General features: G+C 48.9%; 2 protein-coding genes across 2 annotated transcripts; one reads left to right on the top strand and one right to left on the bottom strand.

Annotated features, from left to right (window-relative positions):
* Positions 1-2,935: 2,935 nt before the first annotated feature.
* Positions 2,936-30,854, top strand: LOC142290055 (odorant receptor 131-2-like). The gene is made up of 2 exons (XM_075334000.1): positions 2,936-3,275; positions 29,908-30,854. The coding sequence occupies exons 1-2, from the start codon at positions 2,936-2,938 to the stop codon at positions 30,852-30,854; spliced, it is 1,287 nt and encodes a 428-aa protein (XP_075190115.1).
* Positions 30,855-44,664: 13,810 nt separating this feature from the next.
* LOC142290056 (odorant receptor 131-2-like) lies at positions 44,665-45,588 on the bottom strand. The gene has a single exon (XM_075334001.1). The coding sequence runs from the start codon at positions 45,586-45,588 to the stop codon at positions 44,665-44,667; it is 924 nt and encodes a 307-aa protein (XP_075190116.1).
* Positions 45,589-72,089: the final 26,501 nt, after the last annotated feature.

Genomic DNA, 72,089 nt, shown 5'->3' on the forward strand with positions numbered 1-72,089 from the left:
TCGCACTGTGTTTAGGGGAGATGTGAGGGCTGCATATAGGTTAGTCAGGATCCATAATACTGTGTGTAGAACAGCTGTTGGCCAATTATACTGTGTATAGGGGAGCTTTGAGAACATCACCCTGTGTATAGAGGAGCTGTGGGCCCATCATACTGTGTATAGGGGAGTTGTAGGCCCATAATACTGTGTGCAGAGGAGCTATGAGACCATTATATTGTGTACAGGGGAGCTGTGGGGTCATCATACTGTGTATAGGGAGCTGTGGGGGCATGATACTGTGTATAGGGAGCTGTGGGGTCATGATACTGTGTATAGGGGAGCTGTTGGCTCATTGTAGGGGAGATGTGAGGGCGGTTTATAGGTTAGCTGTGGGTCCATCATACTGTGTATAGTGGAATTTTTGGCCCATTACACTTTGTATACGGGAGCTGTGGGCCAATTATGCTGTGTATAGATGATATATAGGTCATGTTGGTGACCTAGCTTCCTAAGAGAGCAGATATGTCTGTCTGCTCTCTGCTGGATGAAGACAATAAGGCGCCGTGCTAGTGGCAGCCCATTGCAGCAGCAATTAATTTGGAATTATTTTGTTTTGTTTGAACCTTTTCTTTCTGAACCTCAATTTTGGAACTTCTAAGGAATTTTCTCCAGTACCTTTTTGCTTCTGAACCTTGGATCCTCTGGAATGTTTCCCTTGGATGTATGCTACTACCCACAGCTATCTGTGTATATGTATATATATATTATATATCTGAGCTCACCATTGTAACCTAGGACTGGTATTATATGCACCTACTGCCAGGCGGCCACTACCTGACTGGGAATTGGTACAGCCATCTATGTCTGGAGACGAACACTGTATGCCATCTACTACGGACGGGCTTGGTGCGACAAACATGGACAAGGATTTGATTGATGTCTCAAAGTCTGTTCCTAAACGTGTTGTTTATTCAAGGGGCCGACTTCTGGATCTGCGCAGGCTAATGTCTTCTCCTGCAGTGGGTAGACCACGTGTCCCATGTGAGGTAAGGAGACCTTTCAGAGGTTGCAGAGCTGGCAAAAAACTTAAGGCAAGGCGAAGACGGTTTAAACCTGTGGTCCCGTCCATCATCATGGGGAATGTTCAATCACTGGGAAATAAGTCGGATGAACTGCTGGCACTAATTCGGACCCAGAGGGAGTACAAGGAATGCAGCTTGATGTATTTTACTGAAACTTGGTTACATGGAGAGATCCCTGACTCAAGTGTTTCAGTACCAGGATTTCACATGGTCCGGGCTGATAGAGACATTATGAAGAGTGGCAAATAAAGGGTGGAGGAGTTATACTCTACATAAACAACGGATGGTGTAATCAGGGGCATGTGACAGTAAGGGAGCACCATTGTTGTCCGAACATTGAACTGCTAGCCGTTGGCCTCAGACCTTACTATATTCCTAGAGAAGTCTCCCTCGTAATTGCAATAGTGTTGTACATACAACCATCAGCAAACCATGAGGCTGCAGGAGAAGTGCTGTCAAGAGTCATTGCTCGGCTCCAGATGAAACACCCCAACTCACTGTAATCTATGGGGATTTTAATCGGGCTAAAATTTCAACTGCTTTACCTAAATTCTATCAATTTGTTAAATGTACAACACGTGACAAAATTATTTTAGATTTACTTTATGCTAATGTCAAGAATACTTAGGGTACCTTCACACTTAGCGATGCAGCAGCGATCCGACCAGCGATCTGACCTGGTCAGGATCGCTGCTGCATCGCTACATGGTCGCTGGTGAGCTGTCAAACAGGCAGATCTCACCAGCGACCAGTGAACAGCCCCCAGCCAGCAGCGACGTGCAAGCGACGCTGCGCTTGCACGGAGCCGCCGTCTGGAAGCTGCGGAGACTGGTAACTAAGGTAAACATCGGGTATGGTTACCCGATGTTTACATTAGTTACCAGTGTGAGCAGGGAGCAGGGAGCCGCGCACACTGAGCGCTGGCTCCTTGCTCTCCTAGCTACAGTACACATCGGGTTAATTAACCCGATGTGTAATGCAGCTACATGTGCAGAGAGCAGGGAGCCGCGCACACTGCTTAGCGCTGGCTCCTTGCTCTCCTAGCTGCTGTACACATCGTGTTAATTAACCCGATGTGTACAGCAGCTACATGTGCAGAGAGCCGGAGCCGGCAGCACAGGCAGCGTGAGAGCTGCAGAGGCTCGTAACTAAGGTAAATATCGGGTAACCACCTTGGTTACCCGATGTTTATCTTGGATACAGCTTACCTCAGCTGTCAGACGCCGGCTCCTGCTCCCTGCTTGCTTCATTTGTCGCTCTCTTGCTGTCACACACAGCGATCTGTGTGTCACAGCAGGAGAGCGGCTTTGAAGAAAACGAACCAGGGCTGTGTGTAACGAGCAGCGATCTCGCAGCAGGGGCCAGATCGCTGCTCATTGTCACACACAGCGAGATCGCTAATGAGGTCACTGCTGCGTCACAAAAAGCGTGACTCAGCAGCGATCTCGGCAGCGAGCTCGCTGTGTGTGAAGCACCCCTTATGCATCGTCTGCCCTGCTGCCCTTGGGGAAATCCGATCACAATCTTATACTATTGTCACCAGTTTACCAACCTGTTGTTAGTAAACAACCTGCTACAATTAAAACAATTAGGAAGCGGAATCCAACAAATGAAAAGGCTCTACAGGATTGCTTTCATCTTACAGACTGGGATGTGTTGCTAGGGACAATGGACGAGTATACAAATGTTAATTAAGTTGTTGGTAGAGTGACTGACTACATTAACGTCTGCATTGATATGTTGGTGCCTGTTAAAAAGATTAGGTGTTTTGCAAATAACAAATATAACAAAATAATATAATAACAAAATAATTGAAGCATTTGCTCAACAGGAAAAAAAAGGCATTTAAATTAGGTGACAAAGAGGAAATTAAAATGATACAGTATGAATTGAAGTATAAAATAAAAGAGGTCCAGGAAGTTTTCAGAATTAAACTTGAAAAGAAACTGTCCCACAATAATTCCAGGGAGTTTTGGTCAGGAATGAAATTACTGACTGGGTTTAAGGTGAGGTCTGAGCATGGGGGTGGAGAAATGGACAAGGCTAATGAGATGAATGAGTATTTCAATAGATTTAGCAATACATGTGTAATGCCAACAGACAGAGGATATGGATCTGGTGCAAATTCTGCAACATTGATATTGGAGGATGAGCAGACTAATTTCAGAGTCTCCGAAAATGATGTGAGGAGGCAGTTTAAGTCACTTAACATTGGTAAAGCTGCAGGGCCAGATGGACTCAGTCCACGTGTCCTTAAAGTGTGTGCAGACCAGCTGTGTATGGTCTTTACACACCTATTTAACCGGAGTCTACAAACACAGAGGGTACCAGTGTTATGGAAAATGTCCTGTCTGGTTCCGGTACCCAAGACTACTTCTCCTGCAACCCTAAATGACTATCGTCCTGTAGCCTTAACATCTCATGCTATGAAGGCCTTGGAAAGATTAGTGCTTGCTCACTTGAGTCCGAGGGAGAAGGTTTTTATTGATCCCCTACAGTTTGCTTACCGGCATAGATTGGGGGTGGACGATGCTATTCTTTCTCTGTTACATACTGTACATTCATTTTTGGAGAATGATGGAACCACTGTGCGAGCGATGTTCTTCGATTTCTCGAGTGCATTTAACACCCTGCAGCCACTTTTACTGCACAAAAAGATGACTGATATGAAGGTGGAGGAGGGGATGAGAAATTGGATAACTGACTACCTATCAGATCGGCCACAGTGTGTACAGATGGGAGTGGTTGTGTCTAGCAGATTATTGAGCAGTGTAGGTGCTCCTCAGGGAATGTGTTAGGGCCAGGTGGACGGGCAGACCCAGGAGGTGGATCCACTGGGCTGAACACCTCACCGAGGGCAAGGTGCCCGGTAGCCGGAGCACTAGCAGGACAGTCCGTTTAGAGGAGTGGAGTAAAGAAGTCCCTGGGACCACGGGGTCTCTGATGGTAGTCCGGGTGACGGAGCTCAGGTTCGGAGGCCGAGATGTCGTCAGGCAGAGTCCGGAACCAATGGAGCGAGAAGACGGGTCACCACAGGGATCGGAGATGGCAGGAACTGACGGGATAGCAGGCCGTCACCGTTCGGGGTTCGGGTATCGTCAGGACCGGTTGGCGAGGCAGGAGCGGCTCTACGAGAGAGATAGGTGAGTATATCACAGACACAAGGAGACCTGACTCCTAGCTTAGAAAACAGAACAGGCCCCGCCCACTTGGAAAGGATCCCCCTATATACCCAGTACCTGATCCTTCAATATCCTGTTGGAGGACACTGGCCCTTTAAGAAAGGGTCAATGACCGCGCGCGCGCCCTAATGCGCATGCGCGAGGCCCGGGTGCCAGAAGCCAGGGCAGGGAGCGGTGAACAGGAGGCAGGGGAGCCGGCCTGGAGCAGAGCTGCCGACGGGCGCCGGGAGCGGGGACCGAGCCGCCTGGGGACCGCAGGTGATGGGGGCTGGAGGCTGTGGAGCGGGGGACGCCTGACAGAGGAGTTCCACGGCCGGGGCCGCGGTTGTTTGGTTTGGATTTTAAGTTCGTGACGCCACCCACGGGTAGTGGTGAATAGATTGACACCACCGCTGCCGTTGCCTCCCGGGGACGGTGTTGCGCAGCTTGGTGTTGACCCCTCCGTGGGTAGGAGAATGATGGTCCCGGGGGCCCGAGGGAGGTGCGTGCTGGCGGAAGAGCGTGTTGGACGCTGGTGCGGTGCGGCACGGTGCGCGGCTCGAAGGCACTGGTGTACTCACTCTGACACAATACACTGGAGTTTCTGGTAAACCAAACGGAGTGATGATCGGGGCCTGCATCCGGCTGCAGCTTCTCCCAGAATAGGTTGGTGGTTTCTGCCTTTCTCCTGCACCTCTGTGTGTAAATGTTTGACTCCTATGCCTAGACACCGGTAGTCCGCTCCCCGACTTGTATATGCCGTAGGAGCCCGTTTGCCCCCAGACGCTGGCCCTTTGGGTCTCTATGCCTTGGCGGTGGCTTTACCCTGTATGGTTGGGCTGTTGTCTTCTAATGGAGCTTGTGTGGGATAGGTCCTTAAGTCCAGTCCTCAATCAGTTGATTTGACTCAGCCCTGTCGGTTCAGGGCTTTGTCCGGGTTTGAGTACCCCTCCTGGTGCTCCGGTTTCCAATCGGTTCCCCGGTTCGGTACCGGTGGGTCACCGCCCGACCCCGGTCCCTACGGTTCCACCGGCTGTAATCCCAGCTCCTGCAGGCGGCCACCACCGTCTGTCTCCTTGCCAATGGCTATTATAAATGCAAACAGTGGCACACTGAAAAAGCCAAAAATGTACTAGGGAAAATATGGCACTTCATTACTGCAAAAGAGAGATATTTAGTTTATGTATTGGCCAATGCATGTAAGCCTGGAAACCAAACGGCAAGGTATATCTCTGTATTCCGGGAACCTAACTTAAATGCCACTATGTAGGTTAAAAACATCCATATCTGGGAAAAATGCCACTATTTGGACTACAAACCTCCATGTATGGGCAGCTAGGCTCCTGCTATAATGGTTATGAACAGCCAGGTCTTAGGGTGGAGTGCCCAGTCAGAAAGAGACTCACTAGAAATATCGAAAAACTGACCCGCACATCCAACAAATGTGAACAGGTACTAACTGAAAAAACATGTTTCTTCATAAGTGGAGTTTTTCCTGCCTTGACCCTGGAATTGTAGATTCCGGCCAAAATTAAGCATACACACCCCTTTTTTCAATTCCCCCTTATCCGCTAATAACCACTCAGACACCAATTTAACTTTTGGATAATTTTGGCCATAGCAGCCATTTATTAAACAAATACATAAGATGTAAAAATTTGCATTGTGGTAAGGTCCTTGAAGCTAAAACCCTGGTGATTCCCATAACCAAGCCATATAGCCAAATTTCTCCCAGCCGTTACCCACACTGGCTCAGGAGCACCAAAGAAGGGTTATTCCTTCATTAACCACCAAAAACACCCACGGGGGCCCCGACATACCCCGTCGGGATCCCCCAAAAATCACCAGGTGACCAACCATTCTGCCAATGAGGGGATCCATACTCGGATGGGTTCCCCGAACCAATTTAAAACCAACTTCAAGGACCCGCCAATAAACCTGCCACCAGGCCACTACGACCCGATAAACTTCAATACCGCCTCCCACAAGACTTGCAGCCCATTGCGAACTCAAAATCTTTAGGGAGGGCGGGTGGGACTTTCACTGGTGTCCCAGAGCGAGAAAAGTGCTGCTCCTCCCCCAGCTTCACCTTTTAACTGTACCCTAACTTACTCCCCCTCCCCCACCTGTGACATCATGACCTCCACTTCAATCAGTGTCATGCTGGCCTCCACACATGCCCGGGGGGAGGGGGGTCAGTGCTCCGGCCATTCTGTAAAGTTGTTCCTGCTCTTCTTCTCCTGCTGTGGATGTAAAGCTGTGCGGACTCCATCTTCCTGCTGCCCCTCAGCTCTGTCCCCCTCTCTTGCTGTGAATGTGGAGCTGTGCAGCCTCCATCTTCCTTCCGCCCCTCAGCCCTGCCCTTCTCTCCTGCAGGAATCAGCTCCACAGACACAACTTTAGGAATCAGATCCTCTTTGGCTACGGCCTCCGTCCTCTCTTGAGTGGTGGGTCCCGACATCTTCTCCCTTGCCCTATTAGCCGGGGGAGGGGCAGAGTGTCCTGCAGAGCACTGAGCAGAGCTGAGAGCTGCAGGGAAGCATAGCATGGGTCTTATGCTGGGTCCAGGGCCCATCGACAGAGATGTCGAGTGCAAGCACAGGGGGAGCATGAGGAATGATTTAGTTATCGCTATGCTCCATCCTTCATCATTGCTGTGTGCAATGACCGGCGAGAGGGGCCCAATGCCGCCTCTGACACTGGGCCGCCCTGACTCACGGGGCCCCATAGCGACCGCGTAGTCTGCCACTGAACAGCATAGCTCCCCTCTCACAGAGAGGAGTCGGCTGTTTCTCTGCAGGGTGAGCGCCAGGCCCCTAACCCTGCTGGGACCGGTCACAGTCGCGATTTTTGCGACCACAGACGTTACGCCCATGGTAGTGGTAAAAGAAGCAGTAGTGAGGACGTATATGAAAAACAAATATATGGAAAATAAATTAAGCAGCACAATTGAACAAGAAGGGTCTGGGGCCGACCCCCGATAACAGCCCAGAGACTCCGCCATCATCTGTACAGCAAGCACAATGCAGTCAGGGGGTAATGTCCTCCATTAACCAAACGCATCGGACATAGTGCAGTGCGATCCGTCAATGCACAGAACACATCTCCTCCAGAGTCCGATGGTGGCGGCTTTACACCTCTCCATCCAATGCTCTGCATTGTGCTTGCTGATATACAGCTCGGCATTGTGCCTGGTGATGTACGATTCGGCATTGTGCCTGGTGATGTACGATTCGGCATTGTACTTGGTAATGTATGGCTCGGCATTGTGCTTGGTGATGTCTGGCTCGGCATTGTGCTTGGTGATGTACGGCTCAGCATTGTGCTTGGTGATGTACGGCTCGGCATTGTGCTTGGTGATGTATGGCTCAGCATTGTGCTTGGTGATGTACGGCTCGGCATTGTGCTTGGTGATGTATGGCTCAGCATTGTGCTTGGTGATGTATGGCTCGGCATTGTGCTTGGTGATGTACGGCTCGGCATTGTGCTTGGTGATGTATGGCTCAGCATTGTGCTTGGTAATGTATGGCTCGGCATTGTGCTTGGTGATGTACGGCTCAGCATTGTGCTTGGTGATGTACGGCTCGGCACTGTGCTTGGTGATGTACGGCTCAGCATTGTGCTTGGTGATGTACGGCTCAGCGTTGTGCTTGGTGATGTACGGCTCAGCATTGTGCTTGGTGATGTCTGGCTCGGCATTGTGCTTGGTGATGTACGGCTCAGCATTGTGCTTGGTGATGTATGGTTCGGCATTGTGCTTGGTGATGTACGGCTCAGCATTATGCTTGGTGATGTACGGCTCGGCATTGTGCTTGGTGATGTATAGCTTGGCATTGTGCTTGGTGATGTACGGCTCGGCATTGTGCTTGGTGATGTATGGCTCGCCATTGTGCTTGGTGATGTACGGCTCAGCATTGTGCTTGGTGATGTATGGCTCAGCATTGTGCTTGGTGATGTATGGCTCAGCATTGTGCTTGGTGATGTATTGCTCGGCATTGTGCTTGGTGATGTACGGCTGCAGCTGCTCATGTGACGCCCTGGACTAGCCAGGTAGTCACAGATAGCGCCCCACACAACACCTGTCCCCCTAATAAGGTGTCACCAGCCAACCAGTAAAACCCTAGCCACCCCTCTCAGGGCTTGATTTCACACCAGGGAGCGGAGCCAGGCGGTTGGCCACACCCACCGAGGAGTTCAGAGAGCCTGAGGCGGGAAAAGTAGTCAGTTGCTAGTTGTTGTGAGTGAGTGGAGGTGTAGGAGAGTAGAAGCAGGCCTGTGCCCAGGTCTGCAGAAATCTGACAGGTGCCAGGGTTGGAGCCCGGGCACCTTTGGCTAGAAGGCAAGCGGTAGCCTCAGCCGGCAGGAGCCGGGAAGACGGCTCGATGGAACCGTGGTGGAATGGGACAGGGTAGTGGCCCGCCGGTACCGACCAGGGGAACCGACTCGGAAACCGGAGCACAAAGGGGGGTACTCAGACCCAAACGAGGTCCAGAAGCCACTGGACCGAGTTAATTAACTGATTGCGGTCTGGACTATAGGTCCTTTCCCACCCAAAGTTTCGACTGAAGACAACAGCCCAACGAGGGGGATAGAAAGCCACCGCACAGGCAGAGAGATCCCACAGGCCAGCGTCTGCGGGCAAAAGGGCTCTCCCGACATTCCCAAAGCCAGGGAGCGGACTCCCGTCGCTGAAGCGCAGGCAGTCCACAGATACACAACACGGTGCAGGAAAAAGGCAGAGACCACCAACCGGGTGGGGGACCCGACGCACCTGGCTGCGGGCACCGACCACCATCAACTTGGTTTACCAGAGACTTGTGTGTGTTAGTAATCGTGAGTACAACAGTGCCCTCCGGCCGCGCACCTCCCTGCACCGCCCAACGAAACAACACACCCAATGGGTCCCGGGGCCATCATCCCTACCCACGGAGGGGGTAACATCTTGCTGCGCAACATCTCCCCCGGGTGCCCAGTAAACGCAGCGCTGGTGTCCACCTTCACCACAACCCATGAGTGGTGTCACGAACTCAAACACGGCTCCGGCCGTATACCTACGTCCCCCTAAAAACGCCAGCCCCCCCTTTCAGATCGAAGTGGACCACAGGGCCCCCGGGTCCAGAGACGCTTGAGCCACCACCCGAGCGGCTCGGTTGCCGCCGAGTACGGGACGGTACACTTTGTCATGAAGCCCCCGGCGGATGCAGTGTTTATTCTGATATTACCAGAGGAGGTCTGGACTCTGAAGTTCTTGGGTCAACAGAGGATTGGTGACTTTTCTGCCCTCTGCTACTCAGCACTCAGCTCTTTGTAATGTTATGGGATCTCCATTTCTATTTGCTGCAGTTCCTTCCACTTCTAATAATATCAATCACAGGAATGGGGAAGATTCTAGAGGAAAAAATGTCATGGACGGACTTGTTACCCTGGTGGCTCCTATTACAGGACATGCTGGTATCAGTGAGATCTGCACCACCGGCCGTTCTGTCACGTGTTAGTGAAGGTAGACGGTATTGTCGCGGGCAGAGGAGGGGACGCTGCGCTCTCCCACTGCTCGGGTCCGGCCACTGCTGCTGCGGCTGCCGCTACTGCTCAGTGGTGGCTCGAGCGGTGGGCTGGATCCCGGGGACTCGAGCAGCGCTTCTCGCCCGTGATTGAAAAGGGACTGGGGATTGTATGGTGGGGATTTGGTGATTGTCCGTGACGCCACCCACGGTTGTGGTGAAGTTGGTGACACCACCTCTGCTCTAGGGGATCCCGGGAGCGGTGACAGGGAGCAGCTTTGATGTTAGTTCTCCCCTCCGTCGGTAGGGGGTTGGTTGTCCCGGGGCCCGGTGATGGGGTAGGGATGGATGGCAGGCGGGTTACGGGGCCTGGTGAGGTGCAGGGTCGCGGGGGCAGCGCTGTGCCGCACGGCACGGTGGTACTCACTCAGCCAATGATGAGGACACAGTTCTCGGTAAAACACACGGCTGGATGGACGGGTCCCACAGATGGCTGCGGTGTTGTTTCTCCCGGCGGGTTGATGGTGACTGCCTTTCCCTGCACCTATGTACTGTAAACGGTTCCAATGGGTTCCCACCGATAACCCGCTCCCCAGCTTGGATGGGAGCTGAAGGAGCCCCTTTTGCCCGCAGGCGCTGGCCCTGGGAATGGTAGCCTTGGCGGTGGCTGTGTTTTCCTCTCACTGTTGGACTGTTGCCTTCTGTCGGGACTTGGCTGCTGGGAAACCCAGGAGGTTCCCTTCGCTAACGGATTTGGCAAATTCACGGTGACTCCTAGCCTTGTCGGGGTCCGTAAGCCCCTGCCAAATGGTGCTGACTTCTCTTTGTGTACCGGTCCGGTATCGCCGGGCCACCGCCCGTCCACGGTCCTTACGGTAGACTCCGATAGGCCACTCCTGCAGACGGTCACCACCGTCTGCCAACCTTGCTGATCCGTCCGGGCCACACACCCGGACCAACTTCAGGCTTCTCTACCACTTTCCTTCCTCTCACTTTCCACTCTCAAACTGAACTGCCTGGTTTTCCCGCCTCCAGGACTGTGAACTCCTTGGTGGGCGGGGCCAACCGCCTGGCCCACCCCCCTGGTGTGGACATCAGCCCCTGGAGGAAGGCAACAAGGGTTTGTGTCTGACTTTGATGTGCCTGACCGGGAGTGTGGGGTGTGTAGGTGTTGTTCTCTGTGGCCCCTGGTTTGTCCAGGGCGCCACATTCCCCCTTAGTAAAATGCAGACCGTCCGCGGGCTGCCCGTCCATCACTGGTTTTATTTTCACAACTAAAAAGATAAACGGTAAAACAGGGATTTCAATTAAAATAACATCTTCCCACTTCGGGAGGTATTCTTACTTTAACGTTGCAAAACGGTTACGGCTTCCGCTCTCTCCCACCCAAGCAACCTGGCCCTGATGCTGCCCCTAAGCAAACAGGCAGCACCCCTTGACCCCAGTCCAGCACAAGTTGCCCGAGCGGGTTCTGTCCTTTTCAGGGGACCCACGTCCATGGGGAACCCCTGAAACCCCCAGAGGATCGTCACCGGTTCTGGTGGTGGCTGGGCCCCAGCCTGCTCCACTGCGGGCCCTTCCTCCAATCTGCCTCTCCGTAGGCGGCAACGGTGAAAGCCACAAAACAACATTTTTATTTACAAGCCACAAGTTTGTGGTTGCCTTGCAAGTTCTCAGGCTTGTCCATAAGGAGTCCCTTATGTGAAACTTGGAAACAATCCCCACGGGGACAACGGTGCCGGCAACGACCGGTTTCAATCACAGTTAGTCAATCAGGTAACTTTCTTTATGTTAATTGGCTTATCATTCTTTCAAACGGTACTTTTTTAACACACACACAGACACAATTTTTCCCCCTTTAAAGAGTAGTTTCCCTGTACCTAAGTGGGGGTCTACCTAGGTTGGGACGTGTGGACCTTTGAGGTCCGGTGTCAGTGGTGGCAGGCAGTGGGGCAGAGAAAACCATCAGTTCCTCTTCCCTACTATCGTGTGGGGCAGGCGGAGGCATAGGGGAGCTGGGTACAGGTTCATCCCTGGGCACTGGCTCATGGTTGACCACTTCCATTACTTCTTCATCCACGGGTTGTGGGAACAGTATCACTGGAAGAATCACCGCGCCATTCTGTGTAGGCCAGTCTGCTGGAAAGTCACCCATCACGGTGTGGATTACCTCTTTTGCCTTCTCCGCCTGTCTAGGAACCGGAGCTTCAGCCACTGCCCTCAATGCTAGTGGGCACCTCTGTAGATGGTCCCGGGAAACCGTGGCCAAAGTGCCCCCTTGGTCACGACTGACCTGGTAGGCCTTCCCATCTTCCCATCCTGTGGGCTGTATGACATATGGGGTCTGCTCCCATTGATCATCCAGCTTGTGGGTCCTCCTCTTCCGCTTCAGCACTACATCTCCAGGCTGGAAAGGGCCAGCAGACGCCTTCTGGTTGAAGCACTGCTCCTGTTGTTCCCGACTCCGACTCAAGTTCTTCTCAACATACTCCTGAATTTGTCGATACTGCACCCTCCGCCGAGTGTCCCATTCAGCTGTCGAAGGGAGTGCTTCTGGGGCTTCCAATCCCATGTCCAGATCCACCGGTAGCCGGCCGGGGCGTGCCCTCATCAGGTATGCTGGGGTGCATTTCGTTGAACTGGAAGGGATATTGTTGTACATATCGACAGTCAGGTAGCTTCTCCGGCCACAGGTTCCGCTCTTCTAGCGGCAACGTCTTGAGGAGGCCCAGGACCAGATGGTTCATCTTCTCACACATGTCGTTGGTTTGGGCATGGTAAGGCGTGGTCCGAATTTTCTTGCAGCCGTACAACTGACAAAATTCATAGAATACCTCCGCCTCAAAGGCCGGGCCTTGGTCAGTAAGCACCTTCTCAGGGTATCCATGTGGTCGGCAGAAATAAGCCTGGAACGCTCTAGCGGCGGTACGGCCAGTTAGGTCTTTGACTGGGACAACCACCATGAACCTTGAATAGTGGTCTACAATGGTTAGAGTGTAGGTGTACCCACTTCAGCTGGGGGTGAGCTTTACATGGTCCAGGGCAATCAACTCCAGCGGTTGATGTATAACGATCGGGTGTAGGGGCGCCTTCTGGCTGGCCTCATCCTTCCTTCTCAGCGTGCAAGGGCCACACTCTCGGCACCAGGCCTCTACAGATTCCCGCATTCCACTCCAATAGAACCGCTCTCTCAACAGCATCTCTAGTTTCTTCCATCCGAAGTGTCCAGCACCATCATGGTATGCTTGCAGGACGGTGGGCACGTTAGCTTGGGGAATCACCAACTGGCGGATCTTCGCATGGTCTTTGGGTTAATCAGCTCACGGTACAACTTCCCCTGGTGCAGATACAGCCGGGTCTGTTCCCGCCACAGGCGTTGGGCTTCAGCTGGGGCGGCAGGGTCTATCCCAGCAGCGCCCTGTTTCACCAGGATCTTGACTAGGCGGACAGCGGGTGCCTGGTCCTGGGCTTCTTGCCACTCCTGGCTGGGCAGGTTTACCCATTGTTGATGGACATGCACCTTCTCAGTTGGTGGCTGATGAAATGCGGGCAACTCAATCTCCTCGAGGTCATCATCCTCGGGCCCTTCTTCCAACAGGTGGGGCATCCGAGAGAGTGCATCGGCGTTAACGTTGGCACGGCCGGCCCTGTACTTGATGGTGAAATCGTAGTTGGCTAGCCTGGCCACCCACCGCTGTTCCAGCGCTCCCAGCTTGGCTGTGTCCAGGTGGGTCAGCGGGTTATTATCCGTGAAAGCGGTAAACTTAGCTGCTGCCAGGTAATGGCGAAACCGCTCGGTGATAGCCCACACCAGTGCCAAGAGTTCAAGCTTGAAAGAGCTGTAGTTCTCAGGGTTCCTCTCAGTTGGTCGGAGCTTCCGGCTGGCATAGGCAATCACTTTTTCTTTTCCGTCTTGGACCTGGGATAGGACTGCCCCTAAGCCTACATTGCTGGCATCGGTGTAAAGGATGAAGGGGTGGTTGTAATCAGGGTATGCTAGGATTTCCTCTCCGGTCAGGGCCGCTCTCAGCTGACGGAAGGATTCCTCATGCCTTTCTTCCCACACCAATGGGGCTCCTAGGGGTCTACCACCTTTGGTCTGTCCCACGAGGAGGTCTTGCATGGGGGCAGCCATCTTCGTGTACCCCTTGATGAAGCGACGGTAATACCCCACCTCCTTCACTGTGGTCGGCCTCGGCCAGTCCTGAATGGCGGTGATTTTCTCAGGGTCAGGGGCGACACCCTCTGCACCGACCACATGTCCTAGGTACTGCACTCTGGGTTTCAGCAGATGACACTTTGAGGGCTTCAACTTCATCCCATATTTGGCAAGGGAAGCGAACACCTCGGCTAGGTGCTCTAGGTGGGCTTCATATGTCTGGGAGTACACAATCACATCATCCAGGTACAGCAGGACGGTCTCAAAGTTTAGATGCCCCAGACAGCATTCCATCAGCCGTTGGAAGGTTCCAGGGGCATTGCACAGCCCGAACGGCATGCTATTAAACTCGCAGAGTCCCATAGGGGTAGCAAATGCAGTCTTCTCTCGGTCTTCTGGTGCCACAGCCACCTGCCAGTACCCACTGGTGAGGTCAAGGGTGGAAAAGTAATTAGCGGTTCTCAGCGCAGCCAGAGATTCCTCAATGCGGGGCAGAGGGTAAGCGTCCTTATGTGTTATCTGGTTAATTTTTCGGTAATCCACACACATCCGCATGGTGCCATCCTTCTTCTTAACCAGTACCAACGGGGCAGCCCAGGGACTACAGCTGTCCCTAATAACCCCTGTCTCCTTCATGTTCCTCAACATGTCCTTGGCACATTGGTAGTGTGCAGGGGGAATAGGCCTGTACCTTTCTTTGATAGGGGGGTGCTCACCGGTGGGGATATGGTGTTGGACCCCTTTAATCTGCCTAAAGTCTAGGGGATGTTTGCTAAAAACTCTCTCATACTCCCGTACCACCCGGTATACCCCTTCTTTGTGATGTGTAGGGGTATCGTCAGTGCCTACGTGTAGCTGTCGACACCACTCGTCTAACTCCCCTTGGGATGGGTGTGTGCTGGCAGTAGGTGGTGAGGTTGGGGGAATGGCCTCATGGATGGTGTGGGGTCCAGGGTGAACAACTTGGCAAGGGTAGCGTACGGGGAAGCCTGACTTCTTCCTCCCCGCAGTTCAGCACCCTCACAGGCACTCTCCCCTTCTTTACATCTACCACCCCTCGGACGGCCATTACTGTGGGCCAGTGTTCAGAGGGCATGGGCTCTATCATGGCAGGGTAGTCACGCCCCTGGGGCCCTACCGCTGCCCTACACCAAATCATCTCGCTCCTGGGAGGCACAATCAAAGGGGCAACATCCATCACTCTCACCCCACCAATCTCTCCTCCTGTCGAGTTCACATGCTGATGGTACATCAGGGCTCCGATCTCACGCTGCACAGCTCTCTGTCGGCTCCCTGCCGCCGTAGCGGCCAGCTGCTGCAGTAGGGTCAGCACATCACTCATACAGTGCTCCATCACGTTGGTCCCTAGCACTACCTTCGGGTTATGATCACTGGGTTCATTCATTATCACAATCATACCCTGGTGTTGCAGTTCAGCTCGTTCCACAGTCATGGCCACTTGCTTGTACCCCACTTGGGTCAATGGGAGTCCATCAGCAGCAATCAGTGTCATACTGGCATCTGGGGGAGCCAGTTCGTCTTTTCCCCAATACCGTTGATACAGTGTGTATGGTATAGTGGTTACCTGTGATCCAGTGTCCAGGAAAGCCATCACCGGTATGCCGTCCACAGCCACGGGGATGATGGGCCGGGCCCCGATGTACCGGTCCCGCCAGTCTGGGGGGCCATGGGGTTCTACTCCTGAGGATTGGCCCGTGGCCCCAGGGGTTGCTCGTTTAACGGACACCGTCGGGAGTAGTGGCCGGGTTTGCTGCACCTGTAACAGATTGGGGGTCCATACCGTGAGTCATTGGACCTTCTCCGCTGCATCCAGGGGACGTCCTCAGGGCTGTCGGCAAGCTGCATCTTCACCGGGGCCTGGGACCTGGTCGGAGGCTGGAGTGCGGCGAGAATCTTAGCGAGGTCCCCATCCATGCGGCAAACTTGAGCAGCGAGTTCTTCCATCGTTCCGCTTGGGGCTGCAGGCACTGGAGGTGCTGGTGGGGTAGGGGCCACCACGACGGGAGCAGTCTCAACCGGCCACGGGGCTGGCTCAGGGGCTTCAGATGCGGGGGGTTGCAGAGCTTTGATGGCCCGTTCCTTTAATACGGCAAAGTCCACATCAGGGTGTTCTAGGGCCCACAGCCGAAGTTGTTTGCGGTCTTCTGAGGACCTCATCCCCTGCACAAACTGCTCACTTAGCATTTTGTTACTGTCCGCACTGTTGATGGTATCCACCCGCTTCAGTGTGCGGAGTACGGTTTGCAGGCGCAAAGCATAGTCCCGAATGCTATCTGCGGGCCATTGCCGGCATTGATAGAACTGCATCCGCAACTCTGCTTCGGTACGGGTCTCAAAGGCAGTCTGCAGCTTCTCAAAGATGGTGGCTAAAGAGGACCGGTCCCCCTCGGCCCAGGTCTCCGCCTCTTGCTCAGCCGCACCGGTTAGCTGCCCCAGCACTAGCGCTGCACGTTGCTTATCAGTCAGGGGGTACAGTTCTAGTAGCGGACTAAGTTTTTTTCGGAAAACCTGCAAGGCATCAGGTTTCCCCTCGTACTGCAGTAGCCAGGCAGCTCCGGGCTCATAGGGCAAAGAGAACGGCATCACCTGAGCGAGAGCTGGGGCCGCTATGCCCCCCGCCTGCGCGGCCGGGACCTGGGCAGGGCCATTCCCATCTACGGGTGCTCCCACGACTGCGTCCGCCACTCCTCCAGCGGCTCCGTCGGATGCAGACATCTTGTTTCCGTCCCCCTTAGTCTCTTTCCGGCTCCTCCTCTACAGGGGCGGGGTTTTGGCCTTCGCGCCTCCACTACTCGAGGAGACGCTCGAGCGGGAATTCTTCGCGCCCAAGATGGCGGCTTCAGAAATTTTTCGGCCGGACACCTCCGGCGGTCACACAAGGCGCACTTCCACCAGTTGGTAGAACGGTAGGATCCTGTTCGTGACGCCAAGTTGTCGCGGGCGGAGGAAGGGACACTGCGCTCTCCCACTGCTCGGGTCCAGCCGCTGCTGCTGCGGCTGCCGCTACTGCTCGGTGGTGGCTCGAGCGGTGGGCCGGATCCCGGGGACTCGAGCGGCGCTCCTCGCCCGTGAGTGAAAAGGGGCTGGGGATTGGATGGTGGGGATTTGGTGATTGTCCGTGACGCCACCCACGGTTGTGGTGAAGTTGGTGACACCACCGCTGCTCTGGACGGGGATCCCGGGAGCGGTGACAGTGAGCAATTTTGATGTTAGTTCTCCCCTCCGTGGGTAAGGGGTTGGTTGTCCCGGGGCCCGGTGATGGGGTAGGGATGGATGGTGTGGCGCCCCTGAGGCTTCCGTCGCCACAGGAACATTGCACCCCATCCAGCGGTGTGATGTACCATTCTGGGTAAGGAAAGGAGTGAACGCCGGTCCTCAGGGAAATTTACACTACACACTGTTAGGTACACACTGGGACCAGGGACAGTGGCAGTAACCCTCCCATGCTGCATGCTGGGAGGGGCCGTAAGTCCCATCCCTGCTCCTATAGGGTACAGCTTGGCAACTGGGGAGGTGGGAGGAGCCACCAGAGAGCAGACAGAGAAAGGAAGGTCAAGTTTAGACAGAGAAAGAGAGAGAGGGGAGAAGGAGGAGGAGGTCTGCGGGAGGCAGACGAGAAGGAGAAGCAGAAAGAAAGCTCTAGTCAGACAGGAGCTAAGAGAAGAAAGTGACGCTTCCTGGTGAAGATCCTGGGACTCAGAGGGTCCAGGTGACACCAAGCAGGGAACGAAGGGATTCCAGGGCCACAGATAGCTTTTGAGCTGGTGGCCTGTTCCACAGGAACATCGGTGGAGGGATCAAGCTGCATCCAGGGGACGGTCCCTAGAAACAGAAGGAGTGAAAAATCATCTCTAACAGTAAAAACCGAGGCCCAGGGAAAGTTGCAAACTCCCCGGGCCACAGCCCACAGCAGAACCTCTAGAAAGGGGGCAATCAACCGACAGGCGAGCTCCCAGCCTGGAGGTAGTAGTGGAAGCCGAGCAGGTTCATCCTAAAAGAGCTAGGCTTAAGGAGACAGCTGAAGACAGAGACACTTTAGAGAGAAGGGTACCGGCTTTCCTTCCAGAAATTACCCAGAATCGGCGGAGGTCCCTGACAGTGGGTCTCAGCAGTCCAGAGGCACCAGTGTGCTTAAGCCCAGGAAGTGTGAGTAAAGACCTTGGAATTGCACCCTCTGGTGTTGTCTCAGTTATTGTCGCCTGCATAGACTTCCACCACACTATAGACTCTCACGAGCACCAACTGTTGCCCCGGGGTACCACTCCACCTGTGGGGAGCAGGACCATCATTGCTGCCATATCACCAGCCCCGGAGGCCTCCTACAGCAGCGGCGGCATAATAGCCGCATACCACAGGTGGCGTCACGAACACAAACTTTATTCATCAGCCATATTTAATTGACACCCAGGACCACGGAGCCGGGCCCCGCCACCACTGACGACCCCCGGACTAGTCCGGCCCGGCACCGGGTGTCCCATAGCCCTGGGGTGGGCGAGTCAATGGCAGGCGAGTTACGGGGCCTGGTGGGGTGTGGGGGTAGCGCTGTGCCGCACAGCACGGTGGTACTCACTCAGCCAATGATGAGGACACAGTTCTCGGTAAAACACACGGCTGGATGGACGGGTCCCACAGACGGCTGCGATGTTGTTTCTCCCGGCAGGTTGATGGTGACTGCCTTTCCCTGCACCTATGTACTGTAAACAGTTCCAATGGGTTCCCACCGTAACCCGCTCCCCAGCTTGGATGGGAGCTGAAGGAGCCCCTTTTGCCCGCAGGCGCTGGCCCTGGGAACGGTAGCCTTGGTGGTGGCTGTGTTTCCCTCTCACGGTTGGACTGTTGCCTTCTGTCGGGACTTGGCTGCTGGGAAACCCAGGAGGTTTCCTTTGCTAACGGATTTGGCAAATTCACGGTGACTCCTAGCCTTGCCGGGGTCCGTAAGCCCCTGCCAGATGGTGCTGACTTCTCTTTGTGTACCGGTCCGGTACCGCCGGGCCACCGCCCGTCCACGATCCTTACGGTAGACTCCGATAGGCCACTCCTGCAGACGGTCACCACCGTCTGCCAACCTTGCTGATCCGTCCGGGCCACACACCCGGACTAACTTCATGCTTCTCTACCACTTTCCTTCCTCTCACTTTCCACTCTCAAACTGAACTGCCTGGTTTTCCCGCCTCCAGGACTGTGAACTCCTCGGTGGGTGGGGCCAATCGCCTGGCCCACCCCCCTGGTGTGGACATCAGCCCCTGGAGGAAGGCAACAAGGGTTTGTGTCTGACTTTGATGTGCCTGACCGGGAGTGTGGGGTGTGTAGGTGTTGTTCTCTGTGGCCCCTGGCTTGTCCAGGGCGCCACAGTATGGTAAGTGGTCGAATATAATACACTGGGAGGCAGCGAAGGGGCTGGATGTTATACATCAGAAGGCAACAAGGCTGAATATTATAATTTGAGAGCCAAGGGGTTAGATTTTATACACCTGAGGTGAGGGGCCAGCAATTTTACACTGTGGCAATGGGGATGTTATACACCATGAGACGAGAAGCCATAAATTATACACCAGGGGGAAGCTAGGCCGGATGTTATACACTAAGGGAAACGAGGCCAGATGTCATACACTGGAACGAGGGGTGGATGTTATACACTAAGGGAAATGAGGCCAGATGTCCTACACTGGAACGAGGGGCCGGATATCATACACTGAGGGAAACGAGGCCAGATGTCATAGACTGGGACGAGTTGCTGGATGTTATACAATGAGGGAAACGAGGCCAGATGTCCTACACTGGGACGAGGGGCCGGATGTTATACACTGAGGAATATGAGGCCAGATGTCCTACACTGGGACGAGGGGGCCGTACGTTATACATTGAGGGAAACGAGGCCAGATGTCCTACACTGGGACGAGGGGCCGGATGTTATACACTGAGGGAAATGAGGCCAGATGTCCTACACTGGGACAAGGGGGCCGTACGTTATACATTGAGGGAAATGAGGCCAGATGTCCTACACTGGGACGAGAGTCCGGATGTTATACACTGAGCGAAACAAGGCCAGATGTCATACACTGGGACGAGGAGCCGGATGTTATACACTGAGGGAAATGAGGCCAGATGTCCTACACTGGGACGAGGGGGCCGTACGTTATACATTGAGGGAAACGAGGCCAGATGTCCTACACTGGGACGAGAGTCCGGATGTTATACACTGAGCGAAACGAGGCCAGATGTCATACACTGGGACGAGGGGGCTGGAAGTTATACACTGAGGGCAATTGGGCCGGATGTTCTACATCAAGGAGGGCAGTGGGGGCCAAAGATCATACACCGGGGGGGGGGCAATGGTACTGAACGAGAAACCTGATTTAAGTGAGTAAATCATGCGGCCCTTTTCTTTACGCTATATAGTATACATTTTAAAGGGGGTAAGAAATGAAGTAGAACTTGTTGAAAAGTTAATGATGAATGTACATGTAATGTGGAGATTAGAGCACGTAAGGTCGGGAATCTCCTGATATATAACACTTTAACACTAGAAGTCCCAGAAATTTCGAGCTCCCCCCTGAAGTCCCGAAAGAGGGTCAAATGACCCTTAGACTATCTTTTTTATTTAGAACCAAAACAAAATGTTAATTTGAAATTATTTATCTTGCAGATGAGGAGACTCCTCCTCTACCAAAAAAGAGAACTCGGTTGGCTAGTGAGCCGACAGAGACCGCAAATCCTTCAGGTCATTCGACACGTCTCTGGGACTTCTAGTGTTAATGAAACTTCTTCTCTAACTTGAGACCCCTGGGGAGTCCGCTGAGGCACAAGTAAGTGAAAATCCCCATCCAACCATAGAATGAAGGTCGGTGATGCATGTCCCTGCGGGGGCTTGTACCGGAGATATAAATGATGGGATCTGATATTAAGCAGCAAGATGTGGAAATCCTCACCGGGGTCCGTCCTGTGCTGCAGATAAGATCTGTGCGAGTACAAGTAGAATCACATGTAAGTACCAGGGCAATGAGGAAACTCTATTTATATATCCCTTTATCTACATATAACAGCCCGAGACCGAAAAAGGTGGGAGAGGCGCGCACTTTTTTTTCAAAAGTGATAAAAAGAATACATTAAGAAAATGGATTAAGTCTTAGAATTATATATATATACAGTACACACCAAAAGTTTGGACACACCTTCGCATTCCATGAGTTTTCTTTATTTTCATAACTATGACAATTGCAGATTCACATTGAAGGCATCAAAACTATGAATTATCACATGTGGAATGAAATACTTCACAAAAAAGTGTGAAACAACTGAAAATATGCCTTATATTCTAGGCTCTTCAAAGTAGCCACCTTTTGCTTTGATTACTGCTTTGCACACTCTTGGCATTCTCTTGATGAGCTTCAAGAGGTAGTCACCAGAAATGGTTTTCACTTCACAGGTGTGCCCTGTCAGGTTTAATAAGTGTGATTTCTTGCCTTATAAATGGGGTTGGGACCATCACTTGTGTTGTGCAGAAGTCTGGTGGATGCACAGCTGATAGTCCTGCTGAATAGGCTGTTAGAATTTGTATTATGGCAAGAAAAAAGCAGCTAAGTAAAGAAAAACGAGTGGCCATCATTACTTCAAGAAATAAAGGTCAGTCAGTCCGAAAAATTAGGAAAACTTTGAAAGTGTCCCCAAGTGCAGTGCCAAAAACCATCAAACGCTACAAAGAAACTGGTTCACATGAGGACCTCCCGAGGAAAGGAAGACCGAGAGTCACCTCTGCTGCGGAGGATAAGTTTATATGAGTCACCAGCCTCAGAAATCGCAGGTTAACAGCAGATCAGATTAGAGACCAGGTCAATGCCACACAGAGTTCTAGCAGCAGACACATCTCTAGAACAACTGTTAAGAGGAGACTTTGTGCAGCAGCCTTCATGGTAAAATAGCTGCTAGGAAACCACTGCTAAGGACAGGCAACAAGCAGAAGAGACTTGTTTGGGCTAAAGAACACAAGGAATGGACATTAGACCAGTGGAAATCTGTGCTTTGGTCTGATGAGTCCAAATTTGAGATCTTTGGATCCAACCACCGTGTCTTTGTGCAACGCAGAAAAGGTGAACGGATGGACTCTGCATGCCTGGTTCCCACCGTGAAGCATGGAGGAGGAGGTGTGATGGTGTGGGGGGCTTTGCTGGTGACACTGTTGGGGATTTATTCAAAATTGAAGGCATACAGAACCAGCATGGCTACCACAGCATCTTGCAGCGGCGTGCTATTCCATCCGGTTTGCGTTTAGTTGGACCATCATTTATTTTTCAACTGGACAATGACCCCAAACACACCTCCAGGCTGTGTAAGGGCTATGTTACTAAGAAGGAGAGTGATGGGGTGCTACGCCAGATGACCTGGTCTCCACAGTCACCAGACTTGAACCCAATCGAGATAGTTTGGGGTGAGCGGGACCGCAGAGTGAAGGCAAAAGAGTCAACAAGCGCTAAGCATCTCTGGGAACTCTTTCAAGACTGTTGGAAAACCATTTCCGGTGACTACCTCTTGAAGCTCATCAAGAGAATGCCAAGAGTGTGCAAAGCAGTAATCAAAGCAAAAGATGGCTACTTTGAAGAACCTAAAATATAAGACATATTTTCAGTTGTTTCACACTTTTTTGTTAAGTATTTCATTCCACATGGGGTAATTCATGGTTTTGATGCCCTCAATCTTGAAAATAAAGAAAACTCTTTGAATGAGAAGGTGTGTCCAAACTTTTGGTCAGTACTGTGTGTGTCTGTATATATATATATATATATATATATATATATATATATATATAAAACCTTTATTTAATCTAAGTTACAGCTGATAATAATAAATAAAAATAAAGTACTGTATATCTATCACGATTTGCCATAAGATATGAAGCCCCTCCTGTGCACCATCTGGCACATTTCTTGGTTTAAGTCATTGGTGCACACTAGAATTAAGTGAATCTGCGGAATTTCAAATTCAGCACTTTACTCAAATTTTGCTAGGAAATTCAATTTGCATCAAATTTATTAACAGATGAAAAACATTATTAATCTATATATATAATTGCCTTATTCTGTCTGTCTGTCTGTCTGTCATGCTCCAAAATTGTGTCCTTACGGTGACACAAAGCTGATTGGCCGCTGGGCTCGCCATGGCCCCGCCCCCCCACACAGATTGGCCTCTCGCCCCGGCTCTCTGCAGGCCCCGCCCCCCTCACGCAATGCACGCTCGCTCTGGCCCCGCCCCCGCACGCATTCCCCCAACTGACACGGAGCCCCAGGTGAGTACACACACACATCAGATCACACTCACTCTCACACACACCTCACACACACATCACATTCACACACTCACAACATCCTGGGATATCGCTTGCTTCTCGGCGGCGGTACTGTGCTGTGAGCTTTCAGGACCTGCCGGAGGATCACATGGCCGGAAGCATGTGGTATCTCCGGATGTTGTGAGTATGAGCGCCTATGTGTAATATCGTCAATGTGTGTGTGCGTGAGTGTATGCGATCGGGTGGGTGTGAGTGTATGCAATTGGGTGGGTGTGAGTGTATGCGATCGGGTGGGTGTGAGTGTATGCGATCGGGTGGGTGGGTGTGAGTGTATGCGATCGGGTGGGTGTGAGTGTATGCGATCGGGTGGGTGTGAGTGTATGCGATCGGGTGGGTGGGTGTGAGTGTATGCGATCGGGTGGGTGTGAGTGTCAGTGTATACGATCGGATCTGTGAGTGGCGGCAGAGGAGCATGGCGTGCTGGAGGAGGCTGGGAGGAGAGAGGCTGATCCTGGGGAAGGCTGGGAGGGGGGATGCTGAGAGAAGAGAGGCTGATGTTGGGGGAGGCTGAGGCTGGGGTAGGCTGTGAGGAGAGAGGCTGATGCTGCGGGCAGAGAGGCTGATGCTGCGGGCACAGAGGCTGATGCTGCGGGCACAGAGGCTGATGCTGCGGGCAGAGAGGCTGATGCTGCGGGCAGAGAGGCTGATGCTGCGGGCACAGAGGCTGATGCTGCGGGCAGAGAGGCTGATGCTGCGGGCACAGAGGCTGATGCTGCGGGCACAGAGGCTGATGCTGTGGGCACAGAGGCTGATGCTGCGGGCAGAGAGGCTGATGCTGCGGGCACAGAGGCTGATGCTGCGGGCAGAGAGGCTGATGCTGCGGGCACAGAGGCTGATGCTGCGGGCACAGAGGCTGATGCTGCGGCCAGCATGGGGGATGGAGCACTATGGGGGGTGCGCAGCATGGGGGATGGAGCACGATAGGGAGTGCGCAGCATGGCGGATGGAGCACGTTTGGGAGTGCACAGCATGGCGGATGGAGCACGTTTGGGAGTGCGCAGCATGGGAGATGGAGCACGATGGGGAATGCGCAGCATGGGGGATGGAGCACGATGGGGAATGCGCAGCATGGGGGATGGAGCACGATGGGGGGTGCGCAGCATGGGGGATGGAGCACGATGGGGGGTGCGCAGCTTAGGGGATGGAGCACGATGGGGGGTGCGCAGCTTGGGGGATGGAGCACGATGGGGGATGCGCAGCATGGAGGATGGAGCACGATGGGAGGTGCACACCTCCCCCCAACACACACACACACGCGCACTGCACAACACACACACACTGGGAAACACAAACACCGCCCTACACAGACACCCACACACACAGACAACGCTGCACACACACAACTCCCAACACACAAACACCGCGGCATACATAAATATACGCACATACCGCGCAACACACACACTGCACAAAACATACCTCCCCCCAAAACACACACAAACCACGCAACACACACACAATGCTACAGACACACAGCGCTCCACAAACAACGCAACACACGCAACACACACAACGCAACACACAAACAACACCGCTCTCACCCCCCGCCACACCCAGACAACACCCAGAACATGTACAGCCCCTACACAAACACTTGGTAACTACACACAACAACATCTATATATATATAACAAAAATCATACATTAACTACACAATACGTAAATTCTAGAATACCCGATGCGTAGAATCGGGCCACCTTCTAGTAATAATAATAATAATAATAATAATAAAAATAAATAAATAATACACCCCCCTCACCGTTCACCTGTACCCCGTCCGAACGTCTGTACAGCTCATCCGGAGTCTTCTTCTCTTCTGCACAGCACGTGACGTCCTCTTTATGCATTTTCACTCTGTGCCGGAGCCTCCGCTGGCTGGGAGACTGTGTTGGCAGGACAAGTGAACATCGAGGTAATTATTTTTTTTTTTTTTTGGCCCTTTTCTGACTCTACAAATCAGCAAAATGCCAGCCAGATGCACAAAAAAAGTCCCCAAAAATTCTGATTGGGGAGAGTTCTACTTTATTGTGGGAAATTCTAGGGGAGTTCAATTTGCATCAAAATGATTTGCTCATCTCTGGCGTTCGCCAACCATGAGGTGGAGGAGAACGATGTCTGACGTGCCTTTATGTTCATGGTGTCGGCGGAGACGTGCAGTTTACAATGTTTTTTCCTTTCACAGCAGATTTTTCTTGGGGCTTGTGGACCTTAGAGCAAAATTTCCAAGCGGGCCCCCAATATTACTAGTATGGGTCTGCTCATATGGATCTTTGGGCCCCCCTAGACTCCAAGTCTTAGGTGCGACAGCAACCCTTGCAACAAGGTACACCTCTGACTACAAGGGCTGGGATAAGGCAAAGGAGTCCACCTTGATCTACACTTGGACCTCCCTCAACACATAGATAAGGGGGTGCAGTGAAAAAAGGTGTAAAAAACAAACGTCAGAGGTATAAAACACACCACATTTATTGCATCATTTTTGTAATGAAACAACAATTTTAAATATTCTGGGATCCTTTGTTTTAGAGTCTGTATTCTAGAGTCTGTTTGAGATGTTTTTGGGGTTTTTTTGGGGGGGGGGGCTGGGCAGGCAGTGTTTATTCTTGGGTCTATATATATTTAGCGATCTATATTTTGGGGTCCGTATTAATTTTGGGGGTCTGTATTTATTCTGCGTACTGGATTTATTTGACGTTTAGGTCGGAGGTCTGGATTCATTTAAAAGCTTTGGGGTTTATTTTTAGTCTGGAGACCTTATTTATTTAGGGTCTATATTTTGAAGTCTGGCTGAGTTAGGTATTTATTGTTTTCTGGGGCTGTGTTTATTGTAGGGTCATGATTAAAAAAAAAAATTTGGGTAATTTTTTATCACATCTCTTCTTAGAATCTGAGAACCTGATTGTCACACTACGTATGGGGAAATACCAGAAAAATAGCAAAAGTGGGGGGGGGGGGGGACCCTGTCTTTAGGAAAGGGGAAAGATGGGGACTCCTTGTAAAACCTACCACTGGCCCTTGGCTCCCCTGACATCCTTAGATAGGTTCTGCACCTGTACGCCGATCAGGATACCTAGGCCCTGGCTGACCCTGAAACAGACCCTAGGTCGTGACCGGATGACATGAGCACTAGTCAACCCCATTAAGACATGAAAAACAAACAAGGGAAACAATCAGGGGAAGCAAACGGACAATTTATCTGCAAGATGACTTTGGAAGAATGACAGCAACATACAACTACAGGTTATGACAGGAAATTCTAAGTCGACGGCTTGCAATCTAGACAGCATAGGAGTAAACTCTATCACCGGCAACAAACCAAGGTGAAATGCAGGTATATATAAACAAAGGGAGTGATTTGCAGATGAACTGCCAAGATATCTGCAAGGTCCAAAAGGGAAGACAGAGAAGATACATAGAACTCCATTCACACCAAGGAAGGAAGAATGAAATATCAAGGAGCAGTTTGTGCAGCGACCTTCTGCAGCCAGACACCACCGGGTCGTCTGTCAACTGTGACACACCCGTGACAGTGATGAAGACACACAAAACTGTTTGACCATATCTCATGATTCCTGCACTCACAGCAGCTGGTGGCCAAGTTATAAATCAATGATTGAGTGCAGACTATGCTGGGGCCTGGTGGAGGTGGGCAAGACACTGGACTAGCTACTTAACCCTTCAACTTTCATAAGCCTTGTCTGCCAAGATTAAAGGGGTGCAGGTTGGGCCCAAAATGGTGGATGGATAATATTTGAGCCAAATGTACCACTATGGGTCTAACTAAGGCTAGTTTCACACTTGCGTTGGACGGCTTCCGTTGCTATCCGCAGTCTTGAGGAATTTTGGTAACCGTTACAGGAAACCGTTATATTCCTCATAGACTTCTATTAGCTACGGATAGCAATAGATGGTCTTGCATTGCATCCGCCCCGCAGCGCATCAGTTGTTTTGACGCTGACCGTCAGTGAGCGTCGGGCGGATGGAACGCTGCATGTAGCGTTTTTCTGCACTTGGCGGTGTCAAAAAAACGCAACCTGCAGGATTCCGTCGGCGTCCGTTGTTTTTATAATGGACGTCTATGGTGGCATTTGACGGATTCCGTTAACGCAGCTGTCTTTACACAACTGAGCATGCTCAGATGTGTAAAGTCAAGGAAAAAAACCTACAACGGATTGCGTTATTTTGTACTATCTGTAGCATGCGTTGTGCCACTATATGCAACGCATCCGTTGCATGCGTCACACAACGCAATGCTACGGATCCCGTCCAACGCAAGTGTGAAACTAGCCTTAGCTTTCATTTACCTATCTTGACATTACTGATGTGATATCCAAGGGTCTCGAGTGGTGATATTTTCTCAAGAATTATCCCCCACCCCCTACAGCTGCATGCAAATTGTATGCCCAACAAGTGCAGTCCGTGACCATATTGTGGTAAATGCAGTCCAAGTCCACAGTCTTCAGACGCCAGCCTCTAATACACGTTATTTTCAGTGCTCGTGACCTCCGATGCAGCAATAAATGTATTGTCTCTTTTTCTCCCAAAAATGCAACATGGAAAAAGTAAGACTACAAAAGAACTTGGGGAAATGAAACACTATGAGCTAACACAATGGCATAAGATTTCCACCACCTTAAAGTGTTTTTCTCATATTCATAAATGGGTTTTTGTCAGATAGTGCGAGTAAATACAATTTTTTTTATTTACAGCTCATTGCCTCGGAAACCGACCACCACTGGTAGAAAGCTGAACATGCACAGTGCTTACAAGCTTTTTTTTCTTTTGGGCTTGAATTTGCTGGCCAGTATCACTAGCGTGCACTGTGTTACTGTCGTGAGGTGTTCAACATTTCACTCATTGGGTGTCATGGCGGCGTTGGACTCAGTTCACACTACAGTGTCTGACAAACAGCCTGGGATCACTTAGGGTACCTTCACACTTTAGCGATGCAGCAGCGATCCGACCAGCGATCTGACCTGGTCAGGATCGCTGCTGCATCGCTACATGGTCGCTGGTGAGCTGTCAAACAGGCAGATCTCACCAGCGACCAGTGAACAGCCCCCAGCCAGCAGCGACGTGCAAGCGACGCTGCGCTTGCACGGAGCCGCCGTCTGGAAGCTGCGGAGACTGGTAACTAAGGTAAACATCGGGTATGGTTACCCGATGTTTACATTAGTTACCAGTGTGAGCAGGGAGCAGGGAGCCGCGCACACTGAGCGCTGGCTCCTTGCTCTCCTAGCTGCTGTACACATCGGGTTAATTAACCCGATGTGTACAGCAGCTACATGTGCAGAGAGCCGGAGCCGGCAGCACAGGCAGCGTGAGAGCTGCGAAGGCTGGTAACTAAGGTAAATATCGGGTAACCACCTTGGTTACCCGATGTTTATCTTGGATACAGCTTACCTCAGCTGTCAGACGCCGGCTCCTGCTCCCTGCTCGCTTCATTTGTCGCTCTCTTGCTGTCACACACAGCGATCTGTGTGTCACAGCAGGAGAGCGGCTTTGAAGAAAACGAACCAGGGCTGTGTGTAACGAGCAGCGATCTCGCAGCAGGGGCCAGATCGCTGCTCATTGTCACACACAGCGAGATCGCTAATGAGGTCACTGCTGCGTCACAAAAAGCGTGACTCAGCAGCGATCTCGGCAGCGAGCTCGCTGTGTGTGAAGCACCCCTTAGTTGCACAGCCTATCATGGGCGTTAGCTGGTTTTGTCTTCACTGCTCTCCATTACAGCAGGAGTTAATTACTGATGGCTTGTGATCCTCTTCCAGAGCTCAGGCTACTGATCACCGGCTGCCTTCACCCTTTATAAGGCTCTGGATACTGGAATTGAGTGCCGGTTATAGCTTTGCTTCCTCGGTTTCCATAGTTATACTGTTATTTGGTGACCTACATGTTCAGGTTTTGCTTGGTGTGTGTGTCCTCCAGTTGTGTGTTAATTCCCTACCATTTTTGCTTTACTCCCCTGTTCACATAATGTCCTCCCCTCATGTTTAAGTTCAGTGTGTGTGAGTTTTCATTTACCTTTGTCTGTGCCTACTTGTGGGGTTTAGGTTAATGGGTTTCCACCTTGCTCCCTGGGTGGAGGGAAGTAGTATCAGGGCTCGGAGAGGAGACAGGGTCACGCTGGGGGCTCGAACCTGGCTACCATCGAGCCTACCTTTAAGATAAGGGACACCACAGGGGCCCCAGCCTTAAAGTCAACCTGTACATACCCCATCTGTACATGCCCCATAACATTTACCTCCTAATCTTCACCATTTTCAGGGCAGTACAAGACAGCGGAGGTGATCGATCTCCGGGGCAATTAGCTGTAAACAAAAGAACATTTTTTAATATCTCAAGAACGGTTTCAAATTTTTATATGCAGTAAATTGAAAAAGTGCCTGTTTTTACCAGCACGATCCATCTATGAATCAATGCATTTCGGTTGAATGTACAATGTTCCATTTGTATACTGGGATTTTGATAAATCCTCTGTGAATATGGACATTTTATGTTTAGTGGTCAGTCTGATATGTCAGATATTCATTCTAGAAATAGCTGCAGCACAAGAGAAGTCCATGTGATTCATAGTCTAGATATCTACAGCGTGTATTCATGTATTTCTGACATCTGATGAGCTCAAAAAATTTATGTTTCTGTGATTCTTTTCCACCATAAGATTCCATAAAAGAACTGCCCCCGTTTCCAATGATGAATTTACCATTTTTCTATGGGAATGTGACTCTGATCTCCTTAACAGAAATGCTTGAACCCATCCATCGCACTATTATAACTTTCTTGACTCTTCTATTCTTCACCTTCTTCCTGTACATCATCTCCGTTCTTCTCAAGGTCTTCTTCTCCACTCCTGACATCTGGGAGACGTCTCGTTACATCCTCTTTGTCCACATGCTCATCAATGATACATTGTATCTCGCTCTGGGAAATTTCATTCTATTGTCTGTCATCTATTCTGTATACTTACCCATGCCGGTTTGTTTCATGCTTCACACCTTGGCAGCTTGTTGCTTTCGAGTGACCCCATACAACCTGGCAGCCATGTCTTTGGAACGTTACATAGCCATATGTTTCCCATTGAGGCATTTACAGTTTTGCATGGCAAAAAATGCTCGATCTGCAATTCTCGTGCTCTGGATCATTGGTGTCGGACCAGGGATTGCATATTTTACTGCCATAATCTGCTCGACTAAAAGACGTTTTCTTTCTTTTTATGTGGTTTGTGATTCCTCATTGTTGATCATTTATCCCTTACAAAACATGATCAGGTCCATCATTAATATCCTGAGCTTCACCACGGTGGCATTGATCATTGTATTTACTTACATTAAAGTCATGATGGTAGCCAGGAGGATCGGTTCTGGTAGATCATCTGCCCTTAAAGCCGGAAAAACGGTGATGCTGCATGCCCTCCAGCTCATATTATGCATGGTCTCCTTCATCTCCACCATAACCGAGACCCTTTTTATGAGTCACTTCGTTTACTTACTGACTTCAAACTTTATTATACTCACGTGTTTGCCGAGACTCCTCAGTCCGGTCATTTACGGGCTAAGAGATGATATTTTTCGTAAATATCTTAAAAAAAATTATAGCCTAAAATTTTGAATTTATTGATCAAATCACCACGAGCCTCAACTGTTCCACATACCGAGCTCCAAAGAAAACAGTCCTCAGTCAGAACATGGACTTCCCAGATTTAAGCTTAAAGTGGTTGTCAAGGCTTGTAATGAAAGTCTGAAGTTTCTCTTTGTGACCGCAGACGTATTAATCCTCACAGCATGTGCACCGGTGATAGTGGCGAAATGGGATGGTCATGTGATGGCAAGTATACGATCTGCATACTTCCATCCACATTCCAACTAGATGTGCTTTCCTTGTCTCAATGTAAGTGAATTGAGCGAGGCTGTGCACGACTAGTTGGAATGTGGCCACAAGTATGGAAATGTGTTGGAGACGGGGAAAACAGCACTACTTAGAGGTGTATTTGTAATGTAAATGTAATGTATATAAAAAGATATTGTAAAAAGCAGGATGTAGCAAAGCTGAATGAGTGCGGTGTTCGGTTCCACCTAGCGGCTGCAGGTATTATATGCTTTATTGTAAGAAAGTTATTTGATTATAATGTATGTTGTAGAGAACTGTAAATACTCTGTAATGTGTAATGTAGAGTGCTGGCCCCTCATGCTGTGTCAGGCGGAAGACATAGAGTAAGGAACCAGGACTAGTAGTACTGTAGATAAATGGTTAAGCAAGGATAGATACATTATTAATAATATAGGACAGTTAAGTACTTTAAATAGGTAGGATGTCTTAGACTAGTGAAACTAGGGACCAAGCTGAGCAGGAGTGGGAAGTCAGTGGTAGTTAGGAAACTAATAGGATTGAACAGGGACATGCCAGCATGACCCTGAACTGGTTGGAAGCTGGTAAGTCGTCCAAGGGGCCAAGGGAGGTATGGCAGCTGCAGGGAAAGGATACTGGGTAAAGAAGCACGGTGTGGACTTAGCAGTTGGAGGATAGTTCCCAGGACGAGTTCCAGCCAGATAGAGAAGTTTCCCTCGATTGAGAGCAAACATAGCACGAACAGTCCTAAGGGCCTAAAGCAAGGACGAACTGGTGACCTGAAATAAAGAGATTCCTGAGTTGTTTTACTAAGGACTGATGTGTCAATTGTGTCACCTTCCCTGTCTACGATAAGGACCAGCAAACAAGATGGAGGTAACACTGGAAGTAATCAAAAGTGCTTTACGCCCCAATGGGAGCATTACATGAACATATACTCTTATGTTAATCAAGGATTTTGATGTGGTGAACATTACAGAGACCTGGCTGGATGAGAGCCATGACTGGGTGACAAACATAGAGGGTTAAACCACATTGCGGAAGGACAGGAAAGACAAAAAAGGTGGAGGGGTGTGGACATTTATCAAATCTAACCTAAGACCTGTACTCAATGATGACCTTGAGGGCATGTACAATGTAGAGTCAGCATGGGTAAATGTATACAGGGTGGGATAATAATGAAAAGCTGCTAATGGGAATTTGTTATAAGCCTCCTAACATAACTGAACGGTAGCGGGTGAAATGCTGCAACAAATTGAAAAGGCAGGATATAATATAATCGTGTCCTTATGTGGGATTTCAACTATCCAGACATTCAGTGGGACAGAGAATCTACTGGTTGTGCTAAAAGCTGCAACTTCTTATCTACAATTCAAGGCAATTACCAATCTCTGGATTTGGTCCTGTCAAATACAATTCAAGGCAATTACCAATCTCTGGATTTGGTCCTGTCAAATAGACCAGATACAATTTCAGATCTACAGGTCCGGGAGCACTTGGGGAGCAGTGACCATAAAGTAAGGTAAGTTTCAATGTAATATTTAATAGAACATTTGAAAGGGGAAATGCTAAAACCTGGAATTTTAGGAAAGGTGAGTTCAACAAATTAAGGGAAAAGCTTAATTGTGTAGATTGGGACAATGTCATGGTAACTGAGGATACCAAAGAAAAATGGGGCAAGTTTAAGGATATACTCCTAGAGTCCTGTAAAAAACTTATACCCTCTGGTAATAACATGTCAAGGAATAAAAATAAACCACTATGGATAAATAAGACTGTACAAAGTATAATAAAACAACAAAAAGGGCATTCAAAATAAGGAAGGCTGAGAATACAGAAATAGCATTTCAGGAGTATAAAGATATCAATAGGAAATCATAAAAAGAAATCAAACTAGCAAAATTAGCTAGTGAAAAACAAATAGCCAGAGACATTAAAATGAAGCACAAAAATGTATAAATACATCAATGCCTAAAGGAAAAAGAAAGGATGGTATTGATCCCATAAAAGATTATAACAAGATAATTATAGAGGATATAGAAAAGGCTGAGATTTTAAACAGGCACTTTTCATCCGTGTTCACCAAGGAACTGACTTTTCCAAGGATAATTCAACAAAGCAAAAATCAAAGTCCCCCCGATATAACTAATTTAACACAAGAAAATGTACGCCTGAGTCTGAGTATGTTAAACATTGACAAATCCCCCGGGCCAGATGGCATTCATCCATGATTATTGAGGGAATTGAGCTCAGTAACTGACAGACCGATGTATCTCATCTTCTTAGCTTCACTTGTAACAGGGTTGGTGCCACAGGATTGGAAAATGGCTGATGTGGTACCGTTATTTAAGAAAGGTAAGAGGGTGGATCCAGGCAACTACCATCCAGTAAGCCTGACATCAGTGGTGAGCAAGGTTTTTGAGGACATTTTAAGAGATGACATGCAAAAATATATTGCAGAAAATAATATGATAACTGACAAACAGCATGGATTCATGAAAGATAAGTCGTGTCTAACCAACCTGTTGGGGTTCTATGAGGGGGTAAGTGCAAACCTGGATATTGGTAATGCATCTGATATGATTTATTTGGACTTTGCAAAGGCATTTGATACTGTGCCACATAATAGCCTTATACTAAAGCTCCAGAAGCAAGGACTAGGGGAAACTATATGCAACTGGGTAAGGAATTGGCTAAAAGATAGGAAACAGAGTAGTCATAAATGGTACATTCTCTAAATTGGCCATAGTCAGCAGTGGGGGCCGCAGGGATCTGATTCTTTTTAATCTCTTTATTAATGTCCTTGTGGATGGGATTGATAGTAAAGTGTCAGTCTTTGCTGACGACACCAAACTATGTAGGATATTAATATTAGACCTTGATAGTACAATATTATAAAATGATCTGGATAAGATGTCAGAATGGGCAGATACTTGGCAAATGAGATTTAATGTTGATAAATGTAGAGTAATGCACCTAGGACGGAGTAATCCTATAGCTGCGTATACATTAAATGGAAGTAAACTTGGGACTACAGAACAGGAGAAGGACTCGGGTATTCTGATACAAATAAACTGAGCAGCAGCTCTCAATGTCAGGCAGCAGCTGCTAAAGCAAACAAGATTTTAGAGTGTATAAAAAGAGAGATTAGATCCCGTGATCCCAACGTATTGTTACCCCTCTATAAATCACTTGTAAGGCCACATCTGGAATATGGGATCCAGTTTTGGGCTCCGCATTTTAAAAAGGACATTCAGAAGTTAGAGTCAGTTCAAAGGTGGCAGATTATTACAATGAAAGCGATTCCAGCAGCTAAATAGGAAAGGGTTCTTTACAGTTAGAGCAGTCAGACTGTGGAATACCGACCACAAGAGGTAGTAATGGCAGACACTATAACAGCTTTTATATCAGGGCTGGATGATTTCCTCAGTACACAACATTGTCGGTTATAAATGACTTAATGACAGAATGTAGAACTGGTGGAGGAAGGGTGAACTAGATGGATCAGGGGCTTTTTTTCAACCTATGTAACTATGTAACTATATATTTGTTTATTATTTAATCGTATATATTCCCCAAATAAATGGACTAATAAATAGGTGAGTGTTACAAAGACATTATGTCACAGCCGTCTCTCTCTCTACAATTAGAGACAGGTGACAGGTTGGGGTCCTGAGTCTGACAGTGAATCTAGACTCATGATTAAACATGTTTTTCTTTCCTTTGGTGCATTAAGGGTTAATGTAATTTTTGCTGCCAGCAGCTTTCTTGCAGGCCAAATCAGGTGCAAGTGCTCTGTTACCATGCCCATCACCTACAAATAGTGGCATTACCCATCAACTTTTGCTATTGATAGAATCTGTTTTGTCATAGCCACCTAGGTGGAAGGGACTGCTGGAGTTCTGACTTGAACCCATCTCAATTTGTTGCCTCAGAGTCTGGCTACAGCCATGGAGTTGGTGTTTATATCCTTTTTCCCCTCTGTTTGTCTGTGTTCCCTTCATGTAGTACTAGTGTACTGTTGTACTAGTGCAGTGGTAGGACTAGTGTTCCTCGCCTGCCATCTCACTAGTGATGGTGAGTACAGGGCTTTGTGAGACTATTAGGTATCCTGCTCGATGACGGGGTGAAAGAACCCATATAGGGCTGACTAGGATACTCAGGGTACAGCTTCCCTCTCCCTAGCAGGACCACCGTTGATAAAGTGTTCTCTCTTTGTGGTTGGTGTTTTTGTAGAGCGCCAGATGTTCGTAGGTCTGATTGCAACTGTCACGCCATGTAATCGGACTTCTCCCACACCAAGCGTCACACATGAGGTCCAATTTTGAGGGGAATTAATTAAAGTCACGGTGCCTAAAATTACAGTAATGCTGCAACAATATTTCACCAATATCAAAACAATGTATAAAGCCACCGTTGAACAAATGAAGTGCAGAGTAAGATGTAAGTGCCTGATGAGTGTTTGGCTGAACAGCAAAAATTGGACATTCGCTCGAATGTGAAAGTGGTGAAAAATACAAAAAATTAGACTGTCAAACATGGGAGGCGCAAGTAGAACGTTGAGGAAATTGAAGTCACCTCTAGAATTCTACAATTAATACAATGCAGTTTAGGATACACAAGTTGTTACGAACCGGCGCCGCCATAGCCGCAAGCAGCCTGCTGCGGTTCCTGTTGCGCCCAGGCGCCGGCTGCCGTTCTTGGCCGTGCCTCGGGTCATCCAGTTGGCTGTTCCTTCCACCACGTCTAAGTGTGGAGAGGCGGCTAGTGCGCATGCGTGCACCGATTTACCCCAGCCAGAGTTTAAGCCCGGTGTTTTGCCTAGTGAGCATGCTCAGCCTGATTGTGTTATGTCTGAGACTAAGTCCTCAGTTCAGGCTACTGAGCATGCTCCCACAATTAACCCTAACAGCCTCTTTGCACAGGTACTTGGACTTCGTGCTGTGTCTAAGTTCTGGGATGTGCCTACTGAGCATGCTCAAACTGATAGTCTGCTTTCTGAGCCTGTTGCTCAGGCTACTGACCATGCTCAGGCACTTAGTGCACCAGAGGCTAGGTCCGGTAAGGACCTCACTGAGCATGTCCGTGAGGTGGCAGGCCCTGATAGGGCAGAGGGTGTCAGGTGTCCTGATGACGTGGCAACTCCGGACTGGCTCGCAGAGGCCCGCCCCTATGATCTGGCACCTCAGTATTGGTCGTCAAACGATGACTGGTGAAGTGTTTGGGGCGTGGCTGCCATGAGGTCACCAATGACGTGGCGGTTCCGGATAGGTCGCATGTGACGTCACTAATGACATAGCACTCTGCTATTGGACCTTGGTGGTTCCACCCTGGGTTTGGGGTGGACCCAGGTTATAAAAGTGGATGGAGACAACATGGAGGTGCGCAGTCTTCACATTTGCTCAGTCAGAGCACACCTCCATGTTAGAGCCTCATTGCGGCATAAGCCTATGTTGGGAAGCGGTAGGTAGGGTTAGGCGAACGGTGCCGGTCACGCCAAGGTTCGTGGCTCGGCACATCAGGGTCAGGCGCCGTGCTTCCCTCCTGCCGTTCCAGTCTTGCTATAGCAGCCCAGTGGCATTAACTGGGCTGCGGCTGCTGTGCTTCCTGTCCGATTGTCCCCCCTACGCACACGGACAACGCACCTGTTGCGCCACCTGTCTGATTGTGCCCCCTACGCACAGGGACAACGCACCTGCTGCGCCACCTGTCCGATTGTGCCCCCTACGCACACGGACAACGCACGTGCTGCGCCACCTGTCCGGTTGTGCCCCCTACGCGCACGGACAGCGTACTCCAGGACCCCTGTGGAGTTAACAGGGTGTTCCTTATTTTCCTCGGCTTCCCGGTCAATGCTACTGGTGTACCCATCTGGCCTGACGTGTCCTACACACACGTGGCCAGTCGAGAGGTGGCCAGAAACGCTAATCGGAGGACCGCTCGGCCTGACGTGTCCTACACACGTGGCCGACAGGGCGCTTTCCTGGCAGTCTTCCGGTCAACGCTACCTGGTTACCACCCGGCCTGACGTGTTTCCTGCACACATGGTTGGTGTAGCGCTAGGTGCACCAAAACGCTAATCGGGTTGTCGTCCGGTCTGACATGTCCCAACACACGTGACCGGTTCCCAGAGTTCCTGGGTTATCTCAGAGCCATCCAGCTCTATAGTCTCCGCCTAACCCTCAGGTGCCAGCAGCTCCATTGTCATCTGGAGCACGGTGGGCCCCGACTGGCGATTAGGATATATACCCCCTGGTCCTAATCTGCCGGTCCCCCCGTAACAGTAAGACTGTGCCAGGGTCTGGCTGGCATGGCGGAGATGGAGCAGCTACGTCAGTTCATGCTGCAGCTTGATGCCAGAGTGAGGTCTCTGGAGAAGTCTGCTCTTGCTGCTGATATGGATGATGTGGTGGCTCAAGCGGCTGCAATGGTGTCAGTCACCAAGCCTACTCCAACCCTCCCTCACCTCTCGCTGCCCAACAAGTTTACAGGGAACAGCAGGGCATGTAGGGGATTCGTGAACCAGTGCTCAGTCCATATAGAGCTGTTGGCTGCACGGTTTCCTACAGAGAGGTCGAAGGTGGGGTTTATCATCTCCTTGCTCTCTGATAGAGCACTGGAGTGGGCTACACCATTGTGGGAGAGGAATGACCCCGTAGTACAGGACTCTAAGGAGTTTTTGGAGTCCTTGCGACAAGTGTTCCTGGGGCCTCAGGTCACTCACGACTCGGCCCTACAGCTACTGACTTTGGAGCAGGGGCGTACCTCCTCAAGTCAATATGCTGTGAGTTTCCGGACACTTGCTGTAGAACTGGGGTGGTCAGAGAGGACTCTCATTCCACTGTTCTGGAGGGGATTAGCCTCGCACGTGAAGGACGCATTAACGTCGCGTGAGGTACCAACTACCCTTGAGGGCCTCATGACTCTGGCTACCCGCATTGACCTGCGGACCTCCGAACGTCAGCTGGAGCGCAGGTCAGAGGGTCGTTCAGCCACTGTAGTGGTCTCTCCTACTGCACCTCCCTTAGAGGATATCTCTGTCCCTATGGACATCTCTAGGGTTGGTGTTGCTAGGTCTTCGAGTCGCAAGGGCATTTCCTGTTTCGCTTGTGGGCAGTATGGTCATTATGCCAACCGTTGCCCAAAGCGTCAGGATAAGCGACCACGATTGGTGACCATAGCTGAAGGTAGACTGGACTCTGTGTCATCCATTAGGGTGACGTTTCCCGCGTCCATTTCCTTTAAGGGGTCAACATGGTCCACAAGGGCAAGTGTGGACACAGGTGCTGGGGATAGTTTCATCTCCTCCTCTTTTGCCCGGCGGCATGTCATCCCACTGGTGCAAATGCCAAGGCCAGTGAGAGTCCGTGTATTGGATGGGTCCTTGTTGCCCAAGGTAATTCACCAGCGGACAGTGCCCATTACCCTTGCCATGTCATCTGGGCATAGGGAGACCATTTCATTTCTGGTTCTCCCTAAGGGTGCAGATGATATTCTGCTGGGTATTCCTTGGTTGAAGCAACATTCCCCACATATCGACTGGTCATCTGGGGTGATTACACGGTGGAGCGAGTCTTGTAGCTCCCACTGCATGTCTCCATCTTCCACCCGTCGCTCAGTGGTATCTGTGGCGACTATAGACCATTCGAGTGGGAGGGCCGCTAGAGGGGGGGGTACTGTTACGAACCGGCGCCGCCATAGCCGCAAGCAGCCTGCTGCGGTTCCTGTTGCGCCCAGGCGCCGGCTGCCGTTCTTGGCCGTGCCTCGGGTCATCCAGTTGGCTGTTCCTTCCACCACGTCTAAGTGTGGAGAGGCGGCTAGTGCGCATGCGTGCGCCGATTTACCCCAGCCAGAGTTTAAGCCCGGTGTTTTGCCTAGTGAGCATGCTCAGCCTGATTGTGTTATGTCTGAGACTAAGTCCTCAGTTCAGGCTACTGAGCATGCTTCCACAATTAACCCTAACAGCCTCTTTGCACAGGTACTTGGACTTCGTGCTGTGTCTAAGTTCTGGGATGTGCCTACTGAGCATGCTCAAACTGATAGTCTGCTTTCTGAGCCTGTTGCTCAGGCTACTGGGCATGCTCAGGCACTTAGTGCACCAGAGGCTAGGTCCGGTAAGGACCTCACTGAGCATGTCCGTGAGGTGGCAGGCCCTGATAGGGCAGAGGGTGTCAGGTGTCCTGATGATGTGGCAACTCCGGACTGGCTCGCAGAGGCCCGCCCCTATGATCTGGCACTTTAGTATTGGTCGTCAGACGATGACTGGTGAAGTGTTTGGGGCGTGGCTGCCATGAGGTCACCAATGACGTGGCGGTTCCGGATAGGTCGCATGTGACGTCACTGATGACATGGCACTCTGCTATTGGACCTTGGTGGTTCCACCCTGGGTTTGGGGTGGACCCAGGTTATAAAAGGGGATGGAGACAACATGGAGGTGCGCAGTCTTCACATTTGCTCAGTCAGAGCACACCTCCATGTTAGAGCCTCATTGCGGCATAAGCCTATGTTGGGAAGCGGTAGGTAGGGTTAGGCGAACGGTGCCTGTCACGCCAAGATTCGTGGCTCGGCACATCAGGGTCAGGCGCCGTGCTTCCCTCCTGCCGTTCCAGTCTTGCTATAGCAGCCCAGTGGCGTTAACTGGGCTGCGGCTGCTGTGCTTCCTGTCCGATTGTGCCCCCTACGCACACGGACAACGCACCTGTTGCGCCACCTGTCTGATTGTGCCCCCTACGCACACGGACAACGCACCTGCTGTGCCACCTGTCCGATTGTGCCCCCTACGCACACGGACAACGCACGTGCTGCGCCACCTGTCCGGTTGTGCCCCCTACGCACACGGACAGTGTACTCCAGGACCCCTGTGGAGTTAACAGGGTGTTCCTTATTTTCCTCGGCTTCCCGGTCAACGCTACTGGTGTACCCATCTGGCCTGATGTGTCCTACACACACGTGGCCAGTCGAGAGGTGGCCAGAAACGCTAATCGGAGGACCGCTCGGCCTGACGTGTCCTACACACGTGGCCGACAGGGCACTTTCGTGGCGGTCTTCCGGTCAACGCTACCTGGTTACCACCCGGCCTAACGTGTTTCCTGCACACGTGGTTGGTGTAGCGCTAGGTGCACCAAAACGCTAATCGGGTTGTCGTCTGGTCTGACGTGTCCCAACACACGTGACCGGTTCCCAGAGTTCCTGGGTTATCTCAGAGCCATCCAGCTCTATAGTCTCCGCCTAACCCTCAGGTGCCAGCAGCTCCATTGTCATCTGGAGCACGGTGGGCCCCGACTGGCGATTAGGATATATACCCCCTGGTCCTAATCTGCCGGTCCCCCCGTAACACAAGTCTTGTTTTTACATTTTTTGGTGGCTTTAAGTGTAAGAATTTAATCCCCAAAAATTATAAACTGAAAACATTTTAATTCATCACAGATTAGACATAGAGTAAAGTTGGAATTGCTTGAGATTAGAGGAAACAATCTGCTTCTTTCCACAGACAGCCCCTCTCTTCTCCATAGGTACAATCCATTTTGAATCAGATTCTCCTTTTTGGCATTAGGTACGATCAGCATTTTAGTGTCACCTCAAAAATTGGGAAACTGCTCAAAATTTTCCAGTTTTCCAATGAATGTGAACTCCAGCAGCAATCCAAATTTGGGAATTAACCTCATCAATTCTCTAGATCACCAATGACTTTAAATAAATCCATTTACTGCCTTCGTGAGACATTGATGATATATCTTTTATCACCTTAGACCACTGGTAATTGTGAACTTTTTTCCATGCATCCTCGCTCCCTTTACCAGCCAAGCACTTTCCTGGCACGTTTACTTGACAATCCTCCTCTGCATCCACTTAATGAGCATGTGAAAGCTAATTTATGGATGTTTGTGGAGGATCTGGTGGTGTCAAACTCAGGGATATGGGGTACTTGGTACTGGGCAGAGTCTCTATTGGGAATGTCACAGTGGTGGCCGTTACCCAGTTTTATGCCCTGGGCCCTTTTTGTAATGGGGATATTTACAGGGGATTGGTGAATAAAGTTTATACATGATGCCACTTGCGGTTTTGCCCCAGCGGGTGTATGGTGTGGTGGGCGTTGGAAGTAGGAGTCCAGACAGGTATTCAGTGCAACTGGCTTACTCACTTGGATGTTAACTGGTTGCCTGAGGCCGGCTGGTTTTGCGTCTAGGTCCCCTTTGTCCCAGTGCCAGTCTGGTGTTCTGTTACCTTCTGCCCCTGCTCCTGTCTCTGGTAAGTGAGTCCCTGTGGTATAGAAAACTGGAGGTCCCCATTCTGTGGTTTGTCCACTTCTGTCCGCCTGACGGTAGCGTGAACCCTGTGGGGTTGGAGTCTCTGGTCCTGTACCCGGTTCTCCCTTTGCTACTGAGTCTTAGTATTTTTTTGTGTCAGCGAGGTCCTTGATGATCCCCTTTGCTGTGCAGGTGTTAAGAGGTCGACTTGAAGCTCTTTCCTGTCCTAGGGTCCTGTACCCCGTCGATGCGTAGTTCCGGGAGTACTCCACCGTACTCCACCGGCAGCCACCTCTCCTCGGTACCCAGTCACCGTCAACCCGAGTCAGGGTGTCACCTCGCTTCCACCTTTACACCTCTATAGTCACTACTTAAATCCACAGTCACTACTGTTCTGACTACTGACTTCCTGTGTTCTCTCTGTCCACAGTCTGCCCCTCCCACCTGGCCAACTAGTGGACTGGATTGGCTCCACCTCTAGGTGGCCATCCATTGGTCCCACCCTAGCTGGGTAACATTGTATGGGGGATTGTTGGGGAAAACTGGGATTACCTCGGTTTTTGTTGTTACCGGCTCTGGGGTTCTGGGTCCCTGAGGTGGTAGGCCCTGCATCCTTGTGGGGATGCAGAACTTTGTAGCACCCTGATGGGTTTAGGGGCACTTCAGTGGCATATGGGGAATCTACCAAATCCTAGAGGGCTTGAAAAATTCCACTTTTTCCTTGGTCTTCCCAGATATTCTAGGAGAGCTGATATCTTTGTCTTACCGACATTGTCACTCTAGAATACTGCGGTGACTGGAGATGAGCAAATATATTCGAGCGAAATTCAATTCTACTCATATGTTACAAATATCCGGATTTGGCAAAATGCAGATTTTTTTTGTAATCCAGTTCTTTGGCTGATGGCTTTTTTCAAAATTGAAAATATTAAAAATAATTATACTCATCTTACCCCTCACTGCTCCGGCTGTTCCCTTCCTCACCATCCTCAGCACATCTTTTTATTACCAGGTATTGCACTAATTTCCGCACATGTTCAGAAATTAGGGAACATGAGACATTCCTGCGCATGCGCTGGCAAAGCCATGGGGCACGTCGTAACATTACACCTGCTTGCATCTAACTGTCCTAGCTTCCATCAGAGCCGGCCTGAAGCTTCAACACTTTTGACAGTGATAAGAAGATGCAGCGAGGACTGGACAGGTGACCGTGAGGGACAGAGGGGCCGGATTGGTGACTGGAAAGTAGGTATAAGTGTTTTTTAAAATGTTTTTGTATATTACATTCATTATGCTATGGCGTATGTAGACAATCCAAATTATAGTAGGATAAATTAAATTTGTAGCGAATAACTTCTCAGTGATTCGAATTTCCTAGCAAAATCCATGCAAACAGATGATATAAAATTCTGCCTGATCTTCTAAGCTGAAGAATCAACCATTAAAGGGAACCTGTCAGTAGATTTTTACCTATTAAACTAAAAGAATCCCCTTCTGCAGCTCCTGGGCTGCATTCTATGAAGGTGCACCTTGGCCCTGACTCCCCTTCCAGACCCCAAAAAAACTTTATAAAACGTGGCCGTTAGGTATGCTAATTACCTGTGTTGGCCAGATGGGCGGGCTCATTTTCTGCTCGTGTCCCCCCTCCTGCCGCTGATCGCCGTCCTCTTTTCTTGATTAACGGGATGACGCCTCCATCATCATCCTCGTCGCATTTTCAAATCTCACGCCTGTACAGTCAGGTCTGCTCGCGCAGGCGCAGTTCGCTCTGCCATATCGCGGGCAGAGCAGAAAGCATAGCTGCCCTCGCTCACTCCGGTGAGCTAAATGCACAGGCGCGAGATTATGGGTGGATACAAGCATGGCGCTGGTGAGTTCATGCACAGCGCTGACCATAATCTCCGGCGCGAGCGAGGGCAGCTATGTTTTCTGCTCTGCCCATGATATGGCAGAGTGAACTGCGCCTGCGAGAGCCGACCTAACTGCACAGAGATTTGAAAATGCGATGAGGATGATGATGGAGGGCGTCATCCCGTCCATCAAGAAAGGAGGACGGCGATCAGTGGCAGGAGGGGAGACAAGAGCAAAAAATGAGCCCGCCCATCTGGCCTTCACAGGTAATTAGCATATCTAACGGCCAAGTTTTATAAAGTTATTTTTGGGGTCTGGAAGGGGAGTCAGGGCCAAGGTGCACCTTCATAGAATGCAGCACAGGAGCAGCAGAAGGGGAGACTTTTAGTTTAATAGGGAAAAATCTGGTTACAGGTTCCCTTTAAGTCAGGGGTATACTACACATGTAGAAAGTTGTAGCTGTTAGTATAGTTAGGGTGAAGTGGGAAGAATCAACAAACCAATCAGTAATAATGAATACATTGGTTTTACATAATTGTTTGTTTTAGTAAATGGATTACCGGGTGTACAAAGACTAGTTAACTGTCATGGTTGTCTCTCTATCTTTGGAGACTAGTGATGAATTCTGAATTGGGATCCCTCATTTCCATCTGGGACTCTTAGTTTAAACATGGTTTCATTTCTTTCAGTACATAAGGAGTTATTGTCAGTAGTGTTGTCCAGCAGTCCCTAGCTGAGTGCTTAAGCTGCAGCTGCTTTGTAACCACGCCCCTTCAGGTTTAAATAGAGGAGTCTTCCCAGCATTCCTTGCTGAAGATACAAACTCATTTGTTCTTTGGCCTCCTTGGAGGAAGGTTCTGCTGTGGAGGTTTCCTGCTCTCAGGGTTTATCCTTTTTGTTACTTTTCTACCCTGTTTGGGTTACCTTACCCTGTGTTTTGTTACTGCAGTGGTGGGGTCTAGGGATCCTCACATGCTCTTCACTAGCCAGGGCATCTGTAGGGTCTTCTAAGGGTCTCAGGTTCCTGTTTGGTGATCGTTGCGGAGACTGTATTGGGACTGTCTAGGATAGTAGGGATAGCTGCAGGTGAGGATAGAAGGTGTCCCACCTACTCCTCTCACTAATTCCAGGGCCCTCAACTGTTATTGTGTCCACAGGTTTCCCCTATGTTTGGTGTGTTTTCATTGTGCGTCAGATGCACGTAGGTCTGAAAGCTCCCCACCACGCTTGTCACACCCAGCAAGCGTGATATTGGATCTGCCAGAATGGTTTCCCCACTCTAACTTCTAGATAGTGATAAGGTTTGAATAGGACAGATGTTATCTAAATGGGACACCTTTTAAACTCTAGAGATCAAGAGCGAAGGACCTGGGAGAAGAACACATTTTTATTTGGTCTATTATGAAAATTCCTAACATGTTTAATTATTGACATTTTCGTTATTCATTCTTTGTTTTCAGTTACATTTTTTATTTCTAAGTCGAGCAGATCAGTTTTCTTACACTTTTCCGGATGGTTTTATCCCTTATCCCATAAATAAATGGACTGATATACAGCGGTAAGCACATAAACAAAAAGAAGTTGATGGGGGCCATGTTCATATACGCATTATTGAAGAAATTCTCGGTGAACGTGCTGCTGTAGGAGCAGAGGCATAGGAGGAGCTGAAACCCGTGGAGCAGGACCGTTTTTGCCGCTTTGGAGGCAGAAGATTTCTTGGATCCAATCTTTCGAGCAACTAACATAACTCGGATGTAGGTGTACAAAATGGTGACCAACACTGAGCTAAAACTGAGGGAAAAGGTCAGAAACCTGATTGTAGTTTGGAATTTGTAAATTTGAAGATATTTCCAGATACACAACATCTGAAAAGAAAAAAACCTGGGGTCTATAAAATAACAAAAACAAATAAACTCAATGAGCACGGGAAATGTCCCAATCACCCACATCCCCATGATGGCCACCTTGCATCGCCTGATGGTACATATCTCTCCGTGCCTCAATGGGAAGCAAACAGCGATGTAGCGCTCCAAGGACATAAGGGCCAAATTGTAAGGAGTAATTAAAGTTGTGGAAGCCGTCATTATAGTGAGGATGAGACAATATTTCACCGGCATAAAGACAATGTATAAAGCCACTATAAAAAGAGTGAAGCAAAGGGAAAGCAGTAACGAGTCACTGATGAGCATGTGACTGAAAAGCAGATAGCGGACGTTCTCGCGAATATGAGCGGTGGTGAAGGAAACGCATAATATGACTATGACAGATGGGAGGTACAAGCAGAAGGTGGAGGAGATCAGGGTTACATGTAGAATTCTGAAATTCTCAGCCACTGTTCGCAATCCAGTATAGAACTGGGCATATGTCTTGTTGTCGTAAGGAATCTCAACATCCACCATTGTCTTCTTTTTTTTGGTAGCTTTAACTTTAAAATTTGACCTAAAAAATAGCAAATAAATATTAAAAATCACATGATAAAAAGAAACCATAAAACATCATTGTCACAAACCACCGGGGGGGTCACTCAGAAATCCCCCGCGCTGGCTACCAGTACGTCACAATCGGGGGGTAACAAGTGGGGGTCACCCCTCCTTTATACCTCCCGACCGACAGACAGAGCACGTGATGCGCTCTCTAGCGCCCCTCTTATAGTCAGGCCAATTATGGAATTGCCCGACAATAAGCAAGGAGGCCGCTATACTACTTATGCCGATTATTGAAGGGTCCCCGGTGAGAGTAGGGTATATATTCCCCCGACCTCCGCGGGCGGAATATATAAAACCTCCCCGAATCTCACTGGCCTCCCCACAATAATCCTTGGCACAACTCGCTGCCACCAACCGATTTACGGTAACTATTAGCCGAACACACAGACGTGGGATTCAAGATCGAGATAACAGAACAGCCCAAGATTAATTATATAATTTAATCAGCCTAAAGCACACTAGAAACTACAATATATACAATAGGGAATCTACAGAATATACATATGTCAGAGTACAGTTACAGTCAAAGCATGGGTTACAAACAGGCATACACAGTTCCAGCAGTTACCTTGTTGCGTCTGGCCACAGGGGGGCGCTGTACCCAGGTTTCTAGGATCCTTCCCACAGATGTTTCCTACACGTGCCCCCAGCGAAAAGAACACTGGAAAATGGCCGAAGTAGGGTTATCAACCTGGGCAAATCCAGGTCCCCTCCTACCTTAGTGACCTCAGAGGGAGCACTGCTCCACCCCTGGCTTGAGTTATGGACAATCCACAACATGGAATATGGGCCATAACTTTGCCTGGGAGCGTCGTAGGCGGACGCCAATGCTCTCATTGTGACAGTTATGAATTTAGCTACAGAACGAGGGGACTCATGACCTGTCTGCCAGTTCCCCATTGGCTGATATCACGCCTGGGGCATTTCCCAATGTCCTGCTCCCATAAAAAGGGTGTGCCGGCATCGTCCGCATGCGGAGACACCATTTTTATGGTTGCCATATTTATCGGAAATATGGCTTGCGAGATATGAACCATTTTTTACTGGAGTCGTTCTGTCTGCTAGTTCCATAGCCTTGCTAATGAGATACAACTCTTGTTACAGGGTGACGGCAGGGAGTCATCCTGTGTCCATTGTTCCCACACCACCTCATCTCCATATCACAGGAGATGGCCATGGGATTTGTTGCTAAACCAGTTGTGTGAAGGAAAGGGGGGGTGACACCAGGAGAGGGCTTCCTGACATACTTGAATATCATGATTTATCGTCATATCTCCGGATTTACCTCACAATCATAATAAACAATACAAAGCAACGAGTTGAGGTGTCATGCGATGTTCGACTCTGCACACACCCGCTGGCACGGCGTCATCGGACTCTGTTCACACCACAGAGTCTGACAAACAACCTGAGGCTTAAAAATTGTTCAGCCAGAGTCGGGTGTTGGCTGGTTCAGGTTCACTGGTGCTCTGCAAGATGTTAATTTGAGAACGTTCTATAGCTCAGGTTGCTAATTGCCACTTGCATTGTCTCCTCCCTATTTAAAGCATGGCTTCCTTCCGCTATACGCCGATGATAGCTTCAGCTTTAGCTCAAGTGACCCTGGTCTTGTTGTTGCTCCTGTTTATGGTGATCTGTGTTGCACTTCTGAGTGGTATGAGAATTCCCCTCTTGTGCATTTCCCCCCATTTTCCGTTGTTTCCCAGTACACATATTGTCTCTCTCGTGTATTTTGAGTGCTGCATGTACAAGTTTCTGTTCTCCCTTGTCCGTTTTGTTTTATGGGGTTTTGTCTTTTTATTTTCCGGCCCGCCCCAAGGGTAGAGGAGAGGGGGAGTAAGATCAGGGCTCGGACAGGATTTGGGGTCAAGCTGGGGGTTCAGACCTGATTACCATAATACATACCTCCAGGATAAGGGACAGCGCAGGGACTCTAGTCTGAGGGTTAGCCTAGGGGTCCTTGTCCTGTCGTTACATATCCCGTAACACCCCGAGACATGAGGTTTTATGAAATTACAAAAAGTATCAGCTTTTCCATAAACAATGCTTCAATTCTCTAAGGGTTAAGTTTACTTATTGCAATTTAGCCTTGAGGAATAAAATCATTTGGCAATTGTCCAAAATGTCTATTTTCTGAAGTGTCCTCAATGAACAAAAGTGTCCAGCAGCAGTGTGAATTGGCCAAGAACCGTTTCATTGCTCCAGTCCACCAGGGACTGTGAATAAGTCCATTGTGATGCTAGTCACTACTTACGGGTAGTACAAACGGTACAGTAGTCAGGAAAGCCAAGGTCTGGTAACAGGAGGACATGTATGAACACAGAGAGAACACAGAGGCGTAGTCAGGTCACTATCAGAGAATCAGAATTCCGGGAAGACACGTAATGGATTCAGGGAGTAAACTGAGATGTGGTCAGGTAATGGTCCAAGGTCAAAAGATGGGAGGTCACAATAGGAATAGGGAGCGGGCAGAGAGGAGTCAAACAACAGTCCGGGGTCAGGAAGCCAAGATCAGAACACAGGCAGGAACTCAGACCAACAGCACAACAGAAGAACCAGAATGTATGATTGGCAAAGTTCTAGGAGAGCTTGCTCAGTAAAGAAACAGAGCAACTACCCAGAGGATGGAACAGCTGTGCAATCAGCACCTCCCAGAACCAGCATGGAAGCCAACGCTGTTAATCAATCTGCCAGACAGAAGCCCCGGAAAACATAGTAGAGCATCTCCTAATGTGCAAGATGCTCTGCACAGAGGAATCAAAACACCCATTCACTGTTTTATGAAAACCAAAAAGTTTATAATTAGTATTTTTCACGAATCTATATGACTATTGAAATGTATTTTGGTAAATTGTAATTTTTCTCTAATTTTCATCAATTTAATTTATACGGATAAGAAAGATCTAACAGCATAATACTGAGCTCACGTCAGGCTCCTAGAAGAGAAGACCACCATAAAAAAAAAAAAAAAAAATATTCGTCATAGATCCCAGCAGTTTGGGGTCTATCACAGACTACTTTTAGAAGGAGTTGGTCAAAGTGACCATATTTTGCTTGTATTTTATTCCTACTGCTCAAAGGTCCTGTGTGATTCACACTGGGTTGATTTTAATGAATGTGAGCTTCCTATATTGGCTATGGACAGGCGGGATGCTCCAGTCTGTAATCACACCCCCTTGCTGTGCTAAACACATGTACGGTACACTTGCTGGAGGGCAGGCCAGCACCTCCAAGGCAGAAAGGGCTAGCTCAGGTCATGTGTCAAATTCAAAGACTCGGAAGTTAAATAGGGCAGACCCATCACTCAGTACATGGAGACAACTTTCAAACATTTTAGCAGGAGCCCTATCTGTTGAGCCACAAACACTGTTGATGTCACAGGGAGGATTTTCTATACATGAAGCTGACTCTGCAGGCAGATTGCACTGGACATAGAGATGCATTGTACAGAGCAACACATGTCTGTATCCTGTATTCTAGAGGAAGGATACAAGAGATTTTTTTTCTGCTAATGAAATTACTAAAAATAATAAAAACAATGATAGAAGAATAATATTTTTAATGAGTTTTTTTTAAAAAATAATAAATATCACAAATCAGTAAATAACATGGACATGTTTGTTATCCCTGTTATTGTGGTGACACGCAGAACGCAACGCTCAGATTATTCATGGGAATCAGTAAAAACCTGGCGCAGTTAATCATTCTTCTATATTAAACCCATAAAAATGTAATAAAAATGTATCACTGAGGTCGTGTTCACATGTAGCGTAAATGCTGTGTTTTTTCTGCAGGTGTCCACACCACAAGCGCATTAACAATCTTTTCTGATTATTGCGTGTTTGCTGTGTTTTTTGTGCTTTTTCCCTGATATTTGATACATATTGGGAGCAGATGTGAAGCCGGGGATTGTAATGCTTTTTTAATGCTACTGAAAAGCTTTGATTCTGCGTTTAAAAATGCAACGGACGGCTTTTTTTTCCTTTATTTTCTACAGGCACCACAAAAAAGTCTATAGAGAAAAAAAACACCAAAACCGCAAAGTTCAGTAGCGCCTTTAGGGAAGATTTAATGACGTCTCATCCATTTTGCTTGGACATTGAGTCCGTGTTAACATGTAGCATAAATGCAGGGTTTTTCTGCTGCTTTTTTTGCACATAAATTCTGTTGTGTTTAACTGTCCAAGCAAAGTGGATGTGATTCCATGAAAAGATGCCACTGAACTCTGCGGGTTTTTGGTTTTTTTTCTCTAGAGCTTTCTATATGGAGCTTCAAAAACTGTAGCAAAAAACTGCAGATATTGAGAGCAGAATCCGAGCTTTTTTGTATTATAAAAAACACATTTGCACCAAAAATGCACCAAAGGGGGAAAAGACATAAAAAATGCAGCAAAAATGCAGTAATCAGAGAAGATTGTTATCGTGTAGTTTGGCGCAGGATTTATGCAACATGTGAACATGGCCTAAGACCATGTGCTCATGGGAGAACGTACCTGCGGACTTTTCTGCAGGTATTTCCACAGGTTCACGCAGCAACTCCTCAGAATCCGCAGCTATCCATTGATGCGGTATTTCTGTGGTATTTGTTGTGAATACATTTTAATTAGATTCCAGTTTGGGGCTCCCTCTTGTGGTCAGTTCTGGTAGTGCAGTTGACTTGCTGAATGGGAACCAGCCAGCTGAGGAGGATTGGCAATCAATTTGGACCTATATAACTGAGTAGTTTCCACCTGTTCCTTGCCAGTACTCAATGTATCTCCCGTGTGCTAAGGACATTCTGAAACCAGCTCTTTTCTCTGTGTCTACCAGAAATCCTCTCAGATACGTTGGTCTTTGTACCTTTGCTTATGGTTTTCACTTTCTTGTTATTTTGCCTGTGTGGAGTTCTTGGTGGAGTTGGATCATTCCCTGCTGGGAGTATCTGTGTACCTTGCTCCATGTTCTACTATGTATTGTGTTTTGTCATGCTTGGTACTAAATTCAGTCCCTCCTCTATATCAGTGTTTTTCTTGGATCCCAGTAACACCAGAGTACTGATATAGTTGGAGGAGAGCCTGTGTAGGTGTGCTGGTATTTACTAGGGTTTTTAAGGCTGCAGTCAGTGCTCTTTCCTATCCTTTCCTATGCAGATAGTTTGGGCCTCATCTTTGCTGAATCTATTCTCTAGCTACGTATTGTGTTTTCCTATATCACCATAGCCTTTAAAAGTGGGGGGCTATCTATATCTTTGGGGACTGCTCTGAGGCAGATTAGCTTTTCTAATATTTCTCTCTGTAAGAATATTTAGTTCTCCGGCTGTGTCGAGGCGACCAGGTCATATTAGGCATGCCCCACGGCTACTTCTAGTTGTGTTAATATTAGGTCTGCAGTCCCTTAAGGTTCCAGCCACTCTGGTTATTTTTTGGGTTTCCAGGTTTTTGTCCTTTTTCTCATCCTCCTCGGTCACTGAATCATAACAGGAATTGTTGCGGGAAACCTGCAGAAACAGTGTGGATTTCGTGCGGAATTCCTGCGGATTTCCTACCCTGTATCTCCATAGTGGAAAGGCAGGAATTCTGCAGATAATTTTGCATGAATAATTGACATGCAGTTACGTGCAGCTGTGGGAAATCCGCAGCATTTTCCGCAGCCGCATATGCCACAGCATTGATACAGTACTCCCCAAATCCCATAGGATAACATGGGGAGTGTCTGTACTTGCGTAAACCTGCGGATTTAACTGGAAAATCCAGATAAATCCATGGTTTTCCGTGGCAAAATTCGCGGGTATGTTGTCCTGTGTGCGCCTAGCCTTACACATGTGGACCCAATTTTAGACTTTGTTTTTTACATCCACAAACCTTGATTGTGTCCTTCAGTTTTTGGAAAACCCTATGAACACAGAACAATTAGGGATTACTGGTTATTAAATAAATTAAAATCAGCATCAGAAAAATTATTACAATTTTAGCAAACAATAAAAGTATACAAATCCTACAACTTTTAACCTTGATTCTGTGCAGATTCCATTCCACAAGTAAAATATTTTAAATAGAGAATTAAAAAAAAAATCCAAGTGTAAAACAATAAAATATAGTGTAAGCAAATACAAAAAGGGAAAATTAAATGTACAAAGTGGATATTTCTTTTTGTTTGTTTTTGTTTTATTACATTATTTGGTAAAAAAAAATTATGGCATTAAAAAAATACAACTTCCCAGGCATCAACAAGACCTAATATCATAATATAAAAAAGAAGAAAAATATCAAAATAAGAAAAGAGAAAAAAAGTAAAAAGAAAGTGAACAATGAAAAAATGAACAAAAAAGATAATTAATTACCATGTCTGGTGGATTGGAGATCTACTCACTGCTGTTAACTAGTTAAATCCCGCTGTCAATCTCTGACAGCAGAATTTAAGATGCACTGGTGGGGAGCGCATCATTCCCCGCTCCCATCGACAGCCCACTGATGTGATTGCAGAGCTCCGATGGGTTGTCATGGCAGCAGGGGGTCCGCTGATGACCCCTGTGTCTGTCATGATGATCGTCCTGTGAGCGCCGGCTATGAGAGACATTCAGAGGTGATTGTGATTTCTGCTGTAGAGAGAGGGACCGACCCTGATGTTAATGCTGATCTTGATGCTGATACAGACCCTGATGGTGACAGTGATGCTAACCCTGACATTGATGTTGAGCCTGATGCTAATACTGACGCTTATGCTGACCCTGATGCTGATATTGACCCTGATGCTGATCATGATTCTGACAATGATGCTGACCCCAATGCTGATATTGACCTGATGCTGATGCTGACCCTGATGCTGAGGCTGTTGCTAAGGCTGATGCTGACTCTGATGTTGACCCTGATGCTGATATTGACCCTGATACTGATGCTGACCCTGATTGGGATGCTTACACTGATGCTGATGCTGACGCTGACCCTGATGCTGATGCTGACCCTAATGCTGACACTGACCTTGATGCTGATGCTGACCCTGATGCTGAGGCTGTCGCTGATGCTGACTCTGATGCTGACCCTGATGCTGACCCTGACCCTATTATTGACCCTGATGCTGACACTGACCCTGATGCTGACACTGACCCTGATGCTTACACTGACACTGATGGTTATACTAACTATGATGTTGATGCTGATGCTGACCCTGATGTTGACACTGACCCTGATGCTGATGCTGACTCTGATGCTGACCCTGATGCTGACCCTGACCCTGATATTGACCCTGATATTGACCCTGATGCTGATACTGACAGTGATGCTGACCCTGATGTTGACACTGACCCTGATGCTGATGCTGAGGCTGTCGCTGGTGCTGACTCTGATGCTGACCTTGATGCTGACCCTGACCCTGATATTGACCCTGATGCTGATACTGACCCTGATGCTGACCCTGATACTTACACTGACACTGATGCTGATACTGACAATGGTGCTGACGCTGACCCCGATGCTGATACTGACCCTGATGCTGACCCTGACACTGATGCTAACGCTGCTGCCCTGCTATGTAAAGCACAAACAATCAGAAGATCAAAATTTCCTAAGGCAACTAGTAAAAACATTACAAATTTTAAAAAAAAGTTTATAAAAATAACACATTTCCAATCACCTCCTTTTGCCCCATTGAAAATAAAACATTTTTTTAAAAAAAATACACATTTTTGATATCACAGCATTCACAAATGTCCAGTCATTCAAACTATAAAATAAATTAATCGAATCGGTAAAAAGTGTAATGAAAGAAAAATTAAAGCCCTAAGAATTAAGTTTTTTGGCCACCGCAACATTGCAATAAAATACAATAAGATGCCATCAATATATTGCATCTACCGAGAAATGGTATCAGAAAAGACATCCGCTCAGGAATAAATGATCACTTAGCCCTAGATCCTATAAAATGAAAATGCTACGGTTCTCGAAAAATGGCACCAAAATGGATTTTGTTTTGTGTGTGTGCTTCTGAATTTTTTTACCACTTAAATAAAAAAAAATCCTATACAAGTTTGGTATCTATGAACTCGCAGTGACCTAAAGGAATCATATTACTAGGTCAGTTTTACCATATAGTGAACTTGGTAAATAAAAAACCACAAACAATTGTGGAGTTGGCCTTTTTTTCCCAGTTTCTTTTTACTGTTTTCCCGTACAACATAGGACAGAATGAAAGAACAACTCATCCCCAAAAAACAAGCCCTCGTATGGCGATATTGACATAAAAATAAAAAGTTATGACTGTTGGAAGAAAGGGAGGAAAAAAACGAAAAACGGAAAATCGGAAGGTCATGAACGGGTTAAATCTTTTCCAATATTTTTTTTTTTTAAAAGGGAATTTGTCATCAATTAAATTGTTTTTCCATTCTGTTCCAAAAGAATTAATAACTGGAAAAGATGATTCTCCAGGGCAGAGCGATTACAGTGATACTTAACATGTACAGTTTTTTTTTTGTTAGTGGCTGAAAACAATATCTAAACATTTTACCCCCAAAAAAATAATTTGTGAAGCTATTTTCAGAGAACCAATTTTTTTTTTTTTTTTTTTTCCATCCATGGAGCTTGTTTTGTTTTTGCATGAGAAGTTGACATTTATATTTATACATTTATACACATTGTGTTTTGATTCATTTTTTGGCATTTTTTTGTTGGAGGCACAGTGCAAAAAATTGGGAACTTTGGCTTTAATATTTATTGTTTTTCTTTATAAAATTTACTGTGTGGTTTAAACAATTTTATATTTTAATAGACTGGAATTTTACTCACGCTTCCTTACCAAATATGTATTTTTTATTTTTTTTTACATCATTTTTAACTAGGAAAAAGGGGAATGAGAGATTTAACTGTTGATTATTTTTTAACTTTTTTTATATTGTTAAAACTTTTCTTACTTTTTTCAGTCCACTTAGGGGACTTGAACTACGTACAATGATAATTCACAGTATTGGTATGTACAGAAAAAGTCATGGTCTCAAAAAATAACATAGAAGGCACGGGGACTCACAGTTGGTCAAAACTATCATGTGGCTGATTAGCTCCCAGCAATCGTATCGTAGGGGTCTGATGGGTGCCTGACAGCAGCATGTAAGAGGTTAACTGCAGCAAAAGGCAGTAATGCAAACTATAAAATAATATATAAAAACTATAGCCGGTATCTGCCCTGCGTGGAGTGGATTAAGCCTCCTCCAAACACTCCGATATGTTCCCTGATTTATAGCATGTTGTGGAGCATCAAAGGGTTAACCGTTTACTTAATCTTTAAAGCACTAAAAATAATATACTTAAATATTACAATTAGGTTTAAAAAAAATAATTTTACAGTTTAATTTAAAAAAAAAAAAGTAATAAAGTCTTACTTAGTTGTTGATGAGTCACATCTTGCTGCAGCTCCCCATGTCTGCATGAATATCTACAGAGGACGACATTTATAGGATTCTCGCTCCCTACAGAGATCTCAGTGTGCGGTCAGGTCAGGTCGAGAGTTTTAGCTTTGCATCATCTATCTCTTCACAAGAGGTTTGGATGACTTCATGCCCCAAATGCAAGTGTCCCCCATGATGTGCAAGAATATCCTTTATGGAATAAAGTGTAAGAAAATAATAGAAATGCAATACAGGCCTCATATTTCAAGATGCATTGCAAAAAGAAAGTATGCATGGTTACCGGATGGATGAATATATATAATATATCTTTGGAATTGAAATTTGCCAGCCTGACTTAGTTTTTCCCAAAAATTTATTTTGTTGGGAATCAATTCAATGCAAATCTTAAAGTATTGCCAAGCCAAGTATAACAATCTCCATGGACGGACTCTGACCCCTTTCCAAGCTCTGTAACACAAACACAGCCTTTGTAATGTCAACGTGACCTCAACATATATGCCTATGATTAGGGCTAAGCGGACTCACAAAAAAACGGGACTAGCTCACTTTTAAAAAAAAGTCGGATCCACTCCGGATTCCGGCCCCCATTTAAGTCTATGGGGATCAGAATCCAGAGATTAAAAATGGTGGTAGAAAGGATAGAGATATGGGAGCGCGCACGGTGGACTTACCAAGGCTCCGACATGGCTGTACTCTGCTCATGGGCGTCGCATTCACTGCATGGGCCGCTAATCACAGTCAGATGCGAAGTCAGACATGCCAAGCTCCCAACACACAGTATCACCGGGAGTGGACTTCCCCGTGTCATACGGAGTAGTTAACAAAAAGGACACAAACACTAAGTGCAGGAGGAAGGCACCCCTGTCTGCTGTACCAGGGTGTGGGATCCGAACACACCCGCTGGAGATCACCAGTCACTGGCAATTTGGTTTACCATCTGGACTCTGTGTGAATTTATTCCGGAACTGTGAGTACACCAACACCATCCGGTCCAACCCTGCAGATTGCACTCCGCAGCACCATCCCACCTGTATTGGGGGCCCCAGGACAACACCTCCCCTACCCGTGGAGGGGATAACATCCAGCTGCCCCACTCCATCGGTCCCAGGCATCACCCCAGCGGCAGTGCCACCAAAATCACCGTACGCCACGGGTGGCGTCACTGACAAAACCTCCCCTATCTATATATATAATTGCCCTATTCTGTCTCTGTTTGTCTGTCCAAGAATGACGTCATACGCTGAAACTGCCTAAACCACGCCCACACAGCTCCAACAGGCCGAACACATCCCCACACACCCACCCCTCACTGCACCCTAACCCAATCAGCTGCGGCCCTGCATCACATCCCCCACACACCCATACCTTACTCTGCCGACACCCACCCAACGACCGCTCAATTAGAACACGCCCACTTGCCGAAACCCTAAAATCGCCATGACGCAGCTGGCGGAGAGGTACAAGGGACACCGTCGGGAAGCTCCCGACGCGACGGAACACAGTAAGGGAGCTTTCGCCCCCATCATCATCACACACACCCTGGCACTACTGCCCCCATCATCATCACACACAGCCCAGCACTACCGCCCCCATCATCCCCACACACCCCTCGGCACTACCGCCCCCATCATCACCGCACACACCCAGGCACTTCTGCCCCCATCATCCACGCACACACCCAGGCACTACCGCCCCCATTATCCCCGCAAACACCCCAGCACTAATGCACCCATCATCCCTACACACACCCCGGCACTACCGCCCCCATCATCCCCGCACACACCCAGGCACTACTGCCCCATCACACCTGCACACACCCCGGCACTACCGCCCCCATCATCCCCGCACACACCCAGGCACTACTGCCCCCATCATCCCTGCACACACCCCGGCACTACCGCCCCCATCATCCCCGCACACACCCAGGCACTACTGCCCCCATCATCCACGCACACACCCAGGCACTACCGCCCCCATCATCCCCACAAACACCCCAGCACTAATGCACCCATCATCCCCGCACACACCTCGGTACTACCGCTCCCATTGTCGCGGGCGGAGGAAGGGACGCTGCGCTCACCCACTGCTTGGGTCCGGCTGCTGCTGCTGCTCGGTGGTGGCTCGAGCGGTGGGCCGGATCCCGGGGACTCGAGCGGCGTTCCTCGCCCGTGAGTGAAAAGGGGTGGTTTGGGTTTAGGGATATTGTCCGTGATGCCACCCACGGTTGTGGTGAGGTTGTGACTGCTGCTCTGGACGGGGATTCCGGGAGCGATGATAGGGAGCAGCTTGGATGTTGGTTCTCCCCTCCGTGGGTAGGGGGTTTGGTTGTCCCGGGGCCCGGTGAGGGGTAGGGATGGATGGCAGGCGGGTTACGGGGCCTGGTGAGGTGCAGGGTCACAGGGGCAGATGTGTGCCGCACGGCACGGTGGTACTCACTCAGCCAATGATGAACACAAAGTCTCCGGTAAAACAAACGGCTGGATGGACGGGTCCCACAGACGGCTGCGGTGTTTCTCCTCCCGGCAGGTTGATGGTGACTGCCTTTCCCTGCACCTGTGTAGTGTGTTCGGTTCCAATGGGTTCCCACCGGTAACCCGCTCCCCAGCTTGGATGGTTGCTGTAGGAGCCCCTTTTGCCCGCAGGCTCTGGCCCTGGGAACTGTAGCCTTGGCGGTGACTGTGTTTCCCTCTATCGGTTGGGCTGTTGCCTTCAATCGGGACTTGGCTGCTGGGAAACCCCGGAGGTTCCCTTCGCTAACGGATTTGACAATTTCAACGGCGACTCCTAGCCTTGTCGGGGTCCGTAAACCCTGCCGGATGGTGCTGGCTTCTCTTTGCTCACCGGTCCGGTACCGCCGGGCCACCGCCCGTTCACGGTCCTTACGGCTGGGTCTAATAGGCCTCTCCTGCAGACGGTCACCACCGTCTGCCAACCTTGCTGTACCGTCCGGGCCACACACCCGGACGCCGTCAGGTTGCTCTTTTACCACCTCTCTCCAAACTAATCTGCAACTCACTAACTGCTTTTCCCGCCTCCAGGACTGTGAACTCCTCGGTGGGTGGGACCAACCGCCTGGCCCACCCCCTGGTGTGGACATCAGCCCCTGGAGGGAGGCAACAAGGATTTGTGTTTGACTTTGTTGTGCCTGACCAGGGTGAGGGGTGTGTAGGTGTAGTACCTGTGACGTCCTGGCTTGTCCAGGGCGCCACATTCCCCCTTAGTAAAATGCAGATCGTCCGCGGGCTGCCCGTCCATCACCGGTTTTATTTCCACAAACTGAAGAAGATAAATGGTAAACATATAACAAGTATATTCAATCTTCCCACATCGGGAGGCACATTCTTAAACGTTGCTAACGGTAACGGCTTCCGCTCTCTCCCACCCAAGCAACCTGGCCCTGATGCTGCCCCTAAGCAAATGGGCAACACCCCTTGACCCCAGTCCAGCACAAGTTACCCGAGTGGGTTCTGTCCTTTTCAGGGGACCCACGTCCATGGGGAACCCCTGAAACCCCCCGGAGGATCGCCACCGGTTGTGGTAGTGGCGGGCCTGGGCCATCCCTTTCCTCCAGGCCCATCCTCCAAATCAGCCTCTCCGGAGGCGGTAACGGTTTAGCCATAAAAACATTTTTATTTACACACCACAAGTTTGTGGTTGCCCTGCCAGTTCTCGGGCTTGTCAGTTTCTACGCATTGATTTAAGAACAGTCCCCACGGGGACAACAGTTGCCAGCAACGACCGGTTCAAATCAGGATTGTCAATCAGGTAAACTCTCGGTTGATCATTCCTTCTTATCATTTATCAAACTTTCAAACGGTACATTCAACACACAAAGCCCCCCTCTACAGAGATAGAAACAGGGAGAGAGAGCCATAAAGCATTAAATAAACTGTACAGATATAGTGAGACAGCACTACAGAATTGTAAAATAAGTTAGGAAACAGAAATAATACAAATGTAATGGATTAGAAGAAAAACATAGGAACAGTAATAAATACTGTAAAGTTCAGGGATCGTACCGACCACAAAGGGATCATATACACGATCCCGATCACAAGCTTTCCTGTGAAGCTCGTGTTACAGATCGGGTCCAGGGGCTATAAAAAAAAGCACATTATTAAAAAACATTATGATCATACTTACAGGTCCCATGGCGCAACCTGCAGACTCTGTCTCCCGGCCGCTTCTGCCACCGCGTCCAATCATTGCTGTGCCCCCCGGTAAGCACCACAGCCTAAAGGACCTAACATGACGTCATAGCCAAGTGACCAGTCTGGTGAAAATGTTGTACAGACATTGGCTTACAGACTCATCACATGACTATGACGTCATCGAAGGTCCTGTTAACTGAACTTTGCTTGTCACTGTGCGAGTGTCAACTTATGTCTTGTGGTTAGTGCCAGGATTCTGTGACCAAGAGGCCTGCACCAGTCACTGTAGCAGGTTCTTTTTTTCTATTTCTAATGCCAGATTACAGGCCTGTGTGTTGCATGTACCGTTTTTCCCTGCTCTTTTTACGCCCTATGGCAATAAGGACAATTGATGCTACTGTTGCGGACGGGGGCTGAGCCGCTGCAGGGGCTGCTTGGATCCGGGTTTGTTACTGCGGCTCGAGCGGTAGCCGGACCCGGACTCGTACAGCCGTCCGTCCTCACAACCATAGGAAAGGGGAGTATTTACAGGGGATAGAGTTTTTGTCAGTGACGCCACCCGTGGGTTGCGGTGAGAGTTGGTAGCACCGCCGCTGCCTGGTGATGGGACGCCCGGGGCTGATGAAGCAGGGCAGCAGGATGGAATCCCCTCCATGGGTAGGGGAGGTGTAGTCCCGGGGCCCAGGGTGTATGGGAGCAATGGCTGCGGAGAATGACATGCAGGTTGGACCGGGGATGGATGGTGTACTCACAGTTTCAAAGAAATGCACACAAAGTCCAGTGGTAAACCCAATTGCCAGTGACCGGTCGCCTCCAGCGGGTGTATTCGGGTCCCACACCCGGGTGTAGCAAACAGGGGTCCCTTCCTCCTGCACTCAGTGTTTGTGTCTTTAATGGGACAACTCCGCTTGGAACGGGGAAGTCCACTCCCGGTATTTTGTATGTTGGGAGCTGTGGCCCGCGAAATCTGACCCTTGGGATCTCTGTGGGTTCTGGCGAACACCCTATCCCCCATGTTGGGCTTCCGTTTCGCTCTCTAGGCTTCTGTACAACATGGCCTGAAACCTTGTTCCCGGCTGGTCAATTGACAAGGGGTTTGAAACCTTCCTCGCCCTAGGGTCCAGGCAGCCTGTCTGTGCAGAGCCTCTGGACCAAATTCCCGCTATCAACACCGGCGGGCTAAAACCCTGCCCCGGTCCACTTAAGGTCTCCCGCGACCGGATCTCCGTCGCCTGTGGTCCTGCTTGCCGTCTGACACCTAGTCCGGCAGTCCAGGGGCCCCAACCCCTGACTCCGCTGCACTTCACACTCCTCCACCTCAACTGTCAGCACTGTTTTTTGTGTTCCCGCCCCTGACACTTCAGGACCCTTAGGTGGGCGCTCCCAACCGCCTGTTCTTGCCCACTGGTGTGTCCCTATTGTCATGGGGGGGTGACTAGGCTTTACTGGCTGGTGTTGTGCACCTGGGTGTGGGTTTTGTGTTGGACTGCCAAGGAGGGTGGAGTATTGTACCAGAGAGATTTGTACAACCTCTGTGACTACCTGCTTTTGCCAGGGCGTCACACTACTGTACCACTGTGTCCCTGCAAAGATTTTTAATGTCAAGACTACTATATAAGTCTCCAAGTTGTGTCTTGTCTGTACTAGCAGGGGTATGGGAGCAGCATCCCTACACCTAGGGCATTAAAACAGCAGGGAGATACAGTCCATGCAACACACAAGCTGTGGGCCAGCAATTTAATTTGAAAAAGGAAGACATGCTACAGTGAACAATGTAGGTCTGTTCTTCCCAGAAGCTTGGCACTACCCACAAGACACAAGTTTTAGACCCATTTTGGAGTTTCGACATTGTAAATCCTTTCAGGCAGACAGCAGTTCAGTAGCATCAATTGCCCTCCTCTCCATAGAGTGTTAAAACAGCAGGGAGGTACGGTCCATGCAACACACAGGCTGTAGGCCAGCATTTTAATTTGAAAAATGAAGACATGCCTGAGTGTCAGGTGTAGGCCTCTAGTTCACAGAAGCCTGGCAGTACACAATCGCCTAGTCTGCACAGTCTGGGACTGGGGTGGAATAGACACTGAACATCCATGACTTGTTCATGTTATGATTGTTAGGTGGTCTACGCTTTCAAGGGGTCATCACGATCTAAAACTTGAAGAATGTTGTGTAAACATCACAAATTTTGGGCAGTCTAAAATTCTTGATGAAACCTCATTAATCACAACCTTGTGTGGGACACCGAACTACTTGGCTCATGAGGTGTTGATCACAGAACAAGGTAGAAGTAACAGACACGGTCAATTTGGTGGCCGGTGGTTGGGTACGCCCGGTAATTCGATTTTTAGTGCAGGAAGTTTCCCACAGTAATGCATGTTGGTTGTGCATGTGCCTGTTCATGCATATAGTGGTCAAATTATTTGAATTTTTTTCCTCTACTGAGTTGTTGTGGCAGATAATGAATGTTGGGTAATCCTTTGCTGTCTCAAAAAAGGCCCAAGTTTGGCAAGTCTTATTACAATATTGTGCGAGCATCGCCAACATAACATCCTCATCTTTTTCCTCCTCCTCATCTGCTGAGTTACACAGCTTCGTGCCTCCTGGTTTACACTAAGTGATATCTTCAACGTCATCATCAGGCTCAATATTATCTCACTCCTCCTCTTCCTGACCTGACATCACAGGACAGTACGCATGCACCTCAGGTATCTGAGTCTCATCATCATCACCTCCACCCTCGGGGATTAATGTCAGTTGATGAGGGTCAGGATCCTGCTGGTAGCCAATTTCGTCCAGGCCAGGATCCAAGTCACAAAGATTTTGTGCATCAATGCAGATGCTTTCCTCCTTTTCTGTCTAGGAATCTTTGGAGCGGACCTGTGATGGCCATGGGATAGAATGTGTGAACAGCTATTGAGACTCGCCCATGTGTGGTTCCTCACAGTCAGTTTGCCAGTAGGTGATTTGTGACACCTGTGCAAACAAGTGTAATTGGGGTCGCACCTTTAATGAATGAACTGTGTGTGATGTTGAGGTGCAAGAAGAGGATAGGCCACTTGATGCAGTGCTTGCCATCCACTCTAGCACATGTTGTTTATCAATTTCATTTCAAAGTTGAAGCGGCTGCCAAAGAAATCTAGTGGAGTAGGCTGTACAGAAATGGAATTTGTTCTCATTTCTCTTGAGATAGGATGAGCCAGTGTGGCGCCCTGGACTAGCCAGGTCGTCACAGGTAACACTCACACACACCTACCCCCTACTTACTAGACAGTAACATTAGCCAAACATAAAATCCTTGTTGCCTCCCTCCAGGGTCTGATGTCCACACCAGGGGGGCGGAGCCAAGCGGTTGGCCCCACCCACCGAGGAGTTCACAGGCCTGGAGGCGGGAAAAGTTTGAGTTGAGTCCTGGAGGTTGAAGTGAGAGGAGTGAAGTAGAGAGTGTCTGGGTTTGTGGCCCAGGCACTGACAACAAGGTTGGCAGACGGTGGTGGCCGTCTGCAGGAGTGGGGAATCAACGCGGAACCGTAGGACCGGGGTCGGGCGGTGGCCCGCCGGTATCGACCGGGGAGCGAAGTGAAGCCAGCACACACAGGCAGGGCCATCGGACCCCGACTAGGCTAGGAGTCGCCATCAATAGTCAAATCCGAGTGTGACAGGAACCCCAGGGGTTTCCTAACAGCCAAAGACCCGTTATAAGGCAACCGCCCACACCGTGAGGGTATACAGCTACCGCCTAAGGCTAGAGACCCAAGGGCCAGCGCCTGCGGACAAACGGGCAACTCCGGCATCCATACACTGGGGAGCAGACTACCGTTGGGGATCCATCGTAGTCAAATAAGTACACAAAGGTGCAGGGAAAGAAAGCCGCCATCACCTGTCTGGGGAGAGACACTGCAGCCGGCTGCGGTACCCGTCCATCCAGCCGTTTGGTTTACCAGAGACTCTGTCATTGACTACCTGAGTGAGTACACCAGTGCCATCCGGTACCGCGCCGCGCTTCCCCTGCAACCCTGCACCTCACCAACCCTGCCTCCCCGTCACACCACCGGGCCCTGGAACCACCAACCCCTACCCACAGAGGGGGAAAACAACATCCCAGCTGCTCCCCACCATCACTCCCGGGATCCCCGTCACCAGCAGCGGTGGTGCCCATCTTCACCACAACCCATGGGTGGCGTCACGGACTAAATCCCCCAAACCAACCACCCTTTTCACTCACGGGCGAGGAGCACCGCTCGAGTCCCCGGATCCGGCCCAACGCTCGAGCCACCGAGCAGCAGCAGCCGCAGCAGCGCCAGACCCGAGCATTAGCGAGCGTGCAGCGGCGGCGGCCTCCCCACCCGCAACAAACTTGGCGTCACGAACAGGATCCTACCCATCTACTTACCAGTAGAAGTGCGCCTTGTGATCCCAGCCGGCGGAGTCTGGCCGAAAATTTTGAAGCGCCGCCATCTTTGGCGCGAAAATCTCCCGCTCGAGCGTCTTCTCCGAGCAGGGAAGGCGCGAAAGCGAAGCCCCGCCCCCAACAAGTGGAAGTGCTGAAGAGAACCAATGGGGGAGCAGGTGTAAGATTGCCTAATGTAGCCAAGGGCATCAAAAGCGGGGACGCCAGGACTCTGCAACATAACCGGTTCCTGGAAGCAGCTTGCAACATGTCTGCACCACCTGAGAGGCCTGAGTCTCCGGAGCCTGCCCCCGGGACAGCGGCGTGGCTGAAAACCCAAGTAATGCTGCTGTGCTGTCGTAACCGGGCCCAAGTGCAGGACCTGCTGGATCGCAGGACCGCTGAGATGGAGGAGCTGGCTGCAGTTGTGCGGGCGCATGAAATAGAGGCCATGCTAGTGGAGCTGGTGAGTGACCCATGCCCTTGTGTCCTTGAGGGACCGGCCGCTGCGGCTGAAGGACTCGGTCTACCCCTGGCCCCAGCAGGGCCCGCTCCATCGCTTGTGCTTGCCGCCCATACAGCCCCGCTCAGGCCGCCGTCCCCGATGGAGGTGGCGGAGTCCGTGCTGCCCCGCCGGGACCCGGAGGCCCGAGAGGACGCCAGCCAACCAATAGCTGGAGCGGTTGACTTAGAGAAACCGATGGCGGGCCTCCGTACATAGACCGATGACGGATTGCTTGCTACTGAGGAACCACAAGTCTGGGCTCAGTTAGAAACCGTTGCTGTCCTGCCTGGTCCCGTCATCAGCCCCCTGGAGTCAGATGACAGCGGCTCGGGGGCTGACACAGAGCCTGTCTCAGAGGAGGAGGGAATCTTCGGCTTGTATGACATGGAGGCCACTTACATCCCTCGGAGCGGAAATAATGGATGCCGGGCCGCCCTTCTTCGTCGCGCCTGCCATGCGCTGGAAGGGCTGGAACCCGTGTTTCTTCACCTGGAGCCGGGTGAGGAGTACGAAAGTGAGCAATAGTGGCAGCGGTCCTCCGTTGCAACCAAGTTGTCCCCGTTGGGACCCTCAGCTGAATGAATGACAAAAATCATCCGAAAGATCATCTGCTTATCTGTGTGATTATCCCGGCCGTTGCCGGCAAGTTGTCCCCGGAAGGACTCTGTATGTTTTTACCACCCACATGAGAAACTGCTCATGGACATGGCCGAGAACTGGCAGGCCACCCACGAACTGGTGGGATTGTAAATAGTTTTGTGGGATGGAAACCGTTGCCGCCTCCGGAGAGGCAGATTGGAGGAAGGTCCCGCAGCAGAGGAGGCTGGGGCCCGGCCACCACCAGGACCGGTGGCCATCCTCCGGGGGTCAGGGGTCCCCCTGGACGTGGGGTCCCCTGAAGTGACAGTCGGGTGCGAGTTACCGTACCCGTTCCCGCTCGGGCAGCCTGAACCTGGACTGGGGTCAAGGGGTGCTGCCCACATCTTAGGGGCAGCATCAGGGCTAGGTTGCTTGGGTGGGAGAGTGGAAGACATCCGTCCGTCCGTCATTATTAAAAATGTTTTCATGTGTAACGTTTCAAGTGACCTGACAAAAAAAAAAATGCTTATGTTTGATATGTTGACATGTTATTTATATTTTACAGTTTTTGGAAAAAATTAAACCGGTGATGGACGGGCAGCCCACGGACGGTCTGCATTTCACCAAGGGGGAATGTGGCGCCCTGGATTAGCCAGGTCGTTACAGGTAACACTCACACATCCCCACCCCCACTAGACAGTAACATTAGCCAAACATAAAATCCTTGTTGCCTCCCTCCAGGGTCTGATGTACACACTAGGGGGGTGGAGCCAAACGGTTGGCCCCACCCACTGAGGAGTGCACAGGCTTGGAGGCGGGAAAAGTGTGAGTTGAGTCCTGGAGGTTGAAGTGAGAGGAGTGAAGTGGAGAGTGTCTGGGTTTGTGGCCCAGGCACTGACAACAAGGTTGGCAGATGGTGGTGGGCGTCTGCAGGAGTGGTAAATCAACGCGGAACCGTAGGACCGGGGTCGGGCAGTGGCCCGTCGGTACCGACCGGAGAGCGAAGTGAAGCCAGCACACACAGGCAGGGCCATCGGACTCCGACTAGGCTAGGAGTCGCCGTCAACAGTCAAATCCGAGTGTGACAGGAACCCCAGGGGTTTCCTAACAGCCAAAGACCCGTTATAAGGCAACCGCCCACACCGTGAGGGTATACAGCTACCGCCTAAGGCTAGAGACCCAAGGGCCAGCGCCTGCGGGCACACGGGCTCCTCCGGCATCCATACACCTGGGAGCGGACTACCGTTGGGGATCCACCCTAGTCAAACAAGTACACAAAGGTGCAGGGAAAGACAGCCGCCATCACCTGTCCGGAGAGAGACACTGCAGCCGGCTGCGGGACCCGTCCATCCAGCCGTTTGGTTTACCAGAGACTCTGTCATTGACTACCTGAGTGAGTACACCAGTGCCATCCGGTACCGCGCCACGCTGCCCCTGCAACCCTGCACCTCACCAACCCTGCCTCCCCGTCACACCAACGGCCCCGGGTCCACCGTCCCCTATCCACGGAGGGGGAAAACAACATCCCAGCTGCTCCCTACCATCGCTCCCGGGATCCCCGTCACCAGCAGCGGTGGTGCCCATCTTCACCACAACCCATGGGTGGCGTCGCAGACTAAATCCTCCAAACCAACCACCCTTTTCACTCAGCGCCGCTCGAGTCCCCGGATCCGGCCCACCGCTTAAGCCACCGAGCAGCAGCAGCCGCAGCAGCCCCGGACCCGAGCGTTAGCGAGCACGCAGCGGCGGCGGCCTCCCCGCCCGCGACACCAGCATTTGCTCATTAGACCTTTAGACCTTTGACTAACAGAACTTCCCACACATACACCTCCAACACCCCGCCTAGTCCTCCTTCTAAGACAACTTCGTCATCATTGATTACGCATGGTTACTGTACCCTTCCCATTTGAAACAGATGTTTCGCAACCGTACATCCACATCTGTCAGACACTTGACACAAGAGATAAATTATTTATTTCCTGCCTGAGTTGGCAATATTGTGAAGGCACTAAAAAGTACCACTACCTACAAATGTGGTTCACTGTGTAATTTGTAGCAGACACGAAAAAGTGCCAAGAAGATCATTTTAGCTTGTTCAATAGCAAATTTTCAGCAGGCACCACTAACAATACCTAGACATGTATTTCACTGCCTAATTTTGAGCTGGCAATTTAAGTTGCAAAGAAACACTTTTTAGATACTTCCTTATTACCTTTTTTAGGCCAGGCACTAATAAGTAACAATACGTATAACTTTGTTGGCAGAATTTTGACCAGGCAATTAAAATTGGCAAGAACCACTTGTTAGATTCTTCCCTAGCAACTTTTTCTGCCACGTATGGCTAACTACCAATGTATTTGCGAAATTTTCAGCAGACAATTAAAATTGCCCAGAACCACTTTTTACATACTTCCCTAGGACATTTTTTAGGCCAGGCAGTAACAAGTAACAATACGTATAACTGTGTTTGCAGAATGTTGACCAGGCAATTAAAATTGGCAAGAACAACTTTTTAGATACTTCCCTAGCAACCTTTTCAGCCACGCATGGCTGACTACTAATACAGTCATTTGTTTGCGGATGTTTCAGCAGGTAATTAAAATTGCCGAGAACCACTTCTTAGATACTTCCCTAGGATATTTCTTAGGCCAGGCACTAACAAGAAAAAATACGTATAACTGTGTTTGCAGATTTTTCACAAGGCAATTAAAATTGGCAAGAACCATTTTTTAGACACTTCATTTGCTATTCTTTTAGGCCAGGCACTAACAAGTAACAAGACCTATGACTGTTTTTGCATACTTTTTAGCAGCCAGTAATACATAGCAATTCCTATTTACATGCTTCACTGGCAATTCTTTAGCAGGCCCTATTTTGCACTATCACTCTCCTATCTATCTGCACTACCTATCATTAAAACCCTAGCTAAGCTCACTGTCTAGAGCACCGGCAGCAGCAGCTTCCCTAACATTCCACATTCACAAAATGCCACCGAGCCAACATGTCCATTATTTATATGCACATGGACATGTAACTTAGGCAGCCAATCACAGAAGCTCTTCTGTCTGAACCTTGTTTTGCAGCAACATCCACAAATAAAGTTAAAGGAAAAAAAATGGCGCCGTGTGCAACTGGCTTCTCCTGGGTCAGAGTCCCTGCTTTCTGAACTGATTTTACACATTCCCATATCAAACAGCACCATAATCCTATCCAAAAGTAGAAAATGTTATTAAGAAAGCATTTTTGGAAACGCAGACAGTGTTTGGGGACAGAAAACGAACATTACATCTTTTGGGAGAGGGGCTCAGGGTCACCGAGCCTGAATGAACATGCTAAGACTCGTACTGACTTTGAAATTTGTGAAATTTGTGAACCTTTACCAAACAGGTTCGCTCATCTCTAGTCTTGAACAATCATCTGGAGTAAGGTGTACCAAATCTATTTAGAGAGGTATTTTTTGGGCTGTCCATGTGGCAGCTCAGGACTAGCATAGATGCTGTTGAGATGAGACTACAATGGGTCTCTTAAGGTCTGACTGCCATGTTCAAATTATAATGTCATGTGTGCACACGAGAAATAAATAACAGAATTAAATCGGTTATTATGAACCATCTCTCCATGACTGACGCCAGTGAGATTCTACTCTTTATTTCCAGACAAAGCTTTTATAGTAAGGGTATAGACAAAAGTATAGTCCAATCAAGTATCGCAGGTCGGGCTCAGGACATATAGGAATTTGCAAAGTCTCTGCTGGATTGGTCAGTCCAAACTTCATTTGTCTTCCATATGGTATTCATTAGTTCGGCGTTGGACAGGATGCAGCATACATCTTTAAGTTACATATGCTGGTATATTGTATTAAGGAAAATCACTGAATATGCAGTATATATATATATATATATACAGTTAGGTCCAGAAATATTTGGACAGTGACACAAGTTTTGTTATTTTAGCTGTTTACAAAAACATGTTCAGAAATACAATTATATATATAATATGGGCTGAAAGTGCACACTCCCAGCTGCAATATGAGAGTTTTCACATCCAAATCGGAAAAAGGGTTTAGGAATCATAGCTCTGTAATGCATAGCCTCCTCTTTTTCAAGGGACCAAAAGTAATTGGACAAGGGACTCTAAGGGCTGCAATTAACTCTGAAGGCGTCTGCCTCGTTAACCTGTAATCAATGAAGTAGTTAAAAGGTCTGGGGTTGATTACAGGTGTGTGGTTTTGCATTTGAAAGCTGTTGCTGTGACCAGACAACATGCGATCTAAGGAACTCTCAATTGAGGTGAAGCAGAACATCCTGAGGTTGAAAAAAAGAAAAAATCCATCAGAGAGATAGCAGACATGCTTGGAGTAGCAAAATCAATAGTCAGGTACATTCTGAGAAAAAAGGAATTGACTGGTGAGCTTGGGAACTCAAAAAGGCCTGGGCGTCCACGGATGACAACAGTGGTGGATGATCGCCGCATACTTTCTTTGTTGAAGAAGAACCCGTTCACAACATCAACTGAAGTCCAGAACACTCTCAGTGAAGTAGGTGTATCTGTCTCTAAGTCAACAGTAAAGAGAAGACTCCATGAAAGTAAATACAAAGGGTTCACATCTAGATGCAAACCATTCATCAATTCCAAAAATAGACAGGCCAGAGTTAAATTTGCTGAAAAACACCTCATGAAGCCAGCTCAGTTCTGGAAAAGTATTCTATGGACAAATGAGACAAAGATCAACCTGTACCAGAATGATGGGAAGAAAAAAGTTTGGAGAAGAAAGGGAACGGCACATGATCCAAGGCACACCACATCCTCTGTAAAACATGGTGGAGGCAACGTGATGGCATGGGCATGCATGGCTTTCAATGGCACTGGGTCACTTGTGTTTATTGATGACATAACAGTAGACAAGAGTAGCCGGATGAATTCTGAAGTGTACCGGGATATACTTTCAGCCCAGATTCAGCCAAATGCCGCAAAGTTGATCGGACGGCGCTTCATAGTACAGATGGACAATGACCCCAAGCATACAGCCAAAGCTACCCAGGAGTTCATGAGTGCAAAAAAGTGGAACATTCTGCAATGGCCAAGTCAATCACCAGATCTTAACCCAATTGCGCATGCATTTCACTTGCTCAAATCCAGACTTAAGACGGAAAGACCCACAAACAAACAAGACCTGAAGGCTGCGGCTGTAAAGGCCTGGCAAAGCATTAAGAAGGAGGAAACCCAGCGTTTGGTGATGTCCATGGGTTCCAGACTTAAGGCAGTGATTGCCTCCAAAGGATTCGCAACAAAATATTGAAAATAAAAATATTTTGTTTGGATTTGGTTTATTTGTCCAATTACTTTTGACCTCCTAAAATGTGGAGTGTTTGTAAAGAAATGTGACAATTCATACAATTTCTATCAGATATTTTTGTTCAAACCTTCAAATTAAACGTTACAATCTGCACTTGAATTCTGTTGTCGAGATTTCATTTCAAATTCAATGTGGTGGCATGCAGAGCCCAACTCGCCAAAATTGTGTCACTGTCCAAATATTTCTGGACCTAACTGTATATACATATATATATATATATATATATATATATATATATATATATATATATATATATATATGTGTTAGTAAGGCAGTCATAAATATGTGTGTTAGATTACATTAACTAAACTACATACCTAAGTCTATGAAATGGCTGAATTAAGTATTTTTGGTTACTCAATTCTTATCCTCAACAGTCCCCCCTAAAGACTTATTTCTGCCATTTCTGAATACTAAGGGTAATGTAATCCCTTAGAAAGAGCGGTAGAAATATCTGTGCAAAAGACCTACCTAACTGAACATTGAGGCATGGGTGGAGAGGGGAAAGGATTTTCTTCACCGGTTTGAGACCAAGGATTCCTAGGCGAGTCCTAACCCTTTGTAGTGGGGCTTTCCCATGTCCCAAGGTTCTCTAAGTCCTCTATTCTTCCGTTTATTCTAGCAGAATCGTTTTGTAACTGGAGGAGAGGGTCGTGTTGGTCTTTATGGGCATGTCGTCTGTCATACTTAGGTCTTCTGTTTCGAGTAAAGGAAAGGTCCCTCCTAATGTGACTTCAGCTGTTTTGGAAAATATTTTCTTTAAACACAGAATTACACAAACCAGAATGGCTAATAATATAACTAATACTATACTTATGGCGGTCCCTATCTGGATCAACCAGCCTTTAAAAGAACTCGTCCACCCAAAATAGCCTCCCCAGGGGTTGGTTACTCCTGAATTCTTCTTTAATTCTTCAGACAGTGTAGTGAGGTTTTTTTATAGCTAAAGTGACCTTCCCATCCATCCCAGTGTTATCTGGTATATATAAGCAACAAACATCTCCCACCATTTTACAGACTCCACCTTTCTCTGCGAGGATCATATCTAAGGCCATTCTATTTTGATAAGCCATGATGGAGGTCGGATCTAGTTGTTCTGCCAGTCCCTGTAAGGCGTCACGTGTATAGTTAACAAAACGTTGCTGATTATAGTAGATATAATTAATCCAGTCTACATTTTTATTTACAGTAATTATGGGGATAATGGCTTCGAATCCCGCCCTGACTTGGTCTCTAGCTTTATATTCATCAGGGACCCCCCTGGGCATTCCGATAGCGTCAATGTAAACATGTGGGTCAAAAGAGCCTTTTGGTGTATTCCTACCGGTACGGTCATCATCTTCACTCCGTCAATTCCTTAAGTTGACTTTGATGTGTGCTATAAAGTCATTTTCATTGACAGTGTGGTCAGCGGGGGCTATGTGTATAGGCATAAGTGCCTTGGCTAAAGTACATTCTTCCGTCCAATTTCCTTCTACTCGTGATCGAATTTTCATATCCCCACAAATCCAAAACACATCTGCCACGGACTGTACCTGGTTAATTAAGTGATCGCGGGTGAGATTGCTATAGGATCCACAGAACCCATCTCGAAATCTACCCATATCTCTCCCCTGACTACTCACATTATAACAGGTATAGTTGCCAGGGTATATAGTGATGCTTTTCCCAGGGGAGGAGGCCTTGGCTATTATAGGGTATTTCTTTTTCCATTCTTCACATGCATTTCCCTCAGTCATATTTGTAAACAGATTAACAAGACATAATTCAGCTTCGTAATCTAAATTTAGTGGGACAGTTCCTAAATGAGGTCTGGCTCCTGCACAGACATAACAGTCTGACCTGTTGACTTGGTGTACTGTATATTTCATCCATTCTAACCACAGGTTGGTGTCTGTATAACCCTTTTTCACCGCATATACGTCTTGCATGGTGGGATTAGCTATGGCTACCATACTGTGAAAGGTCTGAATATGTGTAAGCATTCGAAATACTGGTAGTATTTTTGTTATCTGTGATAACCTGAATTTTCTCAACTTGCTACACTTGCTTTGTATCCCCAAT

The sequence above is a fragment of the Anomaloglossus baeobatrachus genome, chromosome 2, assembly GCF_048569485.1.
Source record: "Anomaloglossus baeobatrachus isolate aAnoBae1 chromosome 2, aAnoBae1.hap1, whole genome shotgun sequence".
In the NCBI taxonomy this organism is placed as follows: Eukaryota; Metazoa; Chordata; class Amphibia; order Anura; family Aromobatidae; genus Anomaloglossus; species Anomaloglossus baeobatrachus.

Coding starts and splice junctions, on each gene's coding strand:
- LOC142290055 (XM_075334000.1), top strand. CDS start 2,936: ATGATACAGTATGAATTGAAGTATAAAATAAAAGAGGTCCAGGAAGTT. Junction 3,276..29,907: donor GTTTAAGTCACTTAACATTG/GTAAAGCTGCAG, acceptor TTCCACCATAAG/ATTCCATAAAAGAACTGCCC.
- LOC142290056 (XM_075334001.1), bottom strand. CDS start 45,588: ATGGTGGATGTTGAGATTCCTTACGACAACAAGACATATGCCCAGTTC.